This window comes from Mus caroli, unplaced genomic scaffold, assembly GCF_978045245.1.
Source record: "Mus caroli unplaced genomic scaffold, Mus_caroli_1 scaffold_5, whole genome shotgun sequence".
In the NCBI taxonomy this organism is placed as follows: domain Eukaryota; kingdom Metazoa; phylum Chordata; class Mammalia; order Rodentia; family Muridae; genus Mus; species Mus caroli.
In genome coordinates, this window is record NW_028227260.1 from 30,745,794 (window position 1) to 30,817,882 (window position 72,089).

A 72,089-nucleotide genomic window follows, 5' to 3' on the forward strand; every position below is an offset into this window, starting at 1 on the left:
ACTGAGAAATTTCCCATGTTCCTGTAAACAACACCTGACCCATGTTTGCATAAGCAACCCTAACTAAATTCAGTGAGTCTTTTCCTTTAAGCAACAAGAACAACAGGAAATAAGAGGGAGGGGGTGGGAGCAAAAGTGGGGTCTGAGTATAAGGGGGTGAAATCTTATGAAAATGCATTATTCACATGTGTGAAAATTTCAAAGAGTAAATTAAAATATTAAAAAAGGGGCCTTCACAATGCACAATGGGAGATGTAGCCGCATCCACATTTGTGAGAGTCCTAAGGGTCTTCTAGTACAGAGCAACCCCCACCCAGCCTTCTGAGCAGGTTGACTGAGCAGGACCCGGTGTTCTTCCATCTAGTCTTCTAAACAATATGTATTAGCAGAACACCATTTGCCAGGCAGGTTGCCATGCACAGCTAGACGCATGTTCTACCCTGGGGATGTGATAATTTAGCACAAGTAGAGAGGCTGAAAACAGCAAAATGAGTGCAGTGTGCTGCTGTTAGACACAAGAGGGGCTCCTGAACCAGACTCACAAGAAAATTGGATGGCTGAATAGGGCTGGAAATAGGTGTTAATCTTGACACTTTCGTATTTTTCCTCAACCCTAAGAAAACCAATAGGAAGCAAGTCCTATTTTCAGAGTCAAGGAGAAATCCTACTACTTTATAGTAAGTTTGCTTCTTTCTCTCTAGCCCCCAACCCCTACCCAAGGTCGCCATTGTTTCTGAAGTAGACTATGAAAATGGTCTCCTAACTGGCCTCCTCACCTCTGGAGTATACTCTTGTAGTCAGTATAGATCAGTTGCTTTGACTCTATTTAAACCTTAGTTGTCACAAGCTTTGTTCGATAAGAGAAGTGTTAGACTGCTTTCCCCAGATGCCTTCATGGCTTAATTCAATACACATTTTAGCTTTAAAAAGTGTAAATTTTGGTCATGACATTGGTATGAATGAATGAGGGGGAGTCCATAATTTTTAGAATTTCTGGGCTTTAGTAGTGAGTGCGGATTTGGACGTCTTTGCTCCCTTCTGCATCTGCAATGATGAAGATCTCAGGGTGCAATTCCTGGATTTTTGGCTAATGAAAAACAGACCACAGTGCCTCTGTTTTGCCTATATAGATAAAAGTGATGGCGGTGTGGTATTACAGATAAAACTCCCGTGCTCTATGGTTGCAGTATATTCTCAGAGCCAATGCCCACTCCTGAGTATACCAGTTTGTGCTCATTATTTGAAGAAATCCTTTTCAGCATCACTGTAAGAAGGTAATTCCTCTTTTCTACTTCAAGGGGTTTCTGGTCTATCATAAAATGCCACATTCTACTGACTGTACTTAGGATAAAAGAAATCTTTATAAGATTAAAATATAGTTTAAAAATTGATGTGTATGGATAAGCACAAGTGTGCAGTTGCCCAAAGAAGGGAGAAAAGGGCATCAGATCTTCCAAAGCTGGCATTAGAGATGGTTGTATGCTGCGTGTGTTGCTGCTGGGAACTGAACCCTAGTCCTCTGCAAAAGCAACCAACACCTTTAATCAAAGAACCATCTCTGTAGTCCCTGCCTTCTCTCATTTTTTTTTACTCAATACAGGGTTTCTCTGTTATAGCCCTGGCTGTCCTGGAACTCACTCTGTAGACCAGGCTAGCCTCGAACTCAGAAATCCTCCTGCCTCTGCTTCCCAAGTGCTGAGACTAAAAGCATGCACCATCACTGACTGGCCACCTGCCTTCTCATGATGAATTCTCATGCGCAGTTCCCTTTCTTCTTTTTGTTCAGTCTGGACCCCAGTCCATGGAATGCTGCCATGCACATGTAAGGTGAACCTTCTCACCTCAATAAACCCATGTCTAGCAACTCCTTCGCAGGCATAGCAAGAGGTTTCAGTCCCCTAACTATCAATCATCAGACACCATGTGTCCATACTACCATGGGGAAGGGGCCGAGTGACTATAGGTAGAAATCTTTGAATTTGGAGCCAGGCATGGTGGCACACTTCTTTAACCCCAGCACTCAGGAGGCAGAGACAGAAGACTCTGTAGAGTTGGAGGCTAGCCTGGTCTACATAGTGAGTTTCAAGATACCCAGGTCTATTTAGAGAAATCCTGTCTCAAAGGAAAAAAAAAGACAATAAAAGGTCAAAATAAGCCTCTTTCTATAATTAAGTTGTTCATCTTATTTTTTGTAGCAGTTGAAATCTGATTAATAACAATGCTACTAGTTAACATTCTGAAATAGAAACAAAAAAAGAAAACCCCTTATTTCTAATACTATCAAAAGATCTAGAAATAGTTTTAGCCTGAGAGATGAGTGATGTCAGTAATACAGATTATAAAGTGTGGAGGAAAGAAATTGATGAGGACATTCACAAAGTAAAATAGAAAAGCACAGCATGTTCACAGACAGGAAAAAATCAATACTGTTAAAATGTCCCTAACGCCCAAGATAGCTATGAATTCCCGATAATCCCCACAAAATGCCAGTTACTCAGATCAGTAAGAATGATTCTAAAATTTGTATAGAGCCCTAACCAACATCAACAAAAATTATGCACCAAGTAGTCAAAGACATCTTGAACAAAAAGGATGGATCGGGAGCCATGATATTCCCCCTCTTCAAAATATACCACAAAGCATGATGTTAAGATTAAAACAGTCACATGGAGCAATTGAAAAATACAGATGATAATAGGAAATTGATGCATCTCCAATCAGGTAATGCTCCATACTGTCCAAGAAGACAGAAAAAGAAAGGAGTCGTACCAATGAATGGTGTCAGTAAATCTAAATATCCACATGGTGATATAAGCAAACTGCAATATTTTTAGTTTTGCTGGGGAAATTTCCATTGTCATTCAGAAGAATAAATGCTGTGCCCTTAAGGATGTTAAATGTGATGCTCGATACATGCCCCAGTAGTTAAGAGGACATAGTGCTCTTGTGATTTGGTCTCAGTACCCATACACAGGACAGCTCACACCCATCTGTAACTCCAGCTCCAGAGAATCTCAGACCCCCTTCTGGCCTTTGTATATGCTTGTGCACATGTGCACCCACCCCCACACACATATATACATACATACACGTAATTTAAAAAAAGAACCCTTTTTTTTTAAGGAACAGTAATTGTTTGGGGAGACAGATATGCTTAACCTGAGTTAACATTGCATAATGTATATGTATGTCTTCATAACAGAGTGCCCAATAAATATGTACATAATTATGTGCTTATGTATATTTAAAATTAAATTCAACTAAAATAAGGGAGTGCATCTGACTAGGGGCACCATATTTTGCCCTACAGTATATGTCCTGCAAACTTCCAGTAGCTACTATTTACAATTTATGAAATACCCTTATTTTTGCTTCCTGGGACTAACAGCAGAGTGTGGGAGTGCCCAAACACCAGGCATCAGCACCTGTGGAAAGGCCTAGTTCCCTTAGCTACTAAGATCTGAGAATTGTAGTTGTAGGTCATTAATGCATTTAAAAATCTCCTTTCTTAAAAGGGGCTTTACTCCCTATGCTTGTACCCTTCTGTGTCATTGAGCTTCTGACAAAGATTCCTTCTGTAAATATCAGCCCACCTTGCCTGCATTCAGGGAAATTATTACTGTAGATTTGGGAAAGAGGTATTTTATACTTAAATAAGGACAGCTGAGGACCTCTGGTGGCTATATGTAGTAACAGCAGCCTTTCCAAATGAGATCTTTTTTTGTTTGTTTGTTTGTTTGTTTTGTTTTTGTTTTTGTTTTTTCGAGACAGGGTTTCTCTGTATAGCTCTGGCTGTCCTGGAACTCACTTTGTAGACCAGGCTGGCCTTGAACGAGATCTTTTAGAAAGAAACCTGATAAAGAAGAAGGTAGGTTTTGCCTCACAACCAGGAAATTGAGTCAGATAAATATCCCCTTCTGTCAGAGTTGTTCTATTAAAACAGGCACTATTATCACATTCATATTTCATATGATAAAATTGATATTCAGACACTGGCACTAGCTCTTCAGATTTGTGGTCAAGTGCTCTCTGTGGTATACAAGTCCCTATAACACAAACCTTAGACTTACTAGAACATTTTCTTAGCTCTAGCCTTTCTGTGGCAAGGGAGGAAAATACTTGTAGAATGTGATGCAAATGTGAAATGGTCGATTTTGTGGGCTCTGGGAGAAACTATGCTCTGTAAAAATGGTGAATCCCTCACAAAATGAAGAGAAACACTGGGAAAAGAGTCAGCATCTCTTCCTTCAGAGACAATTAGCTTTGGAAAAATTTCACAACATAGTGAAAGAGATGAAAATGGTTAGGTCTTAAAGCTGGATTAACGGTGGAAGTGTGTGTTAAATACATATCAAAGCAGATTCTGGCCTCCAGGTTCTCCCAGAATCCCTCAGTCCCTACCAACTGTTACAGGGTATGACTGTCATATCCAACTCCCTACCCCTACCCTAAACTTCTCCAGTCCTGGGCCTTGGTTGCCTTTCCCTATATAATCCAGCCATTTTGGTTACCTGGTCCTTTTGTTCTCCCCTTTACCCTCTTGGTCAGCGGCTTCTCTCCCTTCTCTCATCTCCCCACATTGCCCAGCTCAGCATGGCCATGTCTACTCTGGACTCTCCCAGATGTCCCTGTCTCTGGCTGTGTTTTCTTTTTTATCTACAACAAAATCTCTCCTCCACCATACCTAGGAGCAGTCACGTCCTTACTTTTTATTTAGTTATCTTTCACTCAAAAAACATGTAACAGTTTCATTGTTAGTCAGCCTTCTGGCTGGCTTGTTCTCAGTCAATACATACACACACACAAAACAGAGAGACAGAGAGAGAGACAGGACAGAGACACAGAGAGCGATTCTGCCTTTTCAGTGTATTTTCTTTGAGACAGCTTTCATCTAATGTTAAACAAAAATATTTGTGTGTGCACACAGCGTGTCTCTGTGTGTGTGCAAGAGTGTGTGCATGTGTGTGTACGATATATATGTGACACAACAATGTGTGTGAAAGTCAGAGCACAACACTGTGAAATCAGTTGTCCTGAACACAGTTTGCTATGGTAGTTATATGGCTGTTTCGTTGTTGTTGTTGGTAGTGGTGTTGTTTACAGCTACCTAAAATATTGTCTTTTAAAACAGATGAATGCCTGATGGAAAATAAAAACTCTTGAAATTCTCTTTGGAAAATCAAAGAGAGCCCCTTTCAGCTTAGATCGCTATCTGAAAAGTTGAGATTCAGAGGGTTAAAGAGCCCACAAAGTAACAAATGACAGGGCGCAGAGTGGCCATTCTGAAGTGGAAAGAACTCCCCCCCTCAAGTGAGATGATTGCATTTTTAGCTTCTTATCCAAATATAAAACTCTGGGAACTAGACATCAGCTGGGCACAGAGAGCCCAGGAGAGGGAGTAAACATGGCCAAGACTGAAGTTGCAAAGATGTAGTAAGAGAGCGTGCAAACCGTAAAGCATGTTCACTTTTATGTATTTTTCACTTAGGACCAGACTTAACGTTGGGTGGTCAGCAGAACAAACAGAAATCATATGACGATTAGGCATTAGCTAGGGATGGTGGCGTATGCCCTTAGTATAAGCACTTAGAAAGTTGGGCTTAAACAATCACAAGTTTAAGGACAGCTTGGGGTGTGTGGTGTGTGTGTGTGTGTGTGTGTGTGTGTGTGTTTACTCATGCTGCAGAGTGTATGTGATAGTCCGAGGATTACCTTCAGGTATTTATTCTCTGCTTTTATCATGTGGGCTCTGGGACCCTCTAAACGTGTTCCTTTACCCACTGAGCCTAAGAAAGCAGCACCTAGGGATTCTACATCTAAGCATTCCGCTCGGGACTTGTTCTGTGGACTTCCTTGGTAAGGGGACAGCTAGCCAATAAATGTGTACAAAGGTTGGCTCACTTTTCCATGGAGGAAGCTACTCAGAGTCAGAGCCGAAAGCAGCTGCTGCTCTAAAAGATACGATGCTCCTCTGGGCCTGGAGCTACACATTCTGTCCCTTCTGTGCAGAAGGCCACAGAAATTACAGCCCAGTTTCTGAACTCGTTTTTCTGGAATCAGCAAATGCCCTTAGGGAAAAGAAGGTTTCAGTACTGGAGCTTTCTGGCTCTCGTTGTTTAGTTCCATTTAACCACTTCTTAGTTCTTTTTTTTTTTTTTTTGGTTTTTTTTTTTTTGGTTTTTTGAGACAGGGTTTCTCTGTATAGCCCTGGCTGTCCTGGAACTCACTCTGTAGACCAGGCTGGCCTCGAACTCAGAAATCCGCTTGCCTCTGCCTCCCGAGTGCTGGGATTAAAGGCGTGCGCCACCACGCTCGGCCACTTCTTAGTTCTTAATGCATTTCTTTTATATTCTGTCTAGTTTGTAGTTATATTCATTTCAACAGTTTATCCATATTAAGGAGCCGGAGACTCCTATAAGGCAATTTGTGTGATATTCTGCTAACCCCTGTCCTTTTCTGGAGTATCTCTTCCTTCCAGTTGCTTCTCCACAAAGTAGCTAAAGTCTCTTTCTAAGATACCACTTAAAGGGGCTGGAGAGATGGCTCAGCAGTTAAGAGCACTGACTGCTCTTCCAGAGGTCCTGAGTTCAAATCCCAGCAACTACATGGTGGCTCACAACCATCTGTAATGGGGTCTGATACCCTCTTCTGGTGTGTCTGAAGAGAATGATGGTGTATTCACATACATAAAAAAAGTAAATAAATCTTTTTTTAAAAGATACCACTTAGCACTTAGATAATGTTATTTTTCAAAGGACAAGTAGAAATCTTTAAAAGTTCGCTTTTAGCTTTAAAATAGAAATCAAATTCTTCCGTTTGGGTGGTTGGATTAAAAACTCCCTTTTCCTGCTTTATTGGTTCACAGAATAAGCATTTACTGTGTGGGGGATGTGTGGCTCTGGCTAGGTCAGATAGTGTTTCCTGTCTTGCCTCTGAAGGATTTTTATATGTTGTCTGTCTTAACTTCTTGGAAGAAGGAAGTCAGAGCCCAGACCGGAGGAACTCCTATACCAGTCCTCTTTCTTTTATAACATAAATCAAAACTCAGAGTTAAGTCTATTCAATTTGGATATCCTAATAAATGAACTAGACAGAAGTTCAACTCCTACAAATTATACTGGCCTGTTTGGATTTTTCTCTGTGTTTTGGGCCATTTGCTAATGTGAATTTGGGCTACGAAGTTTTGGAATTGAATTTATCATTGTCATCTACTTTGGGGCAACCTTTATAGTTACGAGGACACCTACAAGTAAAAAAAAGGGGGGTGCTTCAGCTAGGCTTTGTCTAATAAATGTGGGTCTGATTATGGGATGTGATTTCAGGATGCTCCGTACAGCCTGATTTCAAACAAATATACCCCCACCTGCTGGTGATTCCCGGAAATACTAGCCAAAGATGTGTCTGAAGTGGGCAAATCTAGTCATATTACAAGATGCTAATGTTGACCTCTGCTGCTTAGAAATCTTGAGCCAATTATTTTTTTTTCCTTCCTTCTCTAGGATTCAGTTTTTTCCACGTGTATAACTCGGGTACTTAGGAGAATAACCTAAAAACTGTTCCATTTCTGATGGATAAGACTTCTGTGTTCAGTGATACTTGGGTGACCAGGATATGGCCAGTGGCATATGGGCTCCCCTGAGTTCTTTTTCTTCTCTTGCATTTAAGTGGCAGAGAAGCATTTGCTGCAAGAATAAGGGGAAGGAAGACGACGTACAAAAGCCATTCATTGCCTTTTTAAAGGCAGGAAGGCACACAGCACTTGTTTACAAAAGTCGAGTCGTTTAAAAATGGCTCATCAACAGTAAAAATCCTAAACTGTGCGAAACTGCCAGCTCAGATAGTTCTTAGTCAATGAGAGTTTGCAGTTGTAGATAGTTTGCTTAATAGTCTCATTGGTCTGACTAAATGCAGGATAAGCAGCAGCTTAAAGGAAGAATTTAGTTGGGCTCATGGTCTAAGGATATAGTCCATCATAGTGAAAAAGCATAGTGGGAGTAGCTTGTGGCTGTAGCTGCAGAAGCATAAAGCTGTTCACTGGCATCTGGGAGAATCAGGAACCAGACAAAGGGAGATGCTGGTGTTCTACACATTTTCTTCTCTGGTCCTCCAGGCCAAGGGATCCTGTCACTCACATTCTTAGGAGGTCTTTCCACATCAGTTAAAACGCCTCTCTAGAAATTAATTCCAAATTACTTAATGAACACTCCTGGCCATTTGTGTGTAGGACATATTTATTTTTAATTCTGTGTGTGTGGGCGTATAAGGAGATGAATTCGAGTGTCTCCAAAAGCCAGAAGTATAGGATCACCCTGGGGCTGAGATTTATAGATGGTTGTGAGCTATCTAACATGGTTACTGGGAACCTTACTCAAGTCCCCTGGAAGAGCAGTATGTGCTCTTAACCAGGGAGCCATGTTGCCATTCCTCCTAGGCATTTCTTAATCCAAATAAATTGACAATTAGAATTGACCATCAGAGCAAGGCACAGTCAAGCTAAATTACATGTTTCTGTTTGAACAGTTTGAACAGTTGAGCTAACAAAAAAACGAACTTTAAGTCCACTTGGATTTCAAGCTTTCCACATACATGCCTTAGGAGGACTAACAATAGTGAACACTATGGGTCTATATTGTTCATCATTCATTTTATGCAAGGCTCTGGAAAGGCCCCCTCCTGAATTGCTTTGCGATGGGCAAAAACAGTGACAACAACAACAACAAAAACAAAAACAAAAGCCAGATTACAGAATTAAGTGGAGATATTTCTTTATCCTATGGTCCATGAGGGCAGTATTCACAGCAGTGGCAAGAGCCTTCTAGTCTGTGAACTGTAATCCTTCCAGAGACACCATGTGGTGTGTTTCCTAACTGTTTACATTTCCTGAATGAGAACCCCCAAGGAAGGGAGCCTTATAAACAAAGAAACCTGAATTGTGTTGGACTCCTTAGGCTCCTCTGTAAGCCAGTTCTCACTGGCCTCTGTGTGTGCCTTACTGTTTTCTATGACTTCACTCTGGAATTTGTGATGTATGTTAGGCTCAATGACCTATGACCTGTATTTAAATCTTAAAAATAATATTTTTGAGATGTTCATGTGGGTAGCCAATAGAATATGATCATATATAAATCCATGCCCCCTCAACTACTTCTATATACCCCCAACAAGAGTGCTTTCATTTTTTTCTAATAATACAGTATAGGTAGCGCTGCCCATGTGTGCATGGGTGTGGGGCCATCCACTGGAGTACAGGAAACTTACCAATAGCCACATCCTACATAAAGAATGATCCTTCCTCTCCCAACAATTGGGAAGGAGAGGCTACCTGAACCTTGAGAAGGATGGCCTCATGGTTTTGTAGTTTATCTCCCTGATGACTTCATCTCCTTCCTTCTTGAGACTATAAAAGACTTGCGTAATCCATTTATAGAGGAAACCATGTTTATCTAGAACTCATGCACTTAACGTGAGTTTGTGTTCCTAGAGCATATGGTCTTTTGTGTTGGTTCATAATAAAATGTTGGGCTTTTTTTTTTTCCAGCATGTTTTTTACAGTGACAGATAAAAATGCCAGGCCTTTCCACATGATGGAGCTAGAACAGCAGGCCTTTGGAATGCCCTGCTTTGCTAGGTACTTTCTTGAAGAACCTATCTATTGACCTTTGCCTCCCTCCCACCCCCTCTACAGTGTTAGTAAAAAACTTTCACTTCAATTTTGCACTTCCCGGATAAAAGATAAGGTTTCATCTTGGGGTGACCATAATCATGGAAGTTACTGTACAGTTCTCCAAGCTTTGTCTTGGGGGTGTACACTTGGGGTGAAAAAGCACTATGAGAAATTTTAAATTTCAGAGTACTCTTGGGAGTACTGTCCAGATGGAGAATTCCTGCTGAATCAAATCCTTGCCATAAAACACATTGGTAAGCTTCCCTAAACTTTCTCCTAACCCCTGCGGTGGCAAAATGCTTAGATTTGCTGGAGCCCCAGGGAGCTGGGACTGGCTATAAGAGGCATATCTCTGAGCCCCCATAACATGCTCAGGATTTCAGAAAGTAGGTGGAGACATGATTTTGAAGTATCTGCACTTCTTTTAAGGACAAGAAAAGCACTTTATAATTCTGCAGAACAGCACTGGGTACCCTTGGTTGCTTATCCCTATCTTAGCCGTCTAGTGGGCAAGGGGCTGGAGCTTTGAGAAAAATACACAAATCTAAAGGAGAAGAGAGCAACCGAGTATACACACAGCTAGGCAGTAACAAGTGCCATCTACCACTTTGTGTGGTTTCAGGATACCCACCAAACGGTCTGTGCAGACTCAGGTTGATTAAAGCTACCCACTGATCCTTGTCATTGTGTGCCTAGTTGCCACTTGAAGGGGATGGGGAAATCAGATGCACTTTCACCAAGTTGACAGGTCCTGGGGTTATTCTGTGCAGTGTAGCTCCTGAGTGGGTGAATGCTTCTTGCTGTACCCAGGCTCTTTGAGATACCCAGTCTTCTCAGCTCATTCTCTCAGAGCGCTTTGTTTGCAGGTGACTCTGCAGAGTGACTCTTGGCCTTCACCTAGGTCCCTTGTTCTTGGTACTAGCTACATATAGTTCTCTCCATGTTGTTCCCAGTCCCAGATCATCAAGCCACGTGCCCCATTAGAGCCCTGAGGCCCTAGGCATCTGAGGCATGCTTAGACATGTGCTCAACTTCTTTAGACCTGACTCATTTTTGAACAAGGTAAACCCCACTCCAACCTCAAATTTCCACTTTGGCCTTATAATGGCTACTCCTGGTTGTCAACTTCACTACACCTGCAATTAACTAAAAATCAAATGGTTAGCAATAGCTATGAGGGACTTATCCTTTATTAAATCATTAGAAGTGGGAAGATGTTTCCACTCTGGATCTTTGAGGTGGGATAATACACCTGTAATTAGGGCCACACCTTTGGTGATGTCAGCCTATATAAAGGAAGACACCTATTATTCTTTGCTCCTTACCCTCACTCACTGGCAAGTCCATTTCTTCACTGGCATTAGAGCCTACTTCTTTGAAATTCCAGAAGAGATTAAAGACCAGCTGAGACATCCAACTTTGTTGGCTGAACTTTTCTTTCCCATATAAATTTTGTTTCTCTAGAGCAGTGATCCTCAACCTTCCTACTGCTGGGACCCTTTAATACAGTTCCTCATGTTGTGGTGACCCCAAACCATAACAGTATTTCTTTTTTGATTTTATTTTTATTTTTTATTAGATATTTTCTTTATTTACATTTCAAATGTTATCCCCTTTCCTAGTTTCCCCTCTGAAAACCCCCTATTCCTTCCCCCCTTCCCGCTGATCACTAACCTACCCACTCCCACTTTCTGACCCTGGCATTCCCCTACACTGGGGCATAGAGCCTTCACAGGACCAAGGGTCTCTCCTCCCACTGATGACCAACTAGACCATCCTATGCTACATATGCAGCTAGAGCCAGGAGTTTCACCATGTGTTTTCTTTGATTGGTGGTTTAGTCCCTGGGAGCTCTGGGGGTGCTGGTTAGTTTATATTGTTGTTCCTTCTATGGGGCTGCAAACCCCTTCAGCTCCTTGGGTACTTTCTCTAGCTCCTTCATCAGGGACCCTGTGTGCCATCCAATGGATGGCTGTAAGCATCCACTTCTGTGTTTGTCAGGTATTGCATAAAATTATTTCATTGACCAAAGTGGGGTCACTGTACCCCTTCTTAGAATTGGGAACAAAACATCCATGGAAGGAGTTACAGAAACAAAGATTGGAGCTGTGACGAAAGGATGGACCATCTAGAGTCTGCCATACCCAGGGATCCATCCCATAATCAGCTTCCAAACGCTGACACCATTGCATACACTAGCAAGATTTTGCTGAAAGGACCCTGATATAGCTGTCTCTTGTGAGACTATGCCAGGGCCTAGCAAACACAGAAGTGGATGCTCACAGTCAGCTATTGGATGGATCACAGGGCTCCCAATGGAGGAGCTGGAGAAAGTACCCAAGGAGCTAAAGGGACCTGCAACCCTATAGGTGGTACAACATTATGAACTAACCAGTACCCCGGAGCTCTTGACTCTAGCTGCATATGTATCAAAAGATGGCCTAGTCGGCCATCACTGGAAAGAGAGGCCCATTGGACACACAAACTTTATATGCCCCAGTACAGGGGAACGCCAGGGCCAAAAAAAAAAAAAAAAAAAAAAAAAATGGGAATGGGTGGGTAGGGAAATGGGGGAGAGGGGGGAGGGTATGGGGGACTTTTGGGATAGCATTGGAAATGTAATTGAGGAAAATACGTAATAAAATATATTAAAAAAATTATTTCATTGCTACTTCATTACTGTAACTTTGCTACTGTTATGAATATCATGATGTAAATATCTGATATGCAGGTTATCTGATATGCGACCACCAGGTTGAGAACCACTGCTCTCGAGAACCCTGACTAATAGAGATCTCCACTTCTTTGGAAAATCCACCTTTTCCAGACTTCTTCTATTAGTAGGCAGACCAGCCAGGACATCTTGTGTAGGGAGGAGTGGCAACAACTTGGAAGCTTGGGAGGAACTGTCTTAGGGATATACTTCCCATCTCTCAGTCCCCAGAGGGGTCTGGGGTGAGAATACTAGTGCCAATTTCAGACAGTTCTGGGCGTCAACCCAATCATCATTGTACTACGACTGGCATGTTTTTACCCCAGGGTCCCAGGATCTATCCCTTAGGACCAAAATACTAGACAGCATTTTCTAGTCTGTTATTCCAGCCTCTGAATGTGTATGAAGGGGTTGTGATGGGTTGCTTAGGGTTACCATGTGCTGTGTGGGCATCTGGGATTTGAAACTGTCAGATGTCCCCTAGCCAAAGAATCTTCCTTATCAAATGGACCAGGTGTATTTTCTTCTTTTATCTTAGTATTTGTTTCAGTGCTCTGGCAGCCTACAGAATTATTCAAGCAAACAACCAGATCCTGAACTGTAAGCCAGCCCCAATTAAATGTTTTTCTTTATAAGAGTTGCTGTGGTCATGGTGTTTTTTTCATAGCAATAGAAACCCTAAAATATGATGGCTATATAAGATAGTATATGATGATCATGAAGTCTGGTCAGTTTCTGCTCCATTGCTAACTAAATGGTTTCATGATAATAGATGAAGTTACCTGACATGAAATTACCTACTATTGGTGGGCACACGTTTTGACTTATGTGGCACTCTCTTGTCTTTATTGTATATCGAATTGAAATTACTTAATTATACCCTACTGTGACATGCCATCATGCTTGGCCTAAATTTGACAGGTGGTCTCTGAGGCTCTTACCTGTAAAGGCATAAACAACACATTCCTTTTTTTCCCCCGTTTCTTTTTAAAAATAATGTTATGAATTTATTTTATGTATGTGAATGTTGTACTTGCCTTATGCATGTACCTAGTGCCCACTGATGCCAGAAGAAGGCACTGGGTCTCTTGGAACTGGAGTTACAGATGTTGTAAGCTGCCACGTGGGTGCTGGGATTCAAACTCAGGTCCTTTTAAGAGCAGCAAGTGCTCTTCATCTCTGGGCAACCTTTCCACCTCTATTCCTTTGTTTTCCAAAAATACTTACTTTGAATTATGCATACATGCATGTCTGTGTGTGTGGATCTATACATGTTAGTGAAAGTACTCACAAAGACCAAAAGAGGTTGCTGGAACTCATGGCATTGCAGTTGCAGGTGGTTGTGAGCTTCTCAGCAGGATCTTTGGCAAGAACAGTATAGGCTCTTTTACTGGGTAGCCATTCTCTAGTCCCCAGGCAATACATTTCTTTGCTTGTCATTCCTTGAATCCTGATTACTGTGGTTGGGACTCCTGATCCTCCGTAGGCATCCACTGTGTCTAACCTTAGGACTGCTGCGGATTGTCTTTTGTTAGGTTTCATGGCAGGTAAAAGTAGTGACTCTTCCCATCTCCTGTGCTTCTGCTTCCTTGGTCACTGGTACGCATACTGTCCTGGTACCAGGGCTATTGAAGTTCACATCCAAGATGACCTGTGACCCAGGTACTGATAAGAATGGAGAAAAACACATTTGGTAATAAACTTCTCTTGCACTGAAAATCAATTCTGTTCAGTACACTTTAGCTGTCTGTGTTTTTGTGGCTTACTAGCAAGTGAAAGGGTTAATCTTGAAAACAGCTTAATGGACCCAATATAAGCCATAGATAAATGACCTGTCTAGACATGGACCATACCTTGGAAAAGTCAGTTGTCACTCCATGGAGGATATAGTTACCGAAAGTAGTGTATTACAAACCTAATAATACTTGTTCGACAACTACCCAGAAAGTATATACCAGATGTTATTGGCTGGAGGCAAACCCCAAAGCCACAAATCTATTGACTACAAATACCATAATATTATAAAACATCATAGAGGAATTTTTACTTAATATTTCATAGCATGGCCCTAGAAGGAGATGGCTTCAGTTCATTGACCTAAGTTGTAGCCCCAGCAAAGTTTCACTGTATTGCTCCACTGCGTAGCTCCTGTTACAACAACAATCCTAGTTCTAAGGAAAGCATCCATGTCCAGAGTAAACCAAGCCCTTAAACCTGTCACCCACTGAAGAGAAGGCTTCCAATCCTGAGGATACTGATGCGAGGCCCGTGGATGAGGAAATATATAAGAATAGGTGGGTAAAGAAGCTGTTTACACCGGGTGTGGTGGCACACGCCTTTAATCCCAGCATTTGGGAGGCAGAGGCAGGTGGATTTCTTGAGTTTGAGAACAGCCTGGTCTACAGAGTGAGTTCCAGGACAGCCAGGGCTACCCAGAGAAACCCTGTCTCAAAAAACCAAAAACCCAAAACCCAAAAACAAAAACCAAAAACTAACAAAAATAAAAGAAGCTGTTTATCCCGTGAAGGATACCCAATAACTAACAACTGAGAAGAAATGAAAGTAACAAATCAGAATCTATGAGGAAACAAACAAAACTTGCAATAAAAACCAAACTTCAAGATTTTACCTAACTGGAAAACAAAAATTTGTAAAACTACAGCAAAACATACGTTTAAAAAAATGTGTGCAATAAAACAATGAAATCACATTGTCTTTTGATCTTTTGTTCTTCTACAACATGGTTTCATTAATGAACATCTGCTAAGATACATCAACTGGCTTTAATCACCATTGAATCTAAATTAACTATTGTATCTGGGGGAATCTCTAAACTTAAACGTGATTCTTCTCTATAATATTATGCTACTAAACATAATTTACAGGGAAAAGAGATATACTTTACCTTGACCATCAGAACTATTGTCTAAAATCCTTGTGCCTATAACACATATTATCTTAAAATATTCTATAGTGGGTAGACACTTGTTCTCAATCAATAATAAATTAAAATTAGCTTGTGACAAATTGCTTAACAAGGCCCCATGAACTCCCAATTAAACCAGCTAATATGGCTGAAAGTAAATTAAAACCAACACCTTCAAGGATTGAAATCTGTGACCCAATGAGAGCAAAGGACTGATTAGCCCACACAGAGTCCATTTAATAGAGCAGTTCATTCTGTTCTTAATCCTAAAATAAATGAATTGTGTCACATGGTTTATCATAGCAACCTTAAATCTTATGGTTTCATCCTTTAAAATCTTTCAGTCCAATATTATATAGATTATTGGATCCATTCAGCATGCACAAGGAAATATCTTCCCATTATCTATTTGGCTAGTATATTGTGTTCACTTCGTATATTGACAGCCTTGCAACTATAGGTTGTCATCACCTCCGAAGGGAAATGCTAGCCACATATCATGGCTATCCATAGGTTATCTCAGTGGTCCTCCTATTGCAGTCTTTGCTAGGCACGATCAGAACTGTATCCAATGTCCTCCAGGGGCTGCTATGAAATGGCATGAATGTTATCCTTCTCCGAAGAGATTTGTCTGACCTACTCATTAAGTATTCTCAGAGAGAAAGTGTTTATCATTGCACTGAACATAATGTAGGGTCTTGGTACTACTGTAAAACTCCTTAAACTAACCTAGTAGAGCAGGGGGTGTTGCATTACTGCACTGTAGAAAACCAGATCTTAACCTTCTTATCACCCATCATGTGAATGCCAATCAACATCTTTTGTTTCTGAGGTTCTGATGACGATACAGTCCCCATGAACCATTTTTAACCTCACTGGCTTTACTATTTCAAATTGGCACATCTTCAGTGGGTCTCCCTCCAGCAAAATTTACCTAGGATATATCCTAATCAAAATGAGTAGATGCTCCTATTAATGTATTCAAGATAGTCTTCTCTGATAGAATCTTGGGTGTCCTTCAGCCATGACCCCTGGGGTTTCTGGGCCACCCACGAATGTTAATTGACCATGGATTCCCAATAGAGGAATCTATTTTTCTCTGCCTTATGTTGTATAGTAACAATAACAGTTTATATAGTGTCACATAACAGATATCTGCATTTGGGTAGTAGAAAATTTATGGTATTTTTGTTTTCTATAAAGAGTTCCTGTGTGTCATGAACTAATGAATTTTAAACTATGTACCAAGATATGGGTTAATGTCTTGTCACAACATTTTAGTCAATCATCCAAAGGAAACTTTATTGTATATTTCTTTATAAAAATACCTTTTAAATGTGTTTTATTGTGAGGCAGTGGTGACACATACTTTTAGTCACAGCAATTGGGAGGCAGAGGCAGGCAGATCTTACATGAGTTCAAAGGGTTCAGACCAAGTGAGTTCCAGGACAGCATAGGCTACACAGAGAAAGAAACCCTGCCTCAAAAACAACAACAACACCTCCACAAACCAAACCAAACCAAAAAAAAATTAACATGTTTTCTTAGCTCTGGAAAGTAGTTTAAAAACAAAACAAAACAAACAAACAAACATAAAACACCTGTTACTTTTCCAGAGGACTTGAATTCAGATCCCAGCACCTACATAGGATAGCTTACAATTGCCTGAAATTCCAACTCCAGGAGATCTGGCACTCATTTTGAGCCTCTGCAGGCACCTACACACATGGCAGACACTCACACTAACATGCATAAATTCTAATAAGTATTTCGAAAACATACACCATTGATTTACTTACAGGTCATTGTCACACACTGTTGTTTTATTATCATCGAACTTATGGGTAACAGCATTATAACATGCCTGAGGCATTGTTTATATGAGAATGTATTCACAGTACTAAACAGAATATTACTGTTTGGTTTCGGACCCAGGACAAGGGACTGAGGTACATATTTTACATCTCAAAAAAGATCTGGCTTCTTGGTTCTCCCAGCATCCCTCAGTCCCTATCTGGCACACCCTGCCCCCAACCCAGAACTTTCTAGCCCAGGGCTGGGCTGCCAGTCCCCCAGAGGCTCCTTCCTATATAATCCAAGCATTTTGGACTCTCTCTTTTCTTCTTCTCTTCTCTCTCTCTGTATGCATGCCCCTTTCTCTCTCCCTCACCTGCCTACCTCCTCTTTCCCAGGGCGACTTCCCTGGTCTTAGTCCTTGGGGCCAGTGAACTTGCATGGGCGTAGCTTCCCAATAAACCTGCCTTTAATATAATCTAATCTGGTTTAGATTGGCTCATTTCACTGATGGGGGAGAAATAATCTATCAACTATCGCTGTGTATTTGGAGAATTTCAAGCAGTAAAATAAAATTATTAACAACAACAAAAACATGGAAAGCAGCCAAAGTTCAAACGCAAATAGGTGTCTCCTTCGTGTTTTGTGCCTGTGAGACTCGAGTCACCCCCTATCCATGCCGTGGGGCTTAGAGATCAGGTTTGTAACTAGGAGAGGAACATCCAGCTATGCTGCCCCAGGCCCTTTGACGCCTCCTTATTAAGTAAACCAAATCTAGTTTCTGCTTATCCTGAATAAAATTCCAGCCTGTGGTCTTATATAAGTAATCTAGAATAATCCTGACTTTTTTTTTTCTCTCCAAATATGGTACCTCATTTTCTTGATATCACAAAGTGTGCCTTCCCCCTGCAGAGGTGGATTGTTCGCTATGTTCCTGAGTACATCATATTTCTCGGTGTGTTACTTCCAGGGCTGAAGGTGTCCTTGGGTTTGTTTGCCCTGTATTGGCTATCAAGTGCTGGTGATCGGAAGTGATCAGAGTAATGCTGCATGATGAGCAAGGCACAAAACACAGGCAGGAGACATGTGTCTGAGTATAGACTTTAGCCCTTAATGGGGGAGGTCCCAGTCCCCAGGCTGGGCTTTTTTTTTTTTTTTTTTTGACAGCCAAATCTTTTTTTTATTGGGGGAATGGGTCTCTAGGGGGTAGGCCAAGGCCCTCACTGCACAGCTTGTTCATTGGCACTGCCCCCAGAATCCTGTGGCTTCATCACATCTAGAAGCTCTGGAGGGCTGGAGAAGGGCTCGATGCGAAGAGCTTCAAAGGTGTCATCTGCTCGGAAGGCAAGACCCACCGTGGCTGGGGCCTATGGCCGTGCTGTCTGGCTAGTGAAACCATATTCGCCCAGAGTTTTGCCATCATCAAGGAGCTGGTCATCCTTGTAAAGCTGCTGCTCCTCTGGCGGCAGCTTGAGGATGCTCTCCAAGATGCGCTTCAGTTTGAACACGGTGCCCGACTCCCTGGCATCCTTAAAGATGGTGGTCATGTGGCGCCAGGGATCATGAGAAACAAGTCCTGAGGACGGTGGGCCCGCGTCAGCGCTCGCCCCCCACCCCCCGCGTGGCCCCAGAGCCCCTGCCGCCCCCGCCCCCCCCCCCAGGCTGGGCTCTTGAGCTAAGTGAGAAGATGAGAGAATAGAGCAGGAACAGAAAACAAACTGCGTTATCTCAGTGCTGCTTTTGACTTTGGCTATAATATAACTTGCTACTTCTCCACCTTGATGGACTGGACCCTGAAATTGTGAACCAAATAGAGCTTTTCTCTCTTTAACTGCTTTCATCAGTGAAGTATGCATTGGGGGTCCAGCTGTGGTTCCTTGTCTTCCATTCCCACCCCCCTCTCTCTCAGGGATGAAGTGGAGTCTGGAATGGGTGGAGTTCTGGAGGATCCCAGTCCAGCTGGGGAGTGAGTGTGGGAGAGAGGCGAGGGGAGTGGCGGGAGTGGAGGAAGAAAGCCTTCTGCCAAGGTTTTCAATGAAACAGCTCTCTTAGACAGTCTTGTGTGCATACCTGTATCTGAGGCAGGCTTGTACGCATATCCTTTATTTGGGGGTGGAACAGGGCTCTATATCGACTTTGGAGAGTGGAAAGGAGTTCACAGGGTAAATGAAAATCCTTGGCTGGAGTTTCAAGTTCTGTGAATTATCTCATTTGCATGGAGAGGCATTTCAGGAATCTCAGGTACCTGCTGGGTGGGTTCTTATGGGGGAGGGGTTAGTTTGTAGGTCGGTTCCTTGGCAGCCCGCGGTAGAGGCTGTGTGGGGTTAGGCTCCCCAGACGAGGGACGCTCTGCTGCAAAAGGGAGTCCTCCATTTTATGAAAAGCTGAGAAGAGCCATCCAGTCATGGTATCTGCGAGGGAGTTTCCCCACAGTCAGGGCAAGTATTTTATCATAGCAAGAGGATACTGGTCCAAGGCCTTCAAGTACTCACTTTAGAATATTTGTGTGTGTGATGCTCACATGTTTGTGGGTGTGTGTGTGTGCGCTCGCGCGCGCGCCGGCATGTTCCCTGTGTGTGGAAGCCAGAGGAGAATGTTAGGTGTCCCGCCTTACCATCCTCTGTTCTATTTCTTGACACAGAGTCTCTCACTGAACCTTTGGTTTATGGATTTGGCCAAGCTAGCTGGCCAGCAATCTCTCAGATTCACTTGGCTTCAAGGCTCCAACACTGGGATTACAGGCATATATAACCATGCCTGGATTTTGCATGCATGATGGGGACTCAGGTCTTCACATTCCTACTGTAAGTCCTTTTACCCACTGAGCCATCTTCCCAGCCTCCTCACTTTGGAATAATTAAAAATAAAATTTTATGTTAAAAATAATGAAGAACATGTTCATATAAGGCTCACCCAAAGTGAGCATGAACCAATAACAAAATAGGTAGATGGACAAGGGTACAGCAGATTTTCATACAGTGCAGTTATATAGGAGGCTCTTAGTGATCTCACAAGCTGCTCTTTGGAAGAAAACGGTACTCATAATAATCTTGGATATTTGGAGTGCATAAATCAGGGAACTCGGGAAAAAAGCCAGCTCCCTCGCACTATCACTGAGTATGCACATATGACATTATCTTCGACATTTCCAGGCTAGAAACCATTGATTAGTAAAATGCTAATTCACTGAAAACAGGTCTTTGCGAAGACAGCCCTGCCCCTTAAGAATCTGAAATCGCTTTTACTGAATAAACATCATCCATTTCTGCTATGTGAGCAAGATGCTCTTTCTGCACCTTGTGCCACATATTCAGCCCTGGGAACAGATGTACAAGAACAAGGCTTAGGTGGAATTGACACCTCATACCGTCAAGATAGGGTAATGTGACTTTGAGCAGAGAACATAAACAGTGTGGCTCAGCTCAGAAGGTCACTGTGAGTAGGCTGCTTTTCTTAAATGAATCGGGTGTCCCTGGAAGGAAGAGCCCACCAATCTGGAGAATTTGCTCCTTTTGACTTCATGTTATGCTCTTTAGGGAGTTGAATCAGTGCGTTTCTCTGAGGCTCCCACCTGGCTGCTTCCTCCCTGTTTACTTTTTAGAATGTGTATCCTTTAACACCATATCCTGTCTGGTAATATGCATGCACCGAATCACTGTTTTCCAGCCTCTGGGGGGAAAAAAAGCATGTGTGGGAACACCCATTCTGCCTGATTGCTGCTGCTTCTACTTGCTTCAGCAGTGGGAGAGGTAAAAAGGGTTTATGTGCTTCTGACAGACTGGGCTGGGCTACATGTCTGCAGGAGGCCCTTGGAAGTTGATGCCTGAGATGCTGTCTGCCGCTTGAGACGTTGCTATGTTCTGAGCATTAATAGGGCATTTCCTGATGATTGGCAACTCCCATGTTCAAGTAAAATCAAGGCTGCAAATGAGGCTGTGGTTCATGAGGTCTAGACAGGTGCTGACAGGATGTGGTTTCCATCTGAGAGCAGATTTCAACTCTTCTATTAGCCAGAGCCTTTTGAGGCCATTGAGCTAACAAAGTAAAATATTTCACTCAATAACCTGACCGGCCACACTCCCCAGGTGCCTCCGCACCTGCAGAGAGAGTGGAGCAACCCAGAGACATCCAGTCTTTAGGCTTTTTGCTTCACCCATCCCTCTGCTTTCATATGTACAGGTTTTTAGTCCTTTCTCTACTCCTTGTGAAGGTACCAAGCCAAAAGTTTGTGTGTAAAAGGAACATAACATGCAGATCTAGATATGTAGGGTAGATTCTCAAGCTAGAGTTTTCTTCTCTACTTGTTATGCACTATAGGACAGGCACTTGGGCACACATTCTTTCGAGCCTAGAAAAACCTCTGACTGCTCAATGTTTAATGAGCTGCTATTTGGTGGGAACTTAGAAGATGCTGAGCGTAGTACAGATGATGGAGGCAAGGCCTGTGAAGTTTCAGAGGGAAGTGTAAGAGTTCCTTAAATACTATCAGGTATGTCTGATGTTTTGAGGATTAAGAATCTGTGTTTTGGATCAAACAGGGCTTAAGAATTTGCTGTGGCCAATGAGAGACCAGATCCATTAAAGTGAAACCCTGGCTATACAGAGTCAAACAATGCTGGTTAGCTAGAGCTGAAGAATTAGCAGTGGTGAAAGAGGCCAGCATCATTGGGGGCTGCAATAGTCTTGAAGGATTTCCAGAGTGTCAGCACATAGAAACTTATGTATGGAGGGGTGTGTAGGGTGGTTAGGCTGTATCTCATGGTGGCAGCCAAATTTCAATTTCAGAATTGAAGGAGAGAGAGGGGGAGAGCGGGAGAGGGGAGACAGGGTGTGGCATCAAGCAGCAAGTTCACAGTCCCCAAAGAGAGTCCAGGAGAAGTTGGTAATGAAGGTGTGACCCAGTTGCAGGTGTTATTAGCTGCTTTTATTTTCTCAAACAGAATAGCACATTATGCCAGTACCAAGAGATCACCAACAAGAACAGTAGCAGCTGTGGAGTGGAGCTAACCTGAGCCTAGGAGACAATGATCATAAGGGGGTAAGCCATTTGGAGTCCAGAAAATTCATAAGTGAATCCTGGATGTCTGACATTTAGTTGTTTTTAATACTGTTGGGCTTTAGTTTTACTTCATGATGTGACAGGGCAAGACAATACAGTCGTTTCTCCATCTTATATTCCTGCTGAGGCCATTTCAGGTTTAACGGAAAATTACCCAATTCTATTCTAGGAACCGGAGGTCAAGATACCATGATTAACTTAGCTTCTGTTAACTTGTCTGTTTGTGCAAACCACCCTCTCAAGGGAACTGTATATTTTAGCTTGTTAAACTGCCTGCCTGGGTGGTACCTCCTCTGGCTAACTGCTTATCTTAGCTTCTGTTGCACTGTTTGCTTCTGCAAAATCCCTTGCAGCTCCCTAGCCGGATGCCAGGATGTGGTTTTTGCCTTTAAAATCCCCATGTTCTGGACATTCAGGCTTATACTTAGGTTCTGAGTATCTGAGTGTAGTCCCAACCATCTGGAATAAAGAATTTAAATTGACTGCAAACAGTGTCTGAGTGGCCAACTCTGGTGGACTCCCCAATAACAATCATTGTGTCTTGGTTATTTCTGTCAGATCCTAAAGAACCTGGGGACAGATGGCTAACTATGGTGCCTATTAGCATACAAGGCTTGCTCAGTACCCATGACTCCCCGAAGTTCCTTTCACACTGACCTAACCCTCTCCAGCCCATGGGCTTTGCTTTCGTTTCCTGAGCTTCTGACTGCCACTTTTGCCACACAAAAATATCTCTTGGTTCCCTTGGCTTGCCCCTTTGCTCCTTCCTCCCCTTTTTGTTCCCTCCCTCCTCCTTATTAATCTTCCTCTCTTGCTCTCCCCTCTCCTGACCTGATTCAGTCTACTGGGCATGGTTAGTCTACTCCCCTCTCCATGCTCTGGACTCTTCCAGCTGCCTCTGGTGGTATTCTTAACTCCTATTGACAACAAAACCCTTCTCTTCAACCATACCCAGGGACAGTCATGTCTTCATTTCATTTAATTTCCACTTGGAATAGCAGAGTACTTATTTTGATTTTATAAGAGACCACAATAAAAGACACTTTGGAATTTTGGAAAGACTATGGGTATTTTTTTTAAAAGATACTTTGGCTATTTTAGAGAGGCAAACTTTGAAAGAGACTTTGGATGCTTTAAAGAGATTGAACTTTTAACCCATTCAAATGTGTAAAGACTGGAGCCCTTTTAAAAGTTGCAATGCTTCATATTGTGATATTATTACTATTACTAAGAGACTTTAGGGGTGATCAAGGAAGGAAAGTTCAAAGCTAATTAGAAATGCATTTGTATGTCAAGTTGAAATATGAAAACGGATTTAAGTGTCCTGGTTAGTTTTTGTCTACTTGACATGAGCTTGAGTCATTTTGTAATAGAGCACCTCAATTGAGAAAATGTTCCCACCAGATCAGCCTGTCCTGTCTTGATTGATGTGGGACGACTCAGTTCTCTGTGGCTGGTGCCATTCCTGGGCTGGTGGTCCTGGGTGCTATAAGAAAGCAGACTGAGCAAGCTGTGGGGAACAAGCCAGTGAGCAGCATTTCTCCGTGGCTTCTGCATCAGCTCCTGCCTCCAGGTTCCTATATTGAATTCCTACCCAGAATTCTTTCACTTTGCTCGGACTCCAGAGGCAAATGCCTAGGTGACTCTGTCCTTGTCATTTTCAGATAGGAGGTTTATTGTTTTCTTGAGAAGAGGGGCTAGAGCAATGGGTGGAGGAATAGGGAGGAGGAAGAGGATCAGATAAGAAATCAAGCTGGATTGTCACAGAGCTCTGAAAAGCAGCTCCCCTAGGCTTCATTTTTAGTTCTTGGTATGGCAGAGACACTACAATGTTGCAGAGTGAGGGATGCTTTGTGCACCTACCCTTTCAGCACTGGGAAGAAATTGTTCTTGTATTGCCCTCTTAAGTTCCTTGGGGAGGACTGTACTATTAGGCTGAAGCCATCCTTCCAAAGAAACATTTAGGTAATTTATCTGGAGGTTTCCATTCAATTATTCCATTAGAGATGTGGGAATACTTGAGTTATTTGCTAGCACAGAAGGTGTCCACTCTTGTTAAGGAAATATTTTCATGGCCTACATCCACATGGTCTGGAGAAGTGGATGTCATGTCAGCTTCCGTTTGCTCCTTCATCCAAGAGCCCTTAGCCAGGGCTCTGTGTTTGAACTTTAAGGTCACCCAGAGTTCCACCAAAAGGGACCACAGATTTTTTTTTCTTCTTAAATGACACAAAATGATCTATGATAAGAAATCTGACCTTGGGATTGGGAGGACAGAGCTGGCAATTTAATCTCACTTACTAACTGCCAAACACAGCTACAATTCCATACAGCCATGTAAGGGGCCTCAAAAGTTATGCTCAAGAACTGTGCTGCAGGAAGCCCTTGTAACAAGATAGCACTTCTCAAGCATTTGTTTACAATACCCCTGAATACTGAAATCTGACTTTTCCCCTCACACGGGAAAGCATTCACTTCACAGGAGTCATTTAGACACTCATGTCCAATTGCACTTGCTTTCTGAAGCACTGGACTTGAAATAACCCATTTGTTTCTGCAGCTCAGCTTCTGGGCAGTCAGCCTACAGTGAAGCCAGCAGGCAGAGTGATGAAGGTCACGCATATTTCCATAACAGCAGTATGATGTAATACACACCGAAGAATGGCTTGGCTTTAGACCCAGTGATAGCCACTTTGAACTGTCAAAAAATAATAAACATGCACTGTGAATTCGCTTTATGGCTTTATGCATTTTAAAATCTGTGGTCATATTTTAAGTCCTATTGCTGAAAGGCAATAACACAGAGGCTGGAAGAACAACTTCAAAAGGAAGAATCACTTAGATTCCATTCCTAGATATTCAATCACACTCTCACATTGAAACTATAACACACAGAAGTAGTCATAGATTCACTTACATATGAACACATATATTCACAAATTTGCACAAGTCATTCCATACTGATTTTCAAATGAATGTTCATTTTAGTTTAAATATAGGAGTACATATCAAGATACATATACTAATAAGCTTATTCTCTATATGCACAGATACTTTGCTCAATATATTTTAATTTAACATACACATAAAAGTTATAGTTATGTGAAAATGCCCATACAAATACCCAATTTATTCATTCACACACTCAAGATACTCACATGCACTTTGAAGGCATAACATACTTACATATTTGCAAATTAACTCACACAAATGTATACTTAATCTGATACCTTCGTTTCACTTAAAATTATCTATTGTCACACTCATACACATGAGCTGTATACAGTTTTGAAAGTACTTTACTTATATTTATTTTATGTGTATGGATTTTTGTAAATATATGTCTGTGAACCATATTTATAGAGTGCCTATAGAGGTAAGACAGGAGGCATTAGAACTAGAATTAGAGGTGACCGTGAGCTACCATGTGAATGCCAGGAATTGAACTCAGGTCATCTGCAATGGCAACAAGTTCCTTTAACCACTGACTCAACTCTCAGCTTTGAGCTTGTTTATACATCAACACATACAGATACACTTAGAATATATAGGCATGCCTGAGATGAATGAACATACATAATCACCCATATAACTATGCTTATAAGTCAATTCATAGAAACACACGCTACATAAGCAAAACATGAATGCTCAATTTTTATCCACACATACTTGTGCTCACACAAAACTGATCACCGACACATAAACATACTAAATGTTAGTATAGAAGAACATGAAAATCCTCATGCAATCTCTTAAGGACACTTGTCTGCATTTTCATTCACATTATTATCAGACTTACACTGATAATTTTTTGTGTACTCCTTCACACATAAAAGCTGGTTAAACATACAAATATATCAGTAATTTGGACATGTACCCACCCAATATTTACTGTTTACTCACAGGCACACATTCACATCTATATTTGCCACCATAACTCTTTCCAAATCAAGAACATATCCACATGCAGAGGATACTTTGTGTATGAAAGTTTTCATCTACACAAGTTTTTTATTTATAACTACAATGCATATTCACTCAGAAACATGATCCTAACTGCATATTAACACACAGTAGGAGTCTCTCACATAATCATTCATCCATAAACATATTCACATCACTTCTATGCTTATTCCCTTCCACTTGCACACAACCAGACATCCTTCTGCTGTTATGTTTATACAAATAGACATTTATAGTCACATGAGAATATACAAAGTTACGTTCACAAAATCACAAACATGCACATATTATATGCTTACATTTAGTTACTAATATATCTGCACAAAAACCAGCTTACACATTTATCCACAAATAAGCACATACTAGGATCAGTACACATGATTTAGAAACTGACTCACAGATGCTCACATATTAACAACACACAAAACATGTAATGCATACTCAGAGACAAAAATAGCCAAATATATGTTTATATATTCACTCATATACATGCATATGCACACCTATATAGTCACACAACTACGAGCACTCGTACTGGAACAGACCCACTTATGTACAACATGGACATTGGTATATAAAAGATACAAAGGATTTCTGCATACTGACTATGTCGTTTTCTTTTTCACGGCAAGCTGGAAAGCATTAGTGCAAAAGCTGGCTGGCACCAAACTCGAATTTTACACACTCAGTTGTTTTCAATATATTCAAAATAAGCAGATTTTAGCCACCGACTGCCTGATTTGCATTCCCCACAAAACTGCACCAGACAGCTGTTGCCCATAGAGGAGTTAAAGCCTATCGTTATAAAAGCCCCCAATTACACTGCTGTGCTTCTGCATTCCTTGACCCAGAGACTTCTCATCCTGTTGCCAAATTCCATCAAGGAGACATATAGGTCCACTCTCTGATCTCCCTATCATCTTGGGCTTTTTCTTTTCCTGGAAGGTCTCTGATTATGTGGGCTATCCATCTCATGTAAACCAGTCAAAGTGTACTCTAAGTAAATCTCCTTGTGTGCTGTTGCCACCTTGGAGAGCCTATCTTTTGCCTCCATCAGCCCTAAAATCCCTTAAAGTCAGCACAAGTGGTGCTGAGGAGAGGAGAGAATTTGGGTGTTAATCAGGAGATTAATCAGCCAGCAGAACAATCAATTGACCGATTTCTCCTAGGCGGTGTTTTATGGTTGGGAATCAAAATTTGGTATGCTCCCAGGTCAGTGCAGCATCGCTCCACGCTAGCAACTTTGTATTTGTTATGGCCTCCTCCTGGGCCTCATTAGCCTAATGAGGCAGCAACACTGGCATTTTAGTGAAGCAATGCTTCTGCAACTGATTGGGAGCCAGAGACATGGAGCTTCATGAAAATGTCAGCCTGCCCTGTGGGCCCAAATAGAGAAAGGCAGGGCTGTGAACCTCTGATCTGACAGTAGGTCATTCTTGACTCCCTGGACATTTGTAGAGAAGACATTTCTTTGTTCCTGGGGATTGCTGTAGCATGTAAATAAGATAACAAGTCGCTTTGTCAGGCCAAGGCTTCTCTCTTAATCTGAGTTTGGAGAGAGAACTGTATAAACGATTAGTGTCACCTTATTGCTCTCTAACTGGGATTTGCTGTGGCAAGAAGGCATCGTTCGAAATCATCTGTCAAAGGGTATCCTTCCCCAAATCCTTGGGCTAAGCCAGTGACTAAGTAAAAGAAAGTTTTCCTTTCTGTTCCTCTCAACCTTCTGAATTAAGTGGTTTACCCTACTGAACAGGCACTCTAAACCACTAGATCCATTCTGGGCTTTGCTCAGTGTGGTAGTTAACTAAAGTGTTGCCAGGTGGGAGGTAAGCCAAGAGTCTGAAGGTGTTATGACAGTGGCAAGGTCTCTTGATGCCCTTCAGAAGCAAGGGCAGTAAAGTATCAGTATGGTATGGATGAGAACAATTTGCCCTCAACTTTCTTGGGCCACTTAAACAGAACATGCAAATGTGAACAGTCAAGAATGTGAGACCGTATCTCGAGTGGAGGAGAAAATATGTTTTCTTTCTTTCACGAAGACCAAGTCTTTCCTTAAGGACCTTGCTCTAATCCCTGATGAGCTTCCTGGCTTACGAGCTATATAGAAGGTACCTGTTGGGATGTAAGCTTCACCTAACAGAGACTAAAATGGAGTAGTGCACTGTATCATATGATATGGAAAGTGATATCATTCCTAAACGATTCCACACAATAGGGAAAGTAGGAGTAAGAGGATTTGGACACCGACACACACACACACTTTTCTCACATACACGAGTGAGTGTGTGTGTGTGTGTGTGAATTTTTATGGCTAAGCAGGTTTCACATACTATGTTAGGCCTCCTAACAGCTCTCAGACAGACAACAGAGACTGTTACCTTGCCATCAGCTGGGATATTGGGATGGGCTCATTAGTCAATAGATGCTATACAGCATGGTAAGTTGGCAAGTATGGAGAATGCTGAATTGAGCTGAATCTGCTCAGTTGTTTCTCGGGGGCTTCCTAACATCTCTAATCCCTTCTTGCTGGCAGTGATGCCTAATGCTAAAACAAGTTAAGAAATTACAGTGCCCTGGATTTAGCAGAGTTATGGAAGACCAATCAAATCAAAGGCTTCTGGTTAAATCTATAAACATGGCCTGCAACAGTAAATACCGTTACTCACCTCTAATCTTCATTGGCCCTATATACTGGGTCGCCCACGTCTTCCACTTTTCAGTGGGTACCAAAGCAATAAGAGGCACTAACTAGCTCACTTGTTCTCAAACCTCCTAATAAAAAGACTCTTTTAATACAGATGTGGTGACCCCCTCCATGAAATTATTTTTATAGCTGTAAAATTTTGCTACTGTTATGCATTGAAATTTAAACATCTGATCTACAACTCCCAAAGGGGTTGTGACCCACATGTTGAGAACTGCTGCAGATAAACTACTCTAGCTCTCACTTTGACTATCCCAATAATACCCCAGCAACAATCAGTGCCACGACTCCAAGATTGCCTGCCTGGATCCTCTGGACCAAATAGACAAGTAAACAGTCTTACCCACACACTTGGGTGTAAGCAAACCTCAGACTCAGCCAGATGACACTTTTTTTCTCTAGGGTAACCAACCTCCAACCTCGGGAGATATGCTGGACACTTACTACAACTGAAGTCCTTACCTGGGAAGATCCAGTGGCTCTGTGGACTGATACTTCTATTACAGCCCAAGCCATGGAAGAGTTCCCCATTCATTTACATTAACAGCAGAGGCTTCTTCATTAGATCGAAGACAACTCAGCCCTAATTGACTGTCACAATTACATGAGGAAACATGCATGGACTCTGCTATTGTGCTGAACTTGCCAAGCCCTCCTCCCAAAACAGTCTGCCTTTTGCGACATGCAGAAAGTAAAAGGAATGGTCTCTTTTTACCTATAGTCTGTGCACAGGGTATAAGGAAGCAAATCTCTCAGGACTATTAAAATTAAAAACTGCAACTCAAAAATTCCAGTTTGGAGAACGTAGGAGGCTAAGGCAGAAGAACTGCCTCAACCTTAAGGCCAGCCTGGAGGTACGTTCGCTTATACTGGTAAGTTGTTCTGCTGTTTGAGCTCACTGAGACACTGGCCCTGAGAGGGGGACCGTGGCTCTCTAGTTCATACCCAAGCTTGTTTATGTCAAATGTCTTCTGAAGCCTGGTGTCTGGAGATGGGGCTGGCACCTCCGGGTCTGTGACAAGGAAGAGAGAGAAGAGCAGAACAGCCTAAGTGTGAAGACACTGTGCCTCTGAGAAGAGCAAACTCTTTCTCACAGATGCTACTAGTAGTTATCCTGGGATGGGAAAGTGCCTGCAGCGGGGTGGGGAAAAGAAGCTGAGCTTCAGCCAGGAAGCAAAATTTGAGGTAGGACTTCCAGCTGCCTGAAATTTCCCTACTCAGTTTCTTCTGGGTGACGAGAGGGCTTGATTTTTTTTTTTTTTGACGTTATTTTATTTGTTGTTTTACTTAGGAACTTCACCGGAGGGACACTATGGTCTGCGCAGACACTGAATCCCTCCATTGAGTACTCTTGCTGGTCATCTTTAAGGGAGCTTTTCACTGGACTCCTGCTAGATGTTTTGAGGCTCATGTTTGATTATGTTTTGCTCTCCTCCTATCGAGTAGTTTATTTTGGCTGGTTATATACTTAACAAACTCACTCATTCAAAACAAAGAATGTCTACTATAGATCATTCTATGGACTGTACAGAATCTCTACCTAAGGAGGAAGAGGCCAGCCAGGGAGACACAGGAAACTGTGTCTCAAAAAGCAAAAACATAAGCAAGCAAGAAAAGAAAAGCATACATGAAAATGTAATTCATGAAAAGAAGGTAAAATTGACATTTACCTGGTTAAATGTAAAAATGTAACTTCATCAGTGATATAGAGCTACACTGAAATGATGAAAAGGGGCCCTGAGAGGCTCAGAAAAGGGGCTCAGCTGTTAAGAGGCCTTGTTACTCTTCCAGAGAGCCTGAGTTTGGTTCCTAGCACCAACATGGTACCTCACAGCCATCTGAAAGGACAGTTGCTAGGGAATCCTACACTGTCTTCTGATAACTGTGTCCACGGCTCACACAGGGTGCACATATACATACTTGCAGGGAAAACACTTATACAAATACAATACAAACAAATCCTAAAGGAAAACAGGAGTGAGGAATTACTTTTGGTCATTAGGATGTATGTCCCCCACTATTGCAAGTGTTTCACCCCATCATGTCTGTTTACTCATATGATCATGATTAACACATTTGCTTGCTCACCCGAACATGCCTTCAACGTCATAGAGCAGATAGACTTTTACCCTTACAGGTCCACACTCCCCATACCCCCCCACACAAAAAGCTACTATGATCACAGAACAACATGTTCACAGTGTATTGGTTACCTTCCTTGGTGCTGTGACAAAATGTCTCAGAAATGCAAAAAAAAAAAAAAAAGATGAGAAGCTGTGTGTGTTTTAGCTCAGTGTGAGGATACACTACTGCACTGCACAGATGGTTTGGTCGGAGGTACTGCTGATCGTACTGCACCTGTGGTCTGAGAGCAGCATCATGAAGGCTACTACTCAGCTCTCACTCTGTTGTTGTTTTTTTTTAATTCCATCTAGCACCCCATCCCATGCTGCCCACATTTAGAAATCCCCTTAGGGGGTCTGTGCAGACACTTGTCTGCTAGGTGAATCTAGATCCCATCAAGATTACGGTCCATATGAACCAGGACACATGATTATTGTACACAGCTTCAATTATGCAGCTTTCAGAAACCATTCACATACTCATACATGTGCATACACTCAGTATGCATTGTACATATATGACAACCATCTACCATATGTAGAGCCCAGCCTGGGCTAGTGAGTTTTAGGCAGTCCTGAGATACATAGAGGGACACTCTGTTAAAAAAGTTAAGGAAAGAAAGAAAATAAAAATAAAAACACTAGAACATATACTATTGTTTATATATGAATACTTTACATACAGAAGAAATTGTACTTTGGAGGTCTGTTATTTTGATTTTTACCTGAATTTTAAAATTACATGTTGGGCTGAAGAGATGGCTCAGCAGTTAAGAGCCCTGACTGCTCTTCCAGAGGTCTGAGTTCAATCCTGCAGCAGACCCTCTGGGTCCCTTGTCTGAGTAGAACGGGTCTCTGGTTGCAGATGGACAAGGAGTTGGTGAATGACAGACAGACGCAACACAGGAGATTGTGTAGAATCTGAATGTATTGTCACAAAGTGACATCTACCATATGTAGATGGTTGTCATATATGTACAATTTCAGGCATGCTGCCAAAACATTACATATTCATTTAGAAACATGCTCCCAAATTTATTTCCGCACAGAACAAAACCTGTATTCTTGTAAAAAAAAAATACTCATATACTGTCTGACTCATACACTGTCACCTCCCAATTCCACTTCTCTCTCGTAATTTTTAGGTGTAATCCAGTTAGGAAATTTCAGTTTATTCTTCAGATATGGTTTCCCTTTTATCTAAGATAGAAACATATACCATAGTGGCTGTACTTGCCTGTCAACCTAGTCACCCAGTGGTATGAACAGAAATTTAAGGCCAGCCTGATCTGCAAGACCTTGTCTCAAAAATGAAACACAAATGACATACATACCATTATCAAGCCAGACTTCAATGTGCATGCCTGTCATCCTAGAATTTGGGAGGGTGAAGCAGGAAGACCATAAATTTGAGCCCAGCCTGGGCTAGTGAGTTTTAGGCAGTCCTGAGATACATAGAGGGACACTCTGTTAAAAAAGTTAAGGAAAGAAAGAAAATAAAAATAAAAACACTAGAACATATACTATTGTTTATATATGAATACTTTACATACAGAAGAAATTGTACTTTGGAGGTCTGTTATTTTGATTTTTACCTGAATTTTAAAATTACATGTTGGGCTGAAGAGATGGCTCAGCAGTTAAGAGCCCTGACTGCTCTTCCAGAGGTCTGAGTTCAATCCTGCAGCAGACCCTCTGGGTCCCTTGTCTGAGTAGAACGGGTCTCTGGTTGCAGATGGACAAGGAGTTGGTGAATGACAGACAGACGCAACACAGGAGATTGTGTAGAATCTGAATGTATTGTCACAAAGTGAATACTAGTCTTATATAATACAGAAAATCAAGGGGGTAGGATGTCACAGCAGGCAAAGTACATTGAAGTTACCTGACACAAAACAAAGGAATGACTTCAAAAGGACTTACAGGAACCAGGTAATATTTACAGTAAAGATAAAACAGCTCTGTTTAGGGTCAGCTAATGACAGGTAAGGATTTCACACCCTAGGCACAATTTGTGCTACTCCTTTGAGCCTTGTGAAAGCTAGCACCAGGGGGTTCTGCTCTAGCAGACCTTCTCATGAATAATGCAATACCACAACCCCCCCCCCTATTTCCTAGGCCCTGATAAATTCTTGTATGTGTGTAACTTGGCTGTTCTTTTAAGTATCTGTGGAGAATCTCCATTTGTCAGAAGAATTCACTAACTTGCTTCTAATATGCAATGTAGCCTGCTATACTTGGCTGCAGTGAAGATTCCTGTCTCAGTGGGATTCCCTAACTCTTACATGGTAAAGCCACCTATTAGCTAGGCCATTGTGTATTCCCTTGTTTGGGTAAGACTGGCTATTGTTCTCAGTAATCACTCTGCAGACCAGCCCTGAGCTATTCTAGCTCCATTCTTTGTAATGCCTAATTAGTTTCACTGTCTCTACTAGAAGTAAATTTGAATGTTACTAAATAGATAACCTTCTCACTGAATTCCTACTGAATTCCAAGTTTGTTGGCTTCAAGGATTTTCTGGGATGTTGGAACACTGGCGAAGGCTTAGCTATGTCAGAATTCAATCTTAAAAGGCACTTATAATAAAATAATACTAAAAGAGAGCATGTGGATCCATATAGCAGACTAACTCGGGGATAAGGTATGAGTATACAGGTTATGAGAATGCCAAGGTTCCGTGAGGTGAGGTTGAGTTTCTGTGAAACTCTTTACCTCATGAGTACTTCCAGGCCTCTTGGCCTGCCAACAGACTTCACTGGAGTGTGCATAGCAAATTCCCACCAATCACATGGTGGCTTACAACCATCAGTAATGGGATCCGATGCCTTCTTCTGGTGTGTCTGAAGACAGTGCACTCAAATGCATGAAATAAATAAATAAATAAATAAATAAATCTTAATAAAATAAAATAATGTTAACATATTTAAATCTATACTGTACTTTGCATTGGAGAGTTCTAAGAGAACTTTTGAACATAAAATGGCCCACTCTGCTGGAGGAGCAACATGGATTTTTGATTTTGTGAAAGGAATGAGGATTTGCAGGGAGCATAATGTTTTCATGAAAAAAACACTGCTTGGTTTTGTTTCGTTTGCTCTGAGACAGGGAGGCACTGTGTTCTTTCTCAGGTGCTCCTATGTCCCTTTTAAGGTAAAGATGTGTTCTTGGGAGAAGAGCTATTTCGACTGGTTTTATGGTCCATGTGGTAATTTGAATATGTGTACCTAAAACAGAGTTTGCATAGCAAAAATCAAGTCTAATTTACTTATTGCTGGTAGAAGAATGAGATTAATTTCATATGAGATCAATTTCCTGAATTTTCAGTTTCAAATAACTATTTAAGCAATATCATCTATAAAATGATCTACCCTAAATGAGAAATAACCTTTAGGACGAAATATATGCGAGTGAAACAGGATAAAACATACTGAAGATACAAATTCACTACCAGTCCTGAAAGCATTTTACAAAGTGGGTTGGGGCAGGAGAGACTATAGCTGAACAGTTAAGAACACACACTGGTCTTGCAGGGAACCCAGGCTGGATTTTCAGCACCCCTAAGTTGGCTCCCAACCAACCTTCTGTAACTCTAGTACCAGGGGATCGAAAGGCCACTTCTGAACCCCACACCCACTAAGTAGGTCTGTGGTGCACAAACATATATGCAGACAAAACACTCATATACATAAAAATCAATACATTTCTTTAAAGTGTGTGTAAAATTTATTAATGCTAAAATTCCCCCGAAATGCTCAAACACAGTAATAGGGACATTTACTAAATTACTAAAAAGTAATTTCATAAAATGTTCCTTTGTATGAAAGAGCTTCTAGCTCCTTTTATGAAATATAGTTTTGCTAAAGCTGTAAAATTATAAAGTCCACAAACCTAGGAAGATCAAATAAATAGCTACAAATTACCACTAGAAGCCAAGGCACACCAGGCATAGTGGCACAATTCTGTTTTCCTGGCTATTCTGAGGGCTCTGAGGCAAGAGAATCACTCATTTAAGAGTCATCTGGTCTTCAGAGTGAGCTCAAGAACATCCTAACCAACTTAACAAAACTTTGTATCAAAACAGAAAATACAGGCTGAGTATGTATCTCAGTGGTAGAGCATTTATCTAGCAAGTGTAAGGCTCTTAGTTTAATCAGAAAAAAAAAATTAGCAAGCCTTGCTAAATTTCCCTAGGCTTATTACCTATGGGTCAAGCTCCTTCTGTCTAATTATTCTTCTATATTACTGTCCACTCTTGACAAAATGTAAGTGCAAAATTATACAAGTTTCACTGAAGCTCTGAGTCTTGACTTCTGGAGATTCTTGCACCATATAAAATTTACACTAATTTGTATACGTTTCTTTTGATAATCTAAGTGTTGTGAGTGTGTTTGTCAGTCATGACGCTAACGTTTGCTGAGACATCTTTTCTTCCTACATCTCCTATGCATGAAGGCAAATCTATTCAATTTGTTACAACCTGTACCTTTACTGGACCTGGTGGTACCAAGTCTACTCACAGCTACTCTGATGGCTGAGGCTGGAGGATGGCATGTTTTAGGTCAGCCGGCTAGTGTGAATTTCAGGCCAGTGTGGAAACAGTGAGACCCTGATGAAGCTCAAGAGAAGAGCACATGCCTGGCATAAATGAAGCCTGACATCCAAATTTCGGGACTGTTAAAAAAAAATGCCACCCCATCTCCTTCCATAGAGGAGCACTGACTCTATCCTCACTTCTTGCCCCTAGATTCCCATCATGCATCTCGGTTTATAACTCCAACAATATCCATAAACATCATTAACATTTACATGTCCATTCCTACCTCGTGCTTTCATATCCATAACAACCTAACTGACAGACCTGGCTGCCCTGCCTGATTACTTTCTAACACACCCTACACTTCTACCAAGGTAGTACAGTTCCCAAAAGCTGCCTACCTGTTTTACTTTGCTAAGTGTAAAACTGGGAATGTGGTTAGGAATTGGCCTGCAGAGATCCCTTTTACTTATGTTGCCTTTTTAAAATATTTGGAATCCTAGTGAAACTTTTGCCCTACTCTCTAAGACTCTCCATTATGACGCCAAGCATGAGAGAATAAACTTTATTATAAACATTTTCAGTTTTTTTTTTTAAACCACTAATGCTAGTCATACACCTCACTGCCTGGAAGATACAAAATGGTTCTTCCCTGGGGTAGGCAACCAAAACATGCCTTTTAATACATACATTAACCAAGCAATCAGTTCTCTCTGCTTTTCCTTGACTTACATCCTAAGAGGAAATACTTCTCCGCCCCAGCCATCCCGGAGCCAGGTACCAGATAAATGCCAAACTACTGAAAATAAACAACCCAGAACTTTTCAACCTCCATCCGCTGCTTTTCTTGTAAAAAACTTGAGTTAAATTCTTAACCGAAGAGCACTTTCCTTCCTGTCTTTTGCTTGTTGACAACTTAATGTCTTTCCTAGGTATCCCAGCATTGCTTGACATATGTAACAGGATCTCCTTTACTAATGAAGGGCTTTTAAAAGGTTTATTTTATTTTATTTTATTTTATTTTATGTGAGAGAAATGGCTCAGTAGTTAAGAGCACTTGGTAAGGTCCTTCCAGAAGACCTGAGTTCAATTCTCGGCACCCAAGTCCAGTGGCTCACGTGTGTGTTATGTACACGAGGCTTTTCTACAGCCTGGTTACTGCAGAGAAGGAAGACAAATGCCACGTGGTTGGTGGGAAGTGAACCCAGGTCCTTTGCAGGAGAAGCAAGTACCCTTAAATGTTGAGCCATTTCTCCAGCTTCAAAGACTGTGAAATTTAAAAGGGTGGCTGTTAAGGAGATAGTCATACATAGACAGATCCCTGCACTCAAATGTAGTTTCTGTATCTGGGGCCTATGTATGCTGTCCTAGTAGCCCAAAGTCCCAGGTTCCAATAGGGTCCTCTTCATTGATTCAGTTCGAATGCTAAGATAGCAACCTCCAAGAACATGCTCTGTCATTTAAGACTGGACCTATGTGTGCATTTAGGTACTGAGAAAACAGCAAAGCATAATATCAAGGCAAAGAGATCAAGCTCCCATCTCTCCCAGAGCCAATAATCTAAAACCTGCCAATAGGGCCAACTTCCTAAAAATTTCATCATTTCCCCCAAAACATTAAAGACTAAGGATTAAACTTAAAACATAGGCCTTTGGTATACATTTCAGGTTCAAATTATAGCAACAGGATGGAAAAATGCAGTAGTGAAGTTAATAACGTTGCAAAGGAAGTGCTGCCTGTCATGTCTAAAGGGAACCTCAAAATGACAGTCTTGTGCTCACTTCAGGCTGCAATATAGGACTGCTGTTGTTAAGTCTTATCATTCCTCAGGAATCTGTAAAACAGGATTCTATCTGCCAGGAAGAGCCACTTCCTTATTGACCGCAACATACCAAAGCCTCTGGGCTGTAAGCCCCTCCCTCACTACCCTACACTTCCAGGCTATCCCAGTTCCTCTCACCTTGCAGCTACCAGTTTGTGTTTTTTCCCCCACTCCTGCTTTCTCTCTGCCCTTGCCAGTGTGCCCCTCTGCCCCACAGAGGGATCCATAGCTGCTCTGTACTTTCCCAAAAGCCTTTGGCAATTGTCTGTCTCATATCTCTAATAAAAACCTTCTTCCTACCCATGGATTGGTCGGTTTGGTAGATTCGCTACTCCCTTATTACCCTACCTAGATTTAAATTTTTCTGGTTACTATAAGATGGATTTTAGTATAATCAAAAAGGAAAAAGATGTCAGGGATTCTAAAAGTTCCTGTCTCTACAGACACCAAAGAATGCTAAAGTTAAGGAACATCTATACAAAAATCAAAGCATTATCAAGCACTTCAAACACTTCCTAAAAAAATTGAAGTGCAGCTAGAGTAGAAGATACAAATAAATTCATGTATAATCTGAACCCTTTAGAAGTTTACCTTCTATGGGGTGAAGAGATAATCATATATAAAAAATAGTATAAACTAAGATATGAAATGTACTGCTATGTAACATGTGAAATGCTAGTGAACCAGTATGTAGGAATCCAGGCAGCCTTAACCAAATGTAGAGGGCAGATTTCTATTTAAATGCACGATCCCTACCTTCTCTAACCCTTTACTCTGGTCAACTCTCATTTTCTTTAGGCAGGCTTAAGCAGATTTCTTCTTTTACATTTTCTCTTTAATTCAGAAAAAGGTCAGAGCCTGTATAAAGGTATGGAGCACATTATAACCATGGGGTCGTTATCCATCCTGATAATGCACTTATAAAGAGAATTAAAATTTACTGTGCACATCCCCAGGTGAATTCTACCCTTTGTTCCACAAATGTTAACCACTGTCTTTCATCTGGTGTTTTATCCTCATAATTCTTTCTGAATGATGTTTGTATCATACACACATATCTGTTCATAAATGCATACATATTTATGTACACATAAAATAATACAAACAGCATTCAGAAGGAATTGTGAAAAAAATAAAACACTATATAAATGACACACACAAGTATGTATGTGTTTAAGTGTGCCTATGCCTTTCATTACAAATGTAATAGATTGTTTTAGTTTTCCCTTTCTCTGTATTTCATAGTCATCACCGAATCTTTGTACCTTTGCAAGACAGTGCAGATGTTCTTCCAGTCAGTGCAACTTGTAATCTTGTTGTGACTACTTCAGTTTTAACTAGAATTTTATCTCCTTGATGGAGAATTCTTTTTATTCCTTTTTTTTTTTTTTTTTTTCGTTTTCGTTTTTTTCGAGACAGGGTTTCTCTGTGTAGCCCTGGCTGTCCTGGAACTCACTTTGTAGACCAGACTGGCCTCGAACTCAGAAATCTGCCTGCCTCTGCCTCCCAAATGCTGGGATTAAAGGCATGCTCCACTATGCCCGGCCTTGATGGAGAATTCTTGGGGAAAACATCTAACTCTATTCTAGGAACCTGAGGTCAAGACACCCCAGGTAACTGAGCTTCTAGTAAGCTGCCTGCTTGAGCAGAACCCTCTCCAGATAACTGCTTATCTTAGCTTTTGTTAAACTGCTAGCTTGTGCACAAACCTCCCACTGTAGCTATATAATGAGATACTGAGGATATGGCTTTTGCCTTCAAAAGCCTCTTGCTCTAAATGCTTGTGGCTACACTTGGGTCCTTGAATGTAACCACTACTGCCTAGAATTAAGACTTCCAAGTGTCTGTAAACCATGTCCTAATAGTCATCTCTGGGGGGCTCCCCTTAACACCTTAATGAATTTAATGGTTTATCACAGATAGATGCTATAGGGACAACTATTATGCTCCCTAGATGTGGTCAAAGACCATTTACAGGAGCACAAGGTCCCCAATGAAGGAGCTAGAGAATGTACCCAAGGAGCTGAAGGGGTTTGCAGCCACATAGGAGGAACAATATGAACTAACCAGTCCCCCCCCCCCCAGAGCTTCCAGGAACTAAACCACAAACCAAAGGGTATACATGGTGGAACTCATGGCTCTAGCTGCATATGTAGCAGAGGATGGCCTAGTCGGTCATCAGTGGGAGGAGAGGCCCTAGGTCCTGTGAAGGCTCTATGTCCCAGTATATGGGAATACCCTGACCTGGAATTGGAGTGGGTGGGTTGGGGAGCAGAGGGAGGGGAAGGGGGAAGGGATAGGGAATTTTTCGGAGGGGGAACTAGGAAAAAGGATAACATTTGTAATGTAAATAAAGAAAATATCTAATTAAAATTCACTGACTGGCACTCTAATAAAGAAGAGTCTTAGAGACAGAGATCCAAAGAAAAACACTATGTGAGGATGGAGAAAATGATTAGAATGGTACATTTGTAACTCAACTGTTGCCAAATATCGATGTCAACCTCTGGGAGTCAGCATAGGAGAAAAGACAAGATTCCCTCTCACCACCTCCAGAAAGAATGAACTCTGCCAACAACATCATTGCAGATTTACAACTTTTAGAACTGCGAGCAAATGAACGAACATCTATTGTTTGAAGCTATCCAGTTCATGATTTTCTTACAGCTGCTCTGGGAAATAAGCGCATCCTTTTAGCAGGTCTGTGTATGCTGGTGACAAGCCCTTCAACCAGGGAAGGAAGATGTGATGGATTGAACTGTCTTGGCTTATGGCAGCAGGAAGCAAAAGAGTAAGAAGTAGGTAGGGTTTTGATAACTCCTCCAAGGGCTCATCTCCAATGCACCAACATCGTTCCCAAAATACCCCACTGCCATTATCTCCCCACTGTGTAACAAGCCTCAACATCTCTGCCCTTGGCTGATATTCAAACCATAAACATAGCACCTACCAAGTTAATGAAGGCTGTCTCTACATAGCCTTTCCCCCTGTTGCTGCAAACCAGTGGTGCTCCAAGGTTTAGTGGTCAGAGCACTTAGAAATCTCTACTGAAGGTCCACCTTAAGAATGTCTGACTCAACAGGTCTGGAGTAGAGTCTGAGAATATACACTTCTAGCAAATTTCCAGCTGCTGCTGCTTCTGCTGGTTCACACTTACCCAACAGCATTTTGTTTAGGGTTCTGGTAAGCTAGGTGCTTTTCTTTTTCAAGATGAGGCGAAACCAAAAAGATTTTTAAAAACGTGGATTGACGTTAACATGAAACTGTAGTGTATGCAAGTCAAACTTTTATTTTTAACAGGTACAAGTGTAATCCTACGTATCATATGAAAGTTCACCATGCAGTCAGACGTCTGCTGGTGACATCTTTGCATAATGAACTTTAGAACAAAATCAAATTTTCTGGATTACTAAAAACTAGAAAATTAATGAAGGGGGAAAAAAAACCACTTCTTCCGCTGTCCATTTCTTTCTTCTGGGCTTTGCAACTGTAGAAGGAAAGAAGAGATAAGCAACACTTATTAGAATACACTCCTGACTTTCTTGCCAATTTTATGTACTGTCATTGTTTCTCAAGGAGAAACTAAAATATTTCCCTGTTGTGTTTCCCTAACAGATCCTTAGGTATTAGAGTATTTCTGATTTGGAGAGTGTCCGTAATCTTATCATATCAACCTCACTAACCTACTGGCAAACACTTGCAAGGGCCTGGTTTTCCTTTCGCTCTGACTGCTTCTCAGAGACCAGAACTCCCTATGGTTACCCTAACCCTCCAGATTCCCTAAGCCCCCCACTTACTCTGCTTTCATCTCTTAAAAATGAGATTTGCATCTCTTTTAAAAAACATTTTAAGAAATTTAAAAATTAAGATTGAATTAAGAATTTGAATTGAATTGTAAGTGAAAAAACTAAAGTTAAGGAAAATTAACGATGAAGGAAATTTTAAGAGATTTTCATCTCTTTAAAACCACAGGTCTAGAAATGAAAAAAAATCAGAAAGACAAAATAATAATTTGCATATGAATCATGGCGTGTGATCTTTCTTGAAACACTTATTTTGGTCAGTGATTTCCATGGCCACATTGCACTGCATGATCTTTCACTGGTTTCTACTCCCGAGTCTAACAACTTCTCCTCTGTAGTAAGTAATCTCACTACAATCTAAAGAACAGGCATCTAGACATCATTGACTTCTGCTTAACTTAGGGTTCTTAAACTGTATACTGGATTAAGTTAATACTTATTAATATAAAAAGATAACAACTGTTTAGTTTACCAATAATATTTTTTTTAAAGATGCTCTTAGCTGCAGGGATATGTTAGGAATGGTTAGTTAGTGAAGCCAGTACCTGCATGCCTAAGGTGAGAAGCCATTCGCAGACTACGGGTTCTTTTCATACTCTCCATCCGGGTTTCCCATTTCCTCCTCCTCCTCCTCCTCTTCTTCCTCCTCCTCCTCCACCTCCTCCACCTCCACCTCTTCCTCCTCTTCCTCCTCCTCCTCCTCCTCTTCTTCTTCCATTGCAACCTCTTCATCAGCATTTTCACACCTACACTCCATTTGCTCCTTAGGGTTCACTGGTATAGACACCAGGAAATTAGGGTCGTGGAAGAAATAAATCATCCTACACTTCACTTCATTCTTCCTTAAATGATGGCCAGGAACACCTGGAGAATATGAATAAGTGAGAAAGAGTATTTTAGCAAAAGAAAGCAGTATTTTAACAACGCTTCTATGGTCCCAAGTGTCTTTGCCTAAAAAGAACTTCACAGTGGCAATTTTTCCACTTCTCACCTGTAGAAGTATCTCAAAATCATGAGTCTTGTTTGTTATAATTTTTAGGGGGAAATATCACTAAGTGCTAATTTGTCTCCAAAACAAACCACTGGCCCCTAGTTTTCAGATTCTCCCATTACTTAACCACGTTGAGCAAGCTCCAAACATGGAGCATGGCCTGCATTTGAGAAAGATGGGCCAACATATGTAAAAGAAGCAGCAAGGATCAAGAATTTCACCACCACTTTCTCCCTTGGTACTTAGGGTTACAGGAGCCACTTGGCTAGATTCCAGCTGTTTTCAGAACCTGGCCTTATTTTCATCCAGCCTTCCTGCTGACTTTGGAATTTTGCTCTGTTTCTTGCCTCCCTGTTGTTGATGGCACCTCCCACTTCCTGTGCACAGGATACTGTAGGGTCTGGGGACAAAGGGCAGAGTGGAAAGGAAAAAGGGTATGTGGAGAGGAGAGAAGATCAAGTAGAGTAGAGGGCATAGGGGAAGGGGAAAGGAGGAGGGAGAAGCAAAGGGAAGGGAGATAGAAGAGAAGAGGAAGAAGAGGCTAAGGGAGAAAGAGGGAAACGGAAGATATGAGGGAGCACAATGGGACAGGGAATTGAGAGGGGACAGGGAAGGGCATAAAGATAAGAGGGTAATGGGAGAGACAGGGTAAAGAAGCAGGTGGAAGAAAATGGAAGAGAGAGGAAAGGGAAGGGAGGAGAGAGGTGATGGACAGAGGAGAGGGGACAGAAAGGAAGGGGGAGACAGGAAGAGAGACACACAGGGGAGAGTGAAAGGGAAGTGAAACTAGGGAGAAGTGATGGACAGAGAGGCAGGAAAGACTCCAGGACCACAGGGAACTGGGGGGCTGGAGAGGAAGTCCAGCAGGCGGGGAGGAGAGCAGGGAGAGGGAAGGGGTAAGGGAAGCAGGAAGTTGGAGAAACAGAGAGAAGAAAAGGAGGGGTGACAGGCTGGAGAAAGGGAGGTGGGAAAAGAGAGGGGAGCTGGGAGGGAAAGGGGAGCAGGGTCAGGAAAAGTACACAGAAGCAAACAGCAAGCCTGGAGGGGGGATTCTAGAAAAGAAAGGCATTAGAAGGTTAGCAGAGAAGGGAGCAGGGACAGGAAAGGCAGAAAGGGAGGGGGAGCCAGGGAGGGGGAAACAAGGTGCAAAAAAAAAAAAAAAAAAAAAAAACCAAAAAAACCAAACAAACAAACAAACTGAAAAACCAAACAAACAAAAAGGTGAGCAGGAAGGTGGAGGGGAGCCAGGAGGAAAGGCACAAAAAGCAGAACGGGGAGGGGGCAGAAAGCAGGGAGAGGTAAGGCTGCTAAAAGTCGAGCAAAGAGCGGGGAGGGGAGCAGGGAGAGGGAACAGAGCAGGGCTAAGAAGGGTGCAGGAAGGGAAACAGGGAGGGGGAGGGAGTCCTGTAAAGGAAAGGTGCCAAAAGGGGAGTTAAGATGCAGAAAAGGGATTAGGGAGGTAGGAGAGGCGCAAAAACCTTTCAATGCCTTTCTTTTTCTAGAATCCCCCCTTCAGGCCTGCACTGGGGCTGTGGTGGCGAACGCCTTTAATCCCAGCATTTGGGAGGCAGAGGCAGGCAGATTTCTGAGTTCGAGGCCAGCCTGGTCTACAGAGTGAGTTCCAGGACAGCCAGGACTACAAAAAGGCCTGGAGGATGGGGAGGGGGAGGGAGGAGCACTCGAAAATGCAAATAGGGAGGGGGAGGGAGCAGCAAGCTGGAGAAGCGGGAGGGAAGCAGGGAGAGGAAAGGCGGTGAAAGGTAAACAGGGAGGGGGAGGGGAGCAGGGAAAGAAAAGGGGGAGGGGAGCAGGGAGAGCAAAGCTGGTGAAAGGTACATAGGGAGGGGGAGGGGAGCAGGAAAGAAAAGGCGCGAAAAGGGGAACAGGAAGGGGAGGGTTTCGGGGAGAGGAGCAAATGGGGAAGCCCAAAGAGGGTGGGGATCAGGGAGGAGAAAGCGCGAAAAGTTGAGCCGAGGGGGAGGGGAGCAAGGAGAGCAAATGGGAAAAGGGAAGAGTGAGCGGAGCAAGGAGGGGGGGATGGGAGAGGGGATAGGCGTGGACAGGAGAGCCAGGAATGGCTCCAGGAATGACCCCCAACTAAAATGTGGCCTTTACTATAGATGTGGGGAAGAGTAAAAAATACATCCCACCGTGGTCTAGAGTAAAGACCACGGGTTACTCACAGGCACAGGGAGCTAAGTCAGCTCCGACACCCATTTCCTCAGCTCCGGCACCGGCACCGATTTCCATCTCTTCTTCGGCCTCATCTTCTGATTCATCATCCATCAGGTTCTCCAATTCTTCTTCCTCATCATCCTCATCATCATAGAAGGCATCATCGTCGTCATCGTCGTCGTCATAGTCGTAGTAGTCATCCTCATCATCCTCATCGTCTTCATCCTCATCGACAGAGGAGGACATGCGCTTGCTTTGCCTGGCTATCCAGGCCACATCCCTTTCATACTGCTCCTCATAGATGGCGTCTATGAACATCTGGAGCGCCAGAAAACTTGTGGTGACAACAGTGAAGACCAGCCACCCTAGATAAGGCAGAATTTCTTCCAGGGAGTACCGGTGCAATAAATTGCACCTATTCCCATTACCTTCACCACCTGAGCCACTGTGGGCTTTGTCTGGCTTCTTGTTATCAGACATGGCACAAAGGGTACCAGCAGGAAGCCGAGCTAAGTGAAGATAAGAGTAGAGTCGCAAGCTAGCGGCTTACTTCTTCGACCAGCTCAGTGAAATGGCGTTTACACAATGCATGCTGGGAGAGCACGGGGTGGGGTGGGGGTTCTCCCTCCTTCCTCCGGAAGAGTTCTATACGGAAGACTTCTAAACTCAGTACAGCACGAGGTGGGAGGGGGGAGGGAGGGTGTAGTAATCTCTGGACTACTTTTTTACGTGAAAGGGTACAAATTCACAAGCTAGAGCTGTAGGCGGAACTTGCAAAAGTCCCTACCCAAGGCTCACAAACCCCCGACGAGAACAGTAAGCTCATTGGCTGAGGGATGAATATCCGCAGAACTCAGACACCCAATGAGTGATCAGGATCTTCACACATCTAGCGTCTTTGGGAGTCCCGGGTTCTTTTCATTCTCCTGTGGTAACAGAACTGTCTTACAGTGTACAGCTTTACAGCATAGCCAATTATTTGGTACAGAGATCGGCCTGTTTTGCATGGTTTCTTACGGACAACTTGTAACAAACCGGACACAGGCTTTTAACATGAGAAACATAGCAGTATGTTATAAGCGATCTCCAAACTTCACACCCGAGAGAGAATGGCCATTTGTATGGATTAACAGTACGAAAACTGTTCGTGGGAGCCAGGCATGGTGGCGCACGCCTTTAATCCCAGCACTCGGGAGGCAGAGGCAGGCAGATTTCTGAGTTCGAGGCCAGACTGGTCTACAGAGTGAGTTTCAGGACAGCCGGACTATACAGAGAAACCCTGTCTCGAAAAACAAAAAACAAGCAAACAAAACCAACCAAACAAAAAAAAACTGTTCGTGGCCACCATTCTGCAAAAATCATGAAGACTAATACGCTGGCCTGCTACTCCAGACGCATCAGGGCTGCTGCAAGGGATTCGTGGTCCAGTTTCGTCCTTCACCTCCACCAGTTTCGCCACACAAGCCACATAGGATAGAACCGTAATAGTGGACACAGCAGGAGAGACCCACAGGTCAGGGGATTGCAGGAGGCACGAGACGGGGTGGCAAAAGTCTGTACAGAAGTAGTCTCCAGGGGACTGTGACAGAAAGGCTTGCCACCATTGCAGTGTGCGCGCATGCTATGTTTTAACTTTGGTTGGAGGGAACTCTATTCAAGGGCTCCAGTTTCAAATAAGAACACCAAAAAAGCCAAAGTCAAATGTATAATTATGGACTATTTTTCTTCTGGGACACAAATAGCCTTGAATTTGAGAGTTTGTTTTTACTGTACATATTAATGGTGTACTATGTTTAGTATGGTACATATATACATGTTTTACATGGTCTAGATTGTGAGTGTGTGTTTAGGAGAATCATGAAACCAGAAAGGGAAACATGACATGGTTGACTTTTTTTTTGTTGTTGTTTTTTTGTTTTTTGAGACAGGCTTTCTCTGTGTAGCTCTGGCTGTCCTGGAGTTCACTCTGTAGACCAGGCTGGCCTCGAACTCAGAAATCCTCCTGCCTCTGCCTCCCAAGTGCTGGGATTAAAGGCGTGCGCCACCAACGCCTGGTTGACAAAATCTTTTTTTTTTTTTTTTAAATGTCGCTTTGTTTTTTTGAAACAGGGTTTCTTAGAACAGCGTTGACTGTTCTAGAAATCAAGTCGGTAGAACATGTGTGTCTTGAACTCACACATATCTGCTTGCCTCTTACTCCCAAGTGTAGGGATTAAAGGCATGCCCTATCCCCAACTCCCATGTGGGTGTCAAAATCTTAAACAGTGGAAAGTGAGAATCTGTATGACATGAAAACAGATGTGGGCTAGTGAAGAAATAGGAAGGGCATAGAAGGAGGTAAATGGGGCCTCGGGGGTGTGAAGTCAGGGAGGAAGACCAATATGATCAAAGGATGAATGGAAAACCCTTAATGTACTTAATTTCAAACCTAAGAAAAAAGAGTGGTGATGGTATATTCCTTTAATCCCAGCGCACAGGAGGCAGAGGCATGGGAATCTCTGAGCACTAGGGAAACCTGGTCTATAGAGGGAGTTCCAGGACTCCTAAGGCTACACAGATAAATCCTGTCTCGGGAAAAGAAATTAATAATAATAAAAACAACAACAATAATGTAAAGTGAAAGCCAGGAAAACAGTACTTGGAGTTTCTTGGCATATCTTTCAGGGGGGAAAAAGGGCAGAGAAGAGAGCCAGATGCCAGGGTAATCCTGGAATACTGCTTACCAGACAATCTCTGAGGAGATTTGATACTTGGAGGGAGCGACATCTGAGTTTGCACTTAAATTGTTGTCTCTTTTATTTATCTCCATTATGCTAATAGCATACTGAGTTTCCCTTTGCTTATTTTAAGCTCAGCTGTTCTCCTCCTCCTCCTCACTCCCAACTGTTGGAATTACAAGCATGCACACTTTCCAAGGCTAGACTTGTTGACTTTTTAAATGTATAAATGCATTTATTATGTTATCACAAGTGAGGTAAGTTTTAAAAATAGAATTTGTCAAAGCAGAGGAAGAGTATATTTACACGTTGCTCCAAATAGCATATCCTTTGTATGCAGGACCATTATTAAGTTGTTCACTTTTTAAGTTTGGTTACTTAAGAGTTATTAGTTTCCCTCTGACTGCCACAAATGGGAATATGTTGTATTTTTTTTTTATTCTTCACAATCAATACATTATTAAATTTTATTTTCCTTGCATCTTTTACCCACTGCCAATTAATTTATACGAGTTTGTGTCTGAAGCCACAGAAACAGACCTGGCATTAGGGGTGGGCCTGAAGCATGAGTCTCTGTAAACTGACCTCTGGCATTGACCTAGAGCCCAGGATCAGAAACCTGACAGTGCTGGATTGAGCACTAAATGTCTATAACCACTGGATCTGGTAAGACTCTGGGGTCCCATGTAACTGCCTGATGAGTAAGATGTAGGCTTCAGCCTGGAAGTAAGTCAGGCCTATACAGGTCCAAAGAGCAAAACCATGTGCAGGTGTATCCACTACAAATGGCCTGGCCCTGCAGGAGGTCTATAGCATGACTGTGAATAGTGTCCAAATATTATGGATAGTCTGTCAGCTTAGACTACTGTTCTTCAATATTTAGTCTGTTGAATAGGTTCATTTTTAAAAAGTGGTTTGATTTGTATTATTTGGATTTTTGAGATAATTATGTGATTTTCTGTGTGTATTCATGGTGAATAGATAATACATATGGAGGTGTTGTATGCATGTGTGTACCTGTGCACATGTGTGCACATGCCTTTCTGTGTGTGTGTGTGTGTGTGTATATGTGTACAAGTACCTGTATATGGAAGTCAGCCTTACAGAACTTTAAGCATCATTGCACAAGGGACATTTACCTTTCCTCCTACCCAGGGTCTCTTACTGGCCTGGAACGTGTAAAATTGGATAGGCTCTGTGGTCCATGAACCCCAGTGAGTCTCTGATTACCCTTCAGTGGTAGTACAAGCATGGCCCATCATGCCTAACTTTTTAAAGGTCGATTTTAGGAATTGAACTTCAAATGTCATGCTTGCAAGGGAAGGATAATATTGACTAAGACACCTCATTATCCTTCATTATTGAAGATTTTCTTTATTCATGATTATCACACATTGTATTTTATTGGCCATTTGTTGGTCAGGCTGTGCTCCAGGATAAACAACCATGAAAAAAAAATAAGATAAAATAAAAAGGGGTGTATTGATCAGACTGTGGTTTCTGAGAGTAGCAACATCCATATTTATCTAACAGTTCAGTTTTTTAAAAAGATTTATTTATTGTTATATGTAAGTACACTGTAGCTGTCCTCAGACACACCAGAAGAGGGCATCAGATCTCATTACAGATGGTTGTGAGCCACCATGTGGTTTCTGGGATTTGGACTCAGGACCTTTGGAAGAGCAGTCAGTGCTCTTACCTGCTGAGCCATCTCACCAGCCCCACAGTTCAGTTTTTATATACACCAAAAGTAATGTGAGGGCTGGTGAGATGGCTCAGTAAGAGCACCCGACTGCTCTTCTGAAGGTCCTGAGTTCAAATCCCAGCAACCACATGGTGGCTCACAACCATCCGTAACGAGATCTGGCACCCTCTTCTGGAGTGTCTGAAGACAGCTACAGTGTACTTACATATAATAAATAAATAAATAAATAAATAAATAAATAAATCTTTAAAAAAAAAAAAGTAATGTGAGCCTGTTCAAAAGATCCAGCTCCTTGTGACATGCTAATTTTGCCAGGATCACAGATGTGTTTGGCACAGACCTCAGTCAGAAAGTCTGCATGTACCAAATTCTACCAGAAAAGGATCCTGAACTGTAATGTCAGAAACGCTAAGGACCAAATACCTGTTTTTGAGCACTTGAGACATACTCTCACTCTGAAGAAAATGATACATACAAAGCTAACAGTGGGATAAGATGACAGCATAAGCCTAAAACACATTATGAGAACTCTGTATCACTAGACAAGGAAATGGTCCAGGCTCAAAGCACATTTCTGTGGTGCTATGTATAGCCCTCCAGACTGTGAGTCTATGAGCTTTGTCACAAATTTATATCGACAGATTTTCCCATGATCATTAATGTTACATTCCTAGGATAAAAACCACTTCTTGTCAGTGTGCCTCCCTGCATGCCTGCATGGGTGACTGGGTGCATGCTTGAATGCCTGTATGTGTTCATGCTTGAGTGTGTGTATGTGTGTGTGTGTGTGTGTTTTATGCATGGTGTTGGGATCCAGCTGTGGTTCCTTATCTTCTGTTTTCTCCCTCAGGGTGTCCAAGGTATTGAATGCACAGCCGACTGGAAGGATGAAGCAGAGTATGGAACAGGTGGGGTCTGCAGTATTCTGGTTCAGTTGGGAATGAATTCAGACTGGGGGTGGGTGGGGTGAGGGGTGTGAGATGGGGGTGGGGGTGAAGGGGTGAGCACTGGGGGTGGAGGGATGAGGTGGGAGTGGTGGGGTGGGGGGAGGTAGGGTGGGAGTGAGTGTGGGGGTAAGGCCTTCTCCAATGATTTTAATGGAACTCTCAGAGGATCTTAGCTTGTGTGCATCCCTTTATTTGGGATGGGCTTGTATGCATATACCTTATTCGGGGTGGACAAGAGCATTATATGAAACTTGAGGAGTGGAAAGGAGTTTTCAGGGTGAATGAAATCATTGGCTGGAGTTTAAAGTCCTGTTAATGTCTCATTTGTATGGTGAGGCATTCCAGTAATCCCAGGTACTTGCTGGGCAGGTTCTTACTGGGAAAGAGGAAATTGAACTTCTAGGTTTGCCAAGGCCTACATTACCTTCCCCAGGTAGAGGGTGTGGATGGTCTGGTTCCCTAGAGAAGGTCAGAGAAGGGGGAAGCCCGAATGGTAAAGAGAGTCATTTATTTTGTACCAAGCTCAGAGGACTTATCTGGACATGGTAGACAGTGACCTTAATTAACAGGGTTTTCTCCATGTTTGTGAGTGTGTGTGTATGTGTGTGTAAACGTGCATGCTTTTGGAGACGAGAGATGTACATCTGATGTCATTCCTCGGGAACCATATACATAGTCTCTCACTGGCCTGAATTTCCCAGTGCAGCAACGAAGGGTGCACAGAAGCACACTTTGCTGTTTCATGGGGCCTCTCTGGATAGATCTTAGGTTGTCATGCTTATAAAGTTAGCACCTTGTCCACGGATCCATCTCTTTTGCCCAAATTACACCTTTTAGAAAAGATTTATTAAGTTTTGATCGAGCCTGCATTGTGTATGGGTATGTGCACATGCCTGAGGGTGTCAGGAGTTCAGAAGAGGGAATCCCTTGGAGCTGGAGCTACAGAGACTCGTAAGTGACCTGACATTAGTCCTGGAAAATGAATTCGGGTCCTCTGCTAGAGCAGTACAGGTCATTAACTATGGATCTGTCTCTCCAGGCCTGACATTCTACTTTTCTTGGTAGTGTATAATCATCTTTAGTGTCTCAGATTACTTTTGGTAATGTTTTGCTCTAAAAGTGTTTCCATTTATAGTAGATTTTCATCTGCATTTCTTTTCCTGTCATACTTTTTGTCTGTGTTTGCTATCAGTATAATGGAGTGTGTGTTGGGAAACATTTCTTGTTACCACTTTTGGGAGGTCTTTTTTTTTTTTTTTTTTTTTTTTGGTTTTTTGAGACAGGGTTTCTCTGTGTATCTCTGGCTGTCTTAGAACTCACTCTGTAGACCAGGCTGGCCTCGAACTCAGAAATCTGCCTGCCTCTGCCTCCCGAGTGCTGGGAATAAAGGCAAAGGCGTGCACCACCACGCCCGGCTAGGGAGGTTTTGTTTTATCTCTACAGAGATAAGCAGCCAGGCCCTCTGGGTTGCTCTTTATGAGAAGATTTGTAATAGCGCAGTTTAGATTTTCCATGTCTTTTTTAGTTGATCTGGTACCTTTTGTCTGGCCAGTATTGTGGTGTATATTTCACATGTTATATATTTATTGGCATGCAGTCAGTCAGTCAAAGTATTGTAATATATTCCTTTACATTTTTTGGTTTAATCAATTAATGTTTTTGGTGCTGCTGACTAGAGCCAGTGCCTCAGGATGGGCAAACAATCACTCTTACAAGTACCCAGCTCCCATCATAGAGATATTGGCCCATCCATAAAAGTCAGAGTATTTATGACCTAATGAGCTCATCATACGTTTCACCTCCCAGTACTCCTGCATTGAGGATAATCATCACAGTCCAGGAGATTGGGAGAGCACAGTCAAACCATGCCTCTTTATCAGTGTAGCTAAAGGTTTGTAGGTATTTTTATTCATTTTATTTTTAGTTTTATATGCAATTTTATATAAATATTTTATATAAAATATAATTATATCACTTCCCTAATGCTTTGATGACTCTAGCCCCTACCATGTCTCCCTCCAACTTCTTTTGTGTCCCTCCCTCATTATCAAATCGATAACTTCGTTTTTGTTATTATTATGCATATATACATACATATGAAGTGTATATATATGTATATGATATATATCTGTATATATGAATATATACACGTATATATGCATATATGTATGTATGTATGTACATGATGCACTAATATCTAAATACAACCTGTTGAGTTTGTTTGTGTGTACATGATTTCACAGTTAACCACTTTTTATTGGACAACCAATTAGAAGGCTCATTCCTGGGAAAGACTAATTCTCCCTTTCTTTGTAGTCATTAGTCAGTTGCTTTTAGTTCTTTTCCTTGGGCTGGGACCCCATAAGATTCCCCCTCCCTTTCGTGTTGGCATGTCTATTGATATCGCCAATGTGCCACTCTTATTTATGCAGTCATTTCTAGGGGGAATTTTATATAAAATTGAATATAAAACTAAAAATAGAATTAATAAAAATAAATAAAAATAGTTACAAACCTCTAGCTAGACTGATAAAGAGGCATGGTTTGAGTGTGCTCTCCCAGCAGACTTCCTGGGATAAGTAAAATACAGACATGGTGACACACACTTTTAATCTCAGCTCTGTGAAGCAGAAACAGGTTACTCTGTAGGCCTCACTGGCATAGCCCACAAAAATCAGGGATTATTCCTGTCATTTCCAGCCATTACATTATGAACCAGAGTTATAACAGCTGCTTTAAAGCCTCTTCTTGCTAAGTCTAGCACTGTGACATCTTTTAATATTTTTCATTTTTTAAGCTTTATTATTAAAATATCCTTGCAAATAAATAAAAAAACACTGTACACCAAAGTCTGCAAAATTTAATGAACTTCAACCCAGTTAGAATCAGCATTTGGAGCAGCTGTGGAGCTTTGTGTAGAATTGTATTCTTCTTTTCAGGGTTGGATATAGTTTCTGCACTTATCTATCACCAAATCCCCCAAAAGTCATGACAGAAATAGAGCTAGAAAAACAATGAGCTTCATCTTTTTATATCCATGACCTCTATTCAATCTTTCCTCACCCCCTTATATTTAACCTTTCATATTCTCTTTCATTCATGTTACGCTGTATGCACATATTCTTTTGTATACATTGATGTATATATTATTGCCTAGATTCTGCATATGAAATAAAACATGACATTTAATCCCTTTCTGAGACTGCATGACATCTCTTAATATTATACATTTTAAGTTCACCATTTTCCTGAAAAAAATTTAACTTCATTTTTCTTTAGAATCTTATATATAAGTTTAATTATCCATTCATCTGTTGGTGGACAACTTGATTGATTCTAGTTCTCTGCTATAGTGAATAAAGCAGCAACAAACCTGGGGATGCAAATATCTCAATGGTGAGAAAAGGAATTATCTATGGATGTACCCAGGAGAGAAAGATCTGGGTCTTAGGCAGTTCTACTCTAAAATGTTGAGGACTCTCCAAACAGATTTCACAATGGCTGTATTAATTTGTTTTTCCTACCAGCGGTGAAAAAGGGTTCCCTTCAATTCACATCCTCTCCAACATTTGATTTTTAGATACTTTTGTTGTTTAGATATGTTTTATTTTGTTTGTTTTTATGCTAGTTATTCAGACTGTGGTAAGGTGCAGTACCTGAAAGTAATTTGAATTTGTACTTCCCTAATGTATAGGGATATTGAACACTTTAAAAATAGTTACTGGCCAAAAAAAAAAAAAAATAGTTACTGGCTATTTCCATTGCTATTAAAAAAAATATATCCACTTAGCTCACTTGCCCATTGGCTGATTGTCACATTTATTCCCTTGGCATTTAATTTCTGCAGTTCTTTGTAGAGTCTAGATTGTGTCTGAGGTGGAGCTGGTAAAGGTTTTCTTCTATTTGTGGACTCTCTGTAAGTGCTACTGTACCTTTGCTGTACAGAAACTTTATTTTCATATAGTCCTATACATCGATTCTTGGGGTTAGTACTTCATTGTTCTATTTTTAAAGTTCTTGCCTGGCTCAATATCTTTGAAGTATATCCATGATGTATCTTCTAAATGTTTCAGTATTTTATTCTTTAAAATAAGGTCTTGGGTCCATTTTGAATTGGGTTTGACCAAACTGAAAGCAGTGACTCTAATCTGATTCTTCTGCAAGTAGAACTCAGGTTTTGCCAGCACCACTTTTTAAATAGTCCATATTTTTTCCCCAATGTTCATTTTTTTCCCTCCTTTGCCAAAAATTAAGTGGGCAGAGCTTTGTTGCTTTAGTTCTGGGTGCACTATTTAATTCCATTGGTCTACATGGTTATTTTTATGTCAATATTAGCCTGTCTTTATCTGGAATTATGATACCTCCAGTATTGATTGTCCTTACTCATTAAGATTGCATTGGGCCGGGCGTGGTGGCGTACGCCTTTAATCCCAGCACTCGGGAGGCAGAGGCAGGCGGATTTCTGAGTTCGAGGCCAGCCTGGTCTACAAAGTGAGTTCCAGGACAGCCAGGGCTACACAGAGAAACCCTGTCTCAAAAAACAAAAAAACAAAAAAACAAAAAAAAAAAAAAAAGATTGCATTGGCTATTCATCATCTTTTGTGGTGCCATGTGATTTCTTGTTTATTTGTTATCTTTTCATTCCTGTGTTATATAATATGGGCATTTTGATAGTAATTTCAATAACTTTGTAAATAAATTTTGGTAGTTTAGGCATTTTTGCAATCTTAATTTTGTCTATTCAGGCACATGTAAGATTTTCTACCATCTTGTGGTTCCCCTTTTCACTATCTTAAAATTTTGATTGTAGTGGATGTCTTTTACTTCTATGGTTAGATATATACCTAAATACTTAATTTAGGGCAAGTTATTCTGAATGGAATATTTTTCCTAACTTTTTTCTTGGAGAGTCAGACATAGTATAAATGAAGATAACTGGATGTGTCTAGTATCCTTCAACTTTACAGTATGTTTTAGGTACAAAAGCTTTCTAGCAAATTTAATAGGTTATCTTAAGGGAAAGATCATGTCATCTGCAAATAAGGGTAGTTTGACTTCTTCCCTTTTGGTTGTTAGTCCCTTTATGTTTTTTTTTTTTAATTTTATAATTGATATAATAGGTAAAACTTTGTGCACTATATAATATACAAGAGGGGTGAATAGACATTTTTGATGTTAAAGGGAATTGCTCTGTTAATCTCCATTTAATACAATGTTGGATATAGTTTTTTCTATATTTCCTTAATTATTTTGAGATATGTCTCAAATATTCCTAAAGACTCAGAACAGAAAAAGAATTGCTATCCTGTACTCCTTCAAAAATTAATAGACTATAGCAAGGAATCTATCTGGTCCTAGGATTTTCTTTGATGGAAGGCTTTTAATAATAGCTTTTATCTCATCACTTGTAATGGGCCTGTTTAAGTTTGCTGTGTCATTACAATGTAGGAGGCTGGCCCGCGGCCTACATGAACCGGGTATTTCTGGAAGGCAGGCTGGGGCTGAAAGAGAGACTAGATGGTGAGAAAAGAATGAAGCCAAGACAAATTTTTCTCTGATCAAGGTGTGGGAGTTTACTAAGACTGTGCTTATAAGAGGGAAGGCACCCCCCCCCCCAGTCCATTCTTGGTGCCTGGAGCCAGCCTGTAGACAGGATAGGATGTGACTCTGGAATGTCTCAAGGGTCTCTCAGCAGGTAGCAGAGTCTCAGAGAAGAGCAGCGGTAGTTGACATAACAATAAAGCCACACCCCAGGTGACCTCATATTCAGAGGCTGCAAAGTCTGAATCAGCCCGCTTCAAGGCTGGAGGAGGCTACAATTTTCCTCCTGATTATATAATAAAAATAGCTGGACCAAGACAGATTAAAACGGGGTTGGACCATTCCATGTATTAGTTAATGGGTCCCGCCATTTAACCATGGCATAAGAACTGGAAGTAACAGGATGCCAGTGGTGATCTGCTGCAGACTGACCTTTAACATCAGTTTGCAAAAAATTTAAAGTGAACAAGACAAAATCAAGATGTGCTTTTGGTGACTTTGGGGGGTACAGCTGCCCCTGTTTCATTTTTAAAAGCCAATTTTTCAGAGTGTGATGAGCACGTTCAACAATTCCTTGTCCCATGGAGTTATAAGGAATTCCAGTTTTATGTTTGATACCAAATTCCTTCCAAAATGAAGTAAAATTGTTGCTAGTATAGGATGGCCCACTATCTGTCTTAATGAGTTTAGGCAATCCTATAGCATTAAAGGCTTGTAAACAATGATCAATTACATTTCTAGAGGCCTCTCCGGTATGTAGCGAAGCAAAAAGAAATCCTGAACAAGAATAGAATAGAATAGAATAGAATAGAATAGAATAGAATAGAATAGAAACATGTATATATTTTATTTTTCCAAATTCCGCATAATGAGTTATATCCATTTGCCAAATATGATTAGGCATAAGACCTCATGGATTAACTCCTAAATGTGGCACTGGAGATAATGTAATACATTTAGGACATTGCTTTACAATCATTCTTGCTTGTTCTTTAGTGATCTTGTGTTGGAGCCTTAAGGTATGGCTAGAGAGATGAAATTTATCATGATCACGTCTAGACAAAGCAACAGGATCTGAAATTAAGGCCTCTCCTATCAGAGCCCTGTTGATGTAATCATTGCCTATAGCTAAAGGTCCAGGAAGACCAGAATGAGCTCGTATATGACCAATATAAAACGGATGTTTCAGGCAAGAATGATGTTTTGCAATTGTGAAAACAGAGATCCTGCTGGCGTATTAAAGTTAAAAGTACCACAAGTCTCCAATAAGGGAATTGATTGTGCAACATATAAACTATCAGTAAAAATATTAAAAGCATCATTTACAGACTCAAAGACATTCAGTACTGCTGTCAGGTCTGCTAACTGAGCTGAGAGGCCAGGAGTCTGTATGACTACTTGTTGATCATTCATAAGATATCCAGCTCGCTCTTTAGAGGAGCTGTCAGTAAAAATCAATAGAGCATTATATAAAGGTTGTAAGGAAGTCATTTTAAGAAATATCACCTCATGTACATTTAAAAATTTTATCAACCTATCTTGAGGATAATGATTATCTATAGTTCCTATAAATCCTATTTGAGTAAGCAACCAATCCGTACTGTGCTGCTTCAGCCAAGTATCTTGGTTTACGCTATAAGGCTGAACAATGATATCTGGCTCTTTGCCAAAATAAGTTAGTGCCTGTTTCCTTCCAAGTATGATCATCTGAGCTACTGCTTCATAATATGGCAGGATATTACGTTTAGGAGAAATCCTCAAATGTATCCACGTTAGAGGAGCCTTTTGCCACAACAGTCCTTCTGAGGTTAAAGATCTAGGGGAGGTAGGATCAGAACTCCCTTTAAGAATATCAAATAAAGGTTTCAATTCCCCTGTAGTAAGCTTTAAATAGGGGCGAAGGCAATTAACATTACCTAACAAATTTTTGAAAATCATTTAAAGTTTTTAAGTTGTCCCTGCAAATAACTATCTTCTGGGGGAAAACAGCTTGATTTGTAAGTCTAAAACCCAAATAATTATAAGGATCCTGAGTTTGTATCTTCTCATGAGCTATTTCTAGTCCTTTATCAGCTAAGGCCTTTTGTAAATCTCTATAACACAAAAGCAAATCCTGGGGGTCTCTTCCCGCCATCAAGACATCATCTGTGTAATGGATAATGTAAAGCATAGGACATTGTTGTCTCACAGGCCGAATGGCTTGTGCCACAAACTTTTGACCTAAGGTAGGACTATTAGCCATGCCCTGTGGGAGAACTGTCCATTGATATCTCTTCATAGGTTCCTTAAAATTTATAGAAGGAACACTGAAAGCAAATCTTTCACAATCCTTTGGATGCAAAGGAATAGTAAAGAAACAATCCTTCAGATCTACCACAATTTTATAATATCCTTTAGGAATGGCTACTGGAGACAGAAGTCCAGGTTGTAAAGTTCCCATAGATTTCATGGTCGCATTAACCTTTCTTAGATCTTGTAACAATCTCCATTTACCAGATTTTTTCTTGATAACAAAAATTGGAGTATTCCAAGGAGACTGAGATTCTACAAAATGTCCTGCCTCTAATTGCTCCTGCACTAGCGAAGAGGTGTCTTCTATTTTCTCTTTAGGTAATGACCACTGATCAACCCACACTGGAATATCATTAAGCCATTGAGTTTTATCCGCATGGGATGCAGGCAAGATAGTTGCCATTACTGAAAATACCCCAAACCTCTTGTGTTAGAGTGAGGTTTAGGACCTTCAAAAGTCTTAATACCTCGTCCTTTCTTTCCTAGCCCATGACCAGGCAAAAATTCTTGTCTGAGCATCTGCTTGGTCACTGCCTCATTAGGACTGCATATTATAACGCCCATCTGTGACAAGAGATCTCTTCCCCATAGGGTAACAGGCAAATTTGACATATCATACAGCTGAATTTGTTCTGAATTGCCTTCCTCATCTTTCCAGGTTAGCAATTTGGAGCTTCGTTTTGGGTTATTGGCATAACCAATTCCTGGAAGGTGAGTAAGTGTATCAGACAAAGGCCAAGCTGAAGGCCAATCTTGTCCTCTAATAATTGTTACATCAGCTCCAGTATCTATTAATCCTTCAAAGCTTTTTCCATCAAATGTCAATTTAAGGTTAGGTCTCTGATTAGTAATAGATTGAACCCAATGCACACCAGAGGAGTCAAAGCCACCTTGTCCTCTCTCATTCTTAACAAATCTGGACAGTAGCGGATGCAAAGGAGTTAAGACAAGTTGAGCAATTCTCTGGTGGGCAGGTACAGTTATAACACCATGAGGGGGAAGCAGACGTGATTTTAATTTCTCCCTCATAGTTATTATCTATAACACCTGGATAAATCTGCAGACCTTTTACAATAGAACCGCTTCATCCTAAAAGAAATCCACAAGTTTCTGCAGGTAGAGGTCCAAAAACTCCTGTAGGTAGAGTTTGAACTCCTATTTCTGGGGTGGTGGAACAGAGGTCCAATCCTGCACTTCCTGGGGTTCCCCTGATAAGTTCAAAAACGGACTTCTTTTGCTGGGCAACAGCTTCATGGCTCCATAAGCTGCTTGCCATGGGTATTTCGGGGCCTGGGGTTGGCCCCTCCTCTCATTTCCTGGCAATAGGCGGCCCGTAATGTCTGACTTGGATTTACACACCCTAGCCCAATGCTTGCCCTTCCTGCACCGAGGACAAACTCCTGGAACACGGCTGGCTTGCCCACTCTTGGCACCTTTATTCTTAGCACAATCACTTTTAAAATGACCCAAACTTCCACAGTTAAAACATGCATTATTTCCCCTGTTTCTGTGAAAGCATTGCTTGTACGGTGGCAGCAAAAGCCCAGCCCTGATTACCTGACCGCCCAATCTCTGCACAAAGACGGACATATCCTGCTAGATCTGTCTGTCCTTTGTGTGGTTGGATAATGGCGCGACACATTTGCGTTAGCATTCTCATAAGCCAATTGCATAATGAAAGGACTTACCTCGTCAGAATCTCCAAGAATCATACTAGCTGCTATTAATTAGCCTATCCACAAAGTTCTGATAAAGCTCATCAGGTCCCTGCCGAATGCTGGCTAAACTTCCACCAAGATCCCCTTTAGCTGGCAACTGTTTTCAAGCACTGTGGGCAGCCATGGCAACCTGCACATACACTCCAATGGGAAAACCAATCTGATTAGCATTGCCTTCATATCGACCTTCTCCCATGCTTTTGGCATCCCAGTCAGGATTACCTGTCTGAGCATTTAAAGCGGCAGTTTTCTTACTGGTTTCTCGCCATTCAGAATCCCAAAGTAAGAAATCTCCTCCTGATAGAGTAGCCTTACATAGAGTCTTCCAATTTGGGGTGGGGTGGGGGGTTAAATGCGACTCCATGACAGTATCCAATAATGCTTGTGTAAAGGGAGTTGTAGGGCCTGTTGCTTACTGTGCCCGATATGATCTTCTGATTCTTCCCTTCTCATGGAGCTCCACAGAAGACAGCATTCCCTCAGTGTTTTCCCGCCGTTTTCAGGCCCCTGGTTCAGGCGCCAATCTGTAGTAGGAGGCCGGGCCCACAGCCTACATGAACCCGGTATTTCTGGAAGGCAGCCTGGGGCTGAAAGAGAGATTAGACAGCAAGTTTACTAAGAGACTGTGCTTATAAGGGGGAAGGCCCATTCCCCGCCCCCCAGTCCATTCTTGGTGCCTGGAGCCAGCCTGTACGTGACATGAAGTGCAGGATAGGATGTGTCTCCAGGATGTCTCAAGGGTCTCTCAGCAGGTAGCAGAGTCTCAGAGAAGAGAAGCGGTAGTTTACATAACAATATAGCCATCTAAGTCTGAAGGCTGTACCCCAGGTGACCTCATATTCAGTGGCAGCAAAGTTTGAATCAGCCTGCTTCAAGGCTGGGGGAGGCTACGTTACAATGTTTAATTCTGTTGATTGCCTTTCTAAGTGGGAATTACTGACATTTCCTACTTCTCTATAAACCAAATAATATATATCTTAAGAATATGCTCTAAACTTTCCAGTATTCTATTACCAGACACATATATTATTTAACCCCTAGGGAAGTTTATGTTTCAGCTTTTGTCTAAATGTTAATGAGAAGAATAAATAAAAAATACAGCATAATATTATTTGGGCAGAAGGGGGTGGGATCCTTTCATTTGTGTTAATTTATGGATCTGGAAGATAATATGCTACATGATAATAAGCCATCTAGTGAAAAAGACACATTGCATGATCATATAAAAATCTATAAAAACAAAGTATAATCTACAAAAAACAAAACCAAATAAGCAAAAAACCCAAAACAAATGACTTCAGAAAAGGAGAAAATAGAATTGTGGAGCCAGAAAAATGCCTTAGTTGGTAAAGACACTTGCCACAAAGTCTGAAAACTTAAATCTGATCACTGGGATTCTTGTGATGGAAGGAGAATATTAACTCCCACATATTGTCCTCTGACTTCTACATATGCATATAGCATGTACACATTTACAAACACACACACACACACACACACAAAGAGAGAGAGAAGGGGGAAGGGAGGAAGGGAGGGAGGGGAGGGAGAGAAAGACAGAGAATATTAAGAAAACAAAGAAGGAAATAGAGGTTACTCTGGGGAAGGACTTGGGGAAGGATTATTCAAGGATATGCCATTACTGGCTAAACAGGAAGAATATACTCAAGAAATTTATTGTACAACATAATGACTACAGTTAACAATAATGCTTCATCCCTAGAAATTGCTAAGAGTAGATTTTAAGATTTTCCAAAATAAAAAGTGAGGTTTTAAATTTAATTAATATGTTAATTAGCTGTATTTGGCCAGTGCATACCCATTTCAAAGTATTATATTATACATGATAAAAACATACTTTTATTTTTGTTTAATGATAAATTACTTAAAAGGAAATTAAAAGCCTGAAGGTTGAATGGACAGAAAATGATTCTTACCTAGAGAATTCAGACAGAAATTGGATTTACATTATCCATGAACAACACTAAAGCTAAAAAAAAAAAAAAAAAATCAATTCTCCATTGAGAACATCAAAATGAGTAAAATATGGACCATCTACAGACTGCCATACCCAGGGATCCATCCCATAATCAGCCTCCAAACGCTTAAACCATTGCAAACACTAGCAAGATTTTGCTGAAAGGACCCAGATATAGCTGTCTCTTGTGAGACTATGCCGGGGCCTGGCAAACACAGGAGTGGATGCTCACAGTCAGCTATTGGATGTATCACAGGGCCCCCAATGGTGGAGCTAGAATGAAAGGAAATAAAACTTGAGACCTGTGATTCATGTAATGTATGTCAAATAGCCCAAAGAGTTGTTTGTGAGCTTTGAAACCTGGGGCTGAGAACATAGCAGGACAGACCAGGACATGCCCGGGCAGGCCCATCGCCTCCCTATCTCCCACCCCTCTGACCTAAGTTAAATGTTAACAGGATGCTGATGTTTAAATGGACCAATCATGTGAAACCGCGCCGATTCCTCCCCCAGCCCCACTCCTTTTCTATAAAAACCCCTAGCTTCCAAGCCTCGTGGTTGAATCCACTGTCTCCTGTGTGAGATACGTTTCCACCCGGAGCTCCGCCATTAAAATACCTCGTGTTGTTACAGGCCTTGTGTTCTATTCGTGATTCTTGGGTGCACGCCGAATCGGGAGTTGAGTGGGGGTTTCCCCACTAGGTTCTTTCAAGAGAAAGTACCCAAGGAGCTGACGGGGTCTGCAACCCTATAGGTTAGTTCATATTGGAACAACAATATGAACTAACCAGTACCCCCCCCAACACGTGTCTCTAGCTGCATATGTATCAGAAGATGGCCTAGTCGGCCATCACTGGGAAGAGAGACCCCTTGGTCTTGCAAACCTTATATGCCTCAGTACAGGGAAATGCCAGGGCCAAGAAGTGGAAGTGGGTAGGTAGGGGTAGGGGAGTATGGGGGACTTTTGGGATAGCATTGGAAATGTAAATGAAGAAAATACATAATAAAAAATTTAAAAATGAATAAAATACTTAGGAATAAATGTATCAAACAACTCCATGTATATCCACTAATGAACAAGCAATAGACTTATTGAATCAGCTTTGAAAAGTTAATATGTCCTTACATGGCATTGGACACATAACACACACAGAGATAAGCTACATGTGTTGTGTTTTGATTTATGAGAAATATTAAGAAGTAACGAGTGTGCATAGTTAGGAAAAACGCTAGGCCAAGGGATTGAAATTGGGCACAAGAGGTAATTTTGAGATATCAGAACTGTTATAAAATTGGGTAGAGTGTGATATTTGCATGAGTATGTAACTTTAATAAGACTATAAAGTGAAATGTCATTAATTTTAATTCAACATATATGCTAAAATGATCTCTTATGAATGATGATTTTATGCAGCTGTGGTATTCCAAGAGTTAACAGGAGATCTCAGAGGAAAGATAATAGTATTCTCACATACTACCTAGATTCGATGTCCTCATTAGAGTCATGCCCAAGACTAAGTGCTTAATGTATTCTGTTCTGCCTCACTTATCCATTCATTAGTTGTAGCATTGTGAGTCATGTGTGAGCCAATTAGCTATGATGCAAGCTTATGATACATTAAGTTGTCAGGGGAAGAGTGTGTTAATCTTGCAGAAAAAAATCATCTGTTGCTATTGAGTATTTACACAGGGTTTGGGGGGGCTATATGGAATTGGGGTCTCTTTTGGTATATGTACGTATTATTTTCTAGTTCTTGAACAAAGGCAGAGACTGTTAGTTTGTGCAAGAAAAAATTCAGAATGATTATCTATTTTGTCTATTTAACACATCATATTCATACCCCACTCCCCCCATCTCTGTGTGTAAGTGCACATGTATATGAACGTTCACGTGTGTGTATGAATATATGTAAAAGTTAGAGTTCAGCTTTGGATTTCATCCTTGATCACCCTTTACCTGATGTTTTTGTAACACAGTCTCTTACTGAACTCAGGGCCTTCCACCTGGCTAAACTGGATAGCCAGCAAGCCCAAAGTATCCTTACCTTCCTAATACTGAGATACAAATTCTTGTCGCCATGTCTACATTTTAATGTGGGTTCTGCAAATCCAAAGGCAGATCCCTATGTTTGCACAGCAAAACACTCTTATGTCAAGGTGATTATTATTCTGACATTCTGGTTTCATGATAACTGGGAAATGCTATAGTGCGCCTAATTCTATAGCAGTCCTACTGAAAGCCTACGGTTGCTTGGACTGCATGTATGTGTGTGGGTGTGTTTGAAGAGTTTATATTTTATTGAAGAAATTGTGTTGATGACCTCCTTTGCTTCAGAGAAACAGTTAGCTCCCCATGGGTAAAGCTTGAAGTGGTTGAGTCACCAGTTACTCATTCATTTCTCTTGTTTGTGTGGCTTAAAATAGCCAGGCATTTGAGCGTGGAAAGCTATTTAGGCTGTGACATTTTTCAATTGGATTCAATTGATAGACACAGAATAAAATTTGTAATTGAAATCAGAAAGAACATTGAAGTTCTCTCTTTTCAGAAATAAGAGAACAGTCTATACGGATTTTATTTTAATGTTATTTCATCTTATTAAAATGAATTAGCTTTATTCAATAAATATACTAAATATCTATAAATGCTTACAATAGTTTTAACAGTAAATACTCAGATTTCTCCTCTAATTTGACTATTACCTGTTGGGATAAAATGGAAACATTTTCAGAGACCTAAAATTTGTCTTTTACATGAAATATCTATATAAATAACTATTAAATTTTCCTCTTAATATACAGGGTTGTATCAGTAAGGTTCCTAAATGGCCAAAATAATTTTATTATTCAAGCTACTGTGAATTGTCCTTTTATTATTAAAAGTTATCTTCCTTTATATTTTTACAAGTCATATCACAAGAAACCTCAAGATAGAAGTTTGAAGTATCTATTGGAGGTCAAGGATAAATTAAGAAAAAAACATTTACATGTAAATATTATTAAGAATCATGTTCATATTTAGGGAGAACTCCATAGTTAGCATTTCTTTTTTTTTTTTTTTCTAGGTACAGGTTAACTAACACCTGGGTAGAGAACATCAAAATATGCCATCCAAATGAACACTTGTTATAAGGTATGTATATCACATAAGTTAAAACTATGCTTTCTTTAGTTACTCTTTTTTTTCTTTCTTTCTTTCTTTCTTTCTTTCTTTTTTTTTTTTTTTTTTTTTTTTTGGTTTTTTGAGACAGGGTTTCTCTGTATAGCCCTGGCTGTCCTGGAACTCACTTTGTAGACCAGGCTGGCCTCGAGCTCAGAAATCTGCCTGCCTCTCCCTCCCAAGTGCTGGGATTAAAGTCGTGCGTCACCATGCCCGGCAGTTATTCTCTTTTCACGTAAGAGAAATTGTAAAGAATAGATCCTTATTTTTGTTAGAAACATGGGTATGTAAAACTCACCATTTGTACATTTTGGTTTTTGATGAAAAAATTTAGAAAACTTTTAATTTATTACTCCTGAATTTGGACAGATGAATAGTCATTGTTTGTAGTGTATTGAGGGATAAGAGGGGTTCACTTAGAAAGCTTGAGTTGCTTAAGCCATATCCTTTTCAAAGAAGGGCCTGTCTCTATTGTTGATGCTTGGCTGGTTCTTGGTAGATAACCTCTTAACTCCTCAAATATTCTGTCTGATAAGTTTGTTTTTGTATGTCTTAGCCTTTGAACCATTCCAGTTTTGTTTGATTGGTTACACTAATTCTAACAATGGGACTTGGTATGAGTGGCAGTTTCTGTCCTGGAAAAGGGACTAGAATTTCAGTCATAATGTGCTGCATGCCTCAGGAGTGACACACAGTAATATCCCTGAGCTTCAAGGAACAGATGACTTTCCCTGGCTGGTATACATCATTTCTAGTAAAATGAGATGTGTTCATATGTGACTTCTCTGGGATTCTTGGAAGCTTGAACCGGTCTGTCTTCAACTTAACGTCATTCATAACTCCTCCTTGGTGATAATGATTTGCATTTGTTTAATATAATGAATCATAACTTTGAGTAGTATGAAAGCTCCTTGGAGGTCTTTGGTTTCTTCAGATACATCCCTGAACTTAAGTATTGTCTTGATGATACTAATTATAGATCAGGACTGGGATTTGTCAGAATGTCCCTAAACATGCTTGTGAGATTGTGCCTTCTTGCAGCAAAAGCAAAGCTATATACACCCGCAACATTTCAACAATAAGATATAAACAGTTCCAGTACCAGTTGCCATCCCAGCATACACAGGGGACGTCTCACAGGACACCATCTCTAGATGACTAGAAGATGGGCAATTAGCAACTGCTGAGAGAGGGAGAATTACTGTTTTCCTAGACACATACCTATCCAGGTAGCACTGAACAGATTCAGCAGGTTGTACTAAGTATTTATTTATACATCGTATATGTATATATGTAACAGGAATGGTTAAGGAAGAAGTGGCCATGATTTTTGTATGGGACAGAGGGTTGAACATAGGTAGGGGAGGGAAATGATGTAATTATATTTTAAATTTTTAAAAATTAAAAATCAGGAAAACATGATGAGTTCTTTGTTGAGAAGTGGAAAGAGAATGATCTGACAATAATGGCAAAGTGTAATGACAGGCCTTTGAGGCCTGGAGAGCTACTGGGCCACTCAGGTATGAGACAGAGGTTGTTATGCGATCAGTTGATGGAGGTAAAAGTTACATGACTATGGAATCAATTACACATTGATCCTCGGTAGTTGATGATCTGGATACAAAAGGAAATTCATAAGAGTCTCGATATACAAGCTCTTAGTGATTTTTATCCCTGCTAGATAAAGCAAAGGGGAGTGCTGATGCAGATCCTAGTATTTCACTTAACTCAAGGCTTCACCCAGTCTGATCAGAATTGACATCCAAAATAAAAATTATGGGGGCTGGTGAGATGGCTCAGTGGGTAAAAGCACCCGACTGCTCTTCCGAAGGTCCGGAGTTCAAATCCCAGCAACCACATGGTGGCTCACAACCATCTGTAACAAGATCTGACGCCCTCTTCTGGAGTGTCTGAAGACAGCTACAGTGTACTTACATATAATAAATAAATAAATCTTTAAAAAAAAAAAAAAAACAAAATAAAAATTATATTGCAAAATTGATGACACTCTATGCCTGTGGTCACCAGGAAGGTGGAAGCAAATCAGGGAGTCATGGAAGCGAAATGATACGATGTTAAGGAGTTACTTCCCGAAGAACCCCAAATACAAGGGGATTGTGAGAATGAACAGTCTCCTTGGTTTTAAATATTATAGCTCCACTGTTTGACGTTGTGGTATACGATCTAAACACACATCGAAATTCTTCTTGAGGGACTAGCCAATCTCGAAGACTGAATGAAAGACACTTTTATAGTTCATTTGCCCTGAAAATAGGAATGAGTTTTTCACCTACTTTAAAAGCTGCGTGGAGACACTGAAGAGAAGACTTAGCAGGTCAAAGCACTTGTTGCTCTTGCAGGGGATGATTTAGTTCCCAGCACCCACACGGCGGCAGCTTACAGCAACTGTGAGTCCAGTTTAAGGGGATCTGATAACCTTTTCTAAGTTCCATGGGCACAAGGCATGCATGTGGTCCACAGGCTTACAAACACTGATAAACAACAAATCAATAAGTCCTAAAGCAGTTAACTGGAAATGCCCATCAGCCTGTAGCGGCTGCTATGTGGAATATAGAATCTATGCTAGATTGGCTTCACAAAGGCTAAATGTTTACCCAATTTATACCTCTCAGCAAGTTCAGAGTAAATGCTGTCATTTAGGGACACATTTTGCATGCTTACTCCCTTCAATCTTGCAAAATCAAGCAGGGCTTTAAGAAGCAGAATCAAATTTTTCAATTCAGTTTCCTCCAGGGGTCTCACAGATGCTACAAAAATGATAATGATTTGCTTTAAAAGTAGATAAAAATAAAATGGAATTGTCAAGAGATTTACTCCAGTGAAGTTGGAATCTTGAAATAGTTATTAAGGAATGGATTGAATAAACTAGCAGTGATAGGACTGACACTATTATATTGGGAGCATATGAGGATGTAATTACTGTTGAAATTAGGGTTAATGTTTTGATGAAAATTGAAATGTTTGAGCAGGTTTTTATGTGAAGTGGCTGTATCTTCTTTGTCTGTATGTATTACTGAAGTGAGTCTCATGTCTAGAGTAGAATATTTTTATCTATCCAGTGTAGAAATACCCAAAGCCTTCATGAGCAAACCCTGGCTCAGTAACAAAATATGTTAAGTGGGAACCTATGGAGTCGATTCGGGATTTCAATTTAAAGCGGTAACGAATATCCTTCCTGGTGGAGAAAAATAGATAGTTGCTTTCATTAATGATGTGAGAGCACTGCCGCCAGTAAATTCTTGGTGTACTAGTCCTGTGGGGATAGTGACAAGGCTCGTGGAGGCTAACAACAAACAAAGCTACATTATTTTTTTTCTAAAGATTTATTTATTTATTATATGTAAGTACACTGTAGCTGTCTTTAGACACTTCAGAAGAGGGAGTCAGATCTCATTACGGGTGGTTGTGAGCCACCATGTGGTTGCTGGGATTTGAACTTCAGACCTTTGGAAAAGCAGTCGGGTGCTCTTACCCACTGAGCCATCTCACCAGCCCCCACAAAGCTGCATTATTATGTGTACACGTATGTATATATCTTCCATGACCAACTACTCCTTACCCGTCTTGTCTTCCTGCTGAATTATTTTTCTTTCCTTCAGGTCCCTAACTACTTTCATGTTTTTGTGACCCACTGTTTAATTAGACCGGTGCTTGCAGAAGCATGAGTGGGGGATTCTTTGAGCAAGGGTAACTTAATAGTGGACACAGCACTGAGGAATATGACTTTGTCTACCCTAGCAACAGTGAATTGCCTATTAGCTCTTTCCCTAGAGATCCTCCCCATCTATGATGGAATGTTCATGGAACCAATCTTGTGCATCTGTTGCATGTAGTTTTATGCTACCGCAGGGGAGAAAGGAGAAGGGGGGGGCGAGTAGGGAATTTCCAGATCTAAACAATGTCTATTCTCAAGAAATGGATATGGGAGGGATACAAGGAAAGAGTCTGGTGCAGGTGTAGCAACTCAGGATTGGCTGGGCTGTGGTTGCTGGGGAGATTTTCTGACTCTTTCTCAGCAACCAATATCACAAAAACCTGGCAATGGGCTTCATCAGTGGGCATACACATGGGTCAAGGAACGGTCAAAACATTGGCAGACACAAAGGTTCAAGGAGTGGCCAGAGCATTGTGCACCTCTATTTTTTTTAAATCAGTGAAGCTAGTTCTGCTAACACTGACGTCTATCTTGCCAATTTCAGGGCTTCTGTGTCCTTTTACATTCTGTCAGGATCTTTCAAGGTGACCACACTACCAGCCTCTACCTGCTTCCCTTGAATCTTTGGACAAAACACACACACACACACCCTGCACGCACACACTCACACACACATATACTCACACACGTTCGTGCTCGCACACACACAACACATGCATGCATGCACGCATGTACTCACGCGCGCGTGCACAGACATGCACACCCGCACGTACTTACGCGCGCGCGCGCGCGCGCGCGCGCGCACACACACACACACACACACACACACACACACGCGCATGGCATGCATGCACGTACTCAGGCACTCGCACACACATGCAGACACACACCCACGCACGCACGCATGCACTCACACAGTTCCTTTACAACTTGCCTTCCTGGCACAATTGTTGGGCACTGATATCTCCCACCTGGAAACTGGTGTCTTTAGCAATGCATTATCAGTCTTTCCGCCTGCCCTAAACTTCCATGGCTGGTTCCATCTAGCCCTTCAAACACCCTGACCACCACAGCCCGAGCTTCCCTGATACCTCACAAGGTTGCTGGGTTCTCCCTCCAAAGCATGGCAGAAACGCCTCTCTCCTTCCTTGAGTCTGCCTTTGTGCAGGTAGCCTCTGTTGCTGGGAGGTCATGGGTGCAGCCGCGATGTTGTGTCCTGAACTATTTCCATTTCCCAGACCGAGCTCCTTATCTCGTCTGACCCCTGTGCCGTGAAGGGGTGACATCGATTCTCGGTGGGATGAACATACAATCGTCATGGAGTGTCAGCACTTTCACCAGTTAGGGATCTGGGCAATTATTTTTGCTTGTCACGAACCATAAAACAATAGCTATCATTTTTTCCTTCATGTGGAAAAGATCCCAGTTTACAATGAATCTTCTTCTTCTTTTTCTTCTTCTTCTTCTTGGCTATCTAGATTCATTAGCTTACTCAGAACCTGCTTAAGAATGATTTGGAGTGGATGTAAGTATGAGCTGTAATAATGTTACTTTGAGGATGTCAAAATTCTATCAGTAGAGAAAAAGCAAAGTACCTGAACTTATCTAAGTGAGCTGGTGACGTGAATGATTAACAAAGCCTGCCTGAAATAGCCAGTAAAAATTAAAGAGCATGCCTACATGATATGTTAGGACTAACGTGGATGGCAAGCACTGATAATACATTGCACCTGCAACTAAAATGAGAATGCTATTGTTGCCTGTTCTGAGCAATGCCAGCTTGCTCTTCTAGGCGTTGGAGGCTGTATAAAAGCCTATGTGAGAATTCTGTTAACCCTAACCCGAATGCACCACAAGAAGGTCGTATTTGAATGGAGGCCTGGCCAATAACAATAACCTGAATCTGATTCACAATGCTTGGTTGTTCAAGCAATTGTTTTTGGATTCCTATGATCCACAGTCATAGTTTGGAAAATACCCCTAGCGTGCATTAATTGCAGGCCAGGGCTAATAGCAAAGGCCAAGGAACACTGCCTAGCAAAGACGGATAGAATTTTGGAACCAAAATGTTTACAGACACAGCAGTATATGATGTATTGTTGAGAGAAAATTGTTCATAATTAGTACTTATTAAAGCTTCCACCAAGACTGGGAAATAACATAATCTTGAAAGTGTTATTTAAAATATTGTGAACTATGTCTTATAAGGAAGGCATGTTCAGAAGATCTCCATAATATATGCTAATTTATACAGACTCATTCTATAGGAATAATGCAAGGACTTATTATATTCAGGATTAGACACGTGTCCTTTCCCTATTAGTCCAACTTTAAAATCAACTGGGCATATGCCACACTCTATTGTCACATGGGTGTTTCTCTGTGCCAAGCTCTTAACCGCCTAATAAATACAACCTTGGATTATGGATTATATTTCTAAAGTAGATGGGGGGACATTCTATTTGGAAGAATGATGAAATATAATTACTGATGGAAAAATTGACTTCAGAAGGTTTATTAGTTTTATTTTAGTTAATTAGAATAAGCTGTGTGTGTGTGTGTGTGTATGTATGTGTGATACACACACATACACACACACACACACACACACACACATATATATATATATATATATATATATATATATATATATATATATTAACATACACAAAAACCAAACAGATCTTTTTATAAAAAGAAAATGGGAATTTAAGTCATCTGTGATATTAAGAGGTGGGAATTCTGGGACGTTATTACACTTATCCTATAGCTTGGAATGTCCCCCAGAGACCAGTGGCTTAAAGGCTTAATCTCAGGTGAACAGTAAAATCAACTGAGAGGCAGCAGAGCCTTTAAGTAGTGAGGCTTACTGCAAAGTTTTAGATCATAGAGGTTATGTGCTTTCTATGGGGATTGTTGGGCCATTGTCTCTTCATCTCTTTCTTAGTTCTGGTGATGAGGGAGATGGGTTTCCTTAGCTGCATACTGTCACTCTGATAGGCTCATAGTAATAGAGCCAAATGATATCATTTGGACCTTCTAAAACTATCATAAAGCTCTTTTTTAAAAAAAAAGGTTGATTTAACTGAGGTGTTGGTTACATCAATAAAACACTGATTAACATAGTTCAAATAAAGTCAAGTAAAGCATCCATGAGAGAATGCTAGTAGATTTTTTTTAAATAGGGGCAGAGAGCACAAATATGAAATACATAGACATTTTCCATAATTTTTTTGCTTCGTTTGGATTCTGCCAACAAGAAGGCTATCACTAGAACTAATGAATCTTATTGTCTAAAAGTATAGTGAACTCTCTTTTACTCATAAATTTGCCTGCATCCAGTATTTTATTATAGTAATGAAAAGCTAGCTTATTAATATGCTCAGAATACCCAGAGGGGAATGTTCCATATAGAGATGGCACATTAACCATATTCAGACAATTATCGGTATCTCTGGGAGGCTATAAATAGTTCCTGATAGGAGCACTTACTGTGGGCCATGTCTTGCATACTCAATAAGAAAGACAAGTTCTAAAAATGCTATATTGATTTTTCTAATACATCCTTAGAGACCTTCAGACAGTGTGAGTGTTGTTGGCATTTTGAAAAAGGTTAATAAGTGGAAATATACATATTTTCCCTTTGTTCTGAAAAGTGTTTGTAAACAGAAATAGACGTGCCCTTTTATTAAGTTAAAAATCAGAGCAGAAGATGCTACAGTGATTTAGACCATTGAGTTATAATTCTTCAGGCCAATGATCAGTCTTTATAAAACATACATCTCAACAGTAGTCGAAAAGAGCACATCAACAAGTCATATCATATCTTTATTGCCCTTAGAAAAGTGATTTCATAGCATATTTGAATGGGCAAAGAAAGTTTTCTAAAAGGAATGAAGAGACACATGTGAAAAATGACACCTTTACATACACATGCACACATGCACATACACACATGTGTGTATTCATGTTTGCAGATGTATAGGTGGGTCTAAATTAGGTTGATTTCATTGTATTTCTGGAAGATTTTGGAAAGGATACAGGTCTCTCTCTCTCTCTCTTTGTATACATCTGTATGTGTCTGTAT

At 41.1% G+C, this 72,089-nt stretch overlaps 1 protein-coding gene and 1 pseudogene across 1 annotated transcript; both read right to left on the reverse strand.

Annotated features, from left to right (window-relative positions):
• Positions 1–18,317: 18,317 nt before the first annotated feature.
• On the reverse strand, positions 18,318–18,667 carry LOC110286399 (elongin-B pseudogene; annotated as a pseudogene).
• Positions 18,668–41,685: 23,018 nt separating this feature from the next.
• On the reverse strand, positions 41,686–44,792 carry LOC110287546 (tumor rejection antigen P815A). Its single transcript, XM_021154134.2, has 2 exons — positions 44,283–44,792; positions 41,686–41,972 (listed from the first exon to the last, which is right to left on the reverse strand). The coding sequence occupies exons 1-2, from the start codon at positions 44,752–44,754 to the stop codon at positions 41,686–41,688; spliced, it is 759 nt and encodes a 252-aa protein (XP_021009793.2). The 5' UTR covers positions 44,755–44,792.
• Positions 44,793–72,089: the final 27,297 nt, after the last annotated feature.

Bases quoted from the DNA above. Each gene is read 5' to 3' on its own strand.
- LOC110287546 (XM_021154134.2), bottom strand. From the start codon at position 44,754: ATGTCTGATAACAAGAAGCCAGACAAAGCCCACAGTGGCTCAGGTGGT. The intron at 41,973-44,282 runs GTGAGTAACCCG...CATATTCTCCAG, and splicing joins TGACTTAGCTCCCTGTGCCT to GTGTTCCTGGCCATCATTTA.